This window comes from Microcaecilia unicolor, chromosome 2 (genome assembly GCF_901765095.1).
Source record: "Microcaecilia unicolor chromosome 2, aMicUni1.1, whole genome shotgun sequence".
Taxonomy (NCBI): Eukaryota; Metazoa; Chordata; class Amphibia; order Gymnophiona; family Siphonopidae; genus Microcaecilia; species Microcaecilia unicolor.
This window is the reverse complement of record NC_044032.1, coordinates 634589918-634662006: the sequence shown is the minus strand read 5'-3', so window position 1 is coordinate 634662006 and position 72089 is coordinate 634589918. Positions and strand designations below refer to the sequence as shown.

The following is a 72089-nucleotide window of genomic DNA, read 5'->3' as shown; positions in this document are numbered from 1 at the left end:
TTGTTATCAGTTTATTTTATATTACCCTGCTCTGAACCTGCATATAGGGATAAAGTGGGTTACAAATGCCTAACATAACATAACATACCACAAGAAGAAATTCACAAAGAAAGAGGTTAAGAAAAATAGAACACAAAGGCACATCAAATTATCCCGTCATACATTCAAAAAGTGAAGGAAAGCATTAAATCTCAGCCATGTCACTCTCTACATGGGAAGCCCAAACCGTCCCAAGCTTCTTACAATCTAAGTTAAAATGCAACTTTTTAGGGGCAACGGGGGTTGGGAAAGAGGGCTTTTGCTATTGTTTCTGATAAAGCAGTTCTCGGTAATTGGGTCAGTTAAAACCAGAAGGGTGCATTTTAGAAGGTTGTCTGCTCTGAAGTTTGAAGACATGTAGGTAGGGGCTATCCTCTTTGTACTAATTAAAGCATCCGTGCAGTCGGGAATTGTCTAAAAAAGATTTAGCGGTCCTTTTGCTAACTTGTGGTAAGCACTAATTTGTACTTATGACAGGTGAAAATGCACTACCACGGGGAATGCTCAGACATCCCGTGATAGTTGTGGAATCTGCACACACAACCCGCGTGCTAAAAAATAAAAACAAAATTTGTGGTGCTGTGGAAGTGTTTGGGGGCGGAGAGTGGGCACAGCTATATGATAACCATTTAGTACGTGGGCATTGCTGAACTCTGATTAGCATAGGATTAACATATCAGCCCTTACTGCCTACAAAATAGGTGGCAGCGCTAATGGGGAAGTTAGCATTTGGCCATTATCAGAAAAATGGAAAAATCTGCCTTATACTTGCATCACTCAGAGTGTGGGAAAGACCCGCGTTGGATCTACCTCAGGCCACTTTTGGGAGCCACTCTGGAAAAGGGCCCCTTAGAAAGGATAGCTTGTTCTAATTATCACCTGATCTTTAATTTGTCAGCAACAGTGGCATACCAAGGTGGGGGCGGTCCGCCCCGGGTGCACGCCGCTGGGGGGGGGGGGTGCCGCGCGCCTGTCGGCTCTTCGTTTTCATGCTCCCTTTGCCCCGGAACAGGTTACTTCCTGCTCCGGGGCAGAGGGACCATGAAAACGAAGAGCCAGCAGGCGCACGGCACCCCCCCTCCAGCGTGCACCCGGGGGAGGGGGGTTCTTTCGCCGGGGGATCGGGGGTTCTTTCGCTGGGGGGTGGGCTTCGCGCTGTTCCTGGGGGGCGCTGCACCCGGAGGGCAGGGCGCATCGGCGATCCGCCCCGGGTGTCAGCCCCCCTAGGAACACTACTGGTCAGCAATGACTAGGCTTGTAGAGTTATACATGCTCCCTCAGTTGACAGATTTTTGTTACTAAGTACAGAGTAGGCCTTGGCAGAGCAATAGCTCAAATATTTTAGGTGGACATGTACAGGGACATGAGAATATGATATTGGTGCTGCTTCATGTCACCACTGCAGTTTTAGAATCTGTTTCATTAAAAACAGGAGATAGTTGTTCTCTGATTTAACAACTATGCATTGCTGGTGGCCAGAGCTGGCCAAAGACAGCGGAAAGACAAGCTTCTGTTAAGCTGCAGGTTGGTAGCTAGGAGAAGGGGAAAACTCCCACATATACCCTGAATGTAAATTAATGCCTTCTGTATTTTACTATTATGTACTCCAATACCATGCAACCCAAATCCTTCTGTAACATCAAATGTCTAATCTCTTCTCATTTCCACTATCCATGATGTATTGTAAGCCACATTGAGCCTGCAAAGAGGTGGGAAAATGTGGGATACAAATGCAATAAATAATAATAATAATAATAATTCAAACATGCGTGGGATAAGCATAAAGGAATCCTGTGCAGAAGAAAGGGATCCTCAGGAGCTTAGCCTAGAATGGGTGGCAGAGCTGGTGGTTGGGAGGCGGGGCTAGTGTGGGCAGACATATACGGTCTGTGCTGGGGCTGGTGGTTGGTAGGTGGGACTAGTGCTGGGCAGACTTATAGTCTGTGCCGGGGCTGGTGGTTGGGCGGCGGGGATAGTGCTGGGCAGACTTATACGGTCTGTGCCAGAGCTGGTGGTTGGGAGGTGGGGTTGGTGGTTGGGAGGCGGGGATAGGGCTGGCCAGACTTATATGGTCTGTGCACTGAAGAGGACAGTACAAATAAAAAAAGTAGCACATATGAATTTATCTTCTTGGGCAGACTGGTTGGACCGTGCAGGTCTTTTTCTGCCGTCATCTACTATGTTACTATGTTACTATAATAATAATAATAATAATGGTAATAGGGCTCAGGGCCAACAAATGAAATAAAGGAGGTGGGTCTTAGAGTGGATCTGATAAAGGGGCTGGGGTCTGACAAGGGGGGGGGACAAGAGGTAGAAGCATTTTGGGTCTTGGAGTGGGTCTCATACAGGTTCTGGGGTCTGACAGGGAAGCAAGTAGGAAAAGAGAGCTGGGGCTTGGATTGGTTCATGCAAGGGCTTGGGTCTGATAAATGGACAGGTGGGAGAATTTAACTAGTGCTTAGAGATGAGTCTGATTCAGAGTATGAGGTTCAGAAAAAGGGTCTGGGGGCTTTTGCGAGGCTGGGGATAGCAAAAAGGGGCGGATGGTGGGGTGGCAGAGAGGATCTGATGCTAGGGGCAGGTGGCAGAAGGGAGCTGATGCTAGGGCTGAGAGAAGGGCCTCATGTTAGTGTAGGGAGAAGGGGACTCAGATGTAGCACAGGGACTGAGGATAGGGATTTGAGAAAACTACTTACTACTTATCATTCTATAGCACTAATAGACATATGCTACGCTTTACACTTGAACATGAAGAGACAGTCCCTGCTCGAAAGAGCTAACAATTTAATCAGGGCAGACAAACAGGACAAATAAGGGATAAGGGAATTCCTAAGGTGGGAATGATAAAACAGACATGGGTACTGTACAAATGAATAGGTGTTAGGAGTTAAAAGCAGCATCAAAGAGGTGGGATTTTAGCCTAGACTTGAAGACGGCCAGAGATGGAGCTTGGACAGATTCCTCAGGGAAAAGTCCATTGGACATTATTAATTAATTTTTTTTGTGGGGGGGGGGGAGTGGTTGCCGGGTTCGTGAAGCCTGGATCGGCCGCTGTCAGAGACAGAATGCTTGGTCTTTTCCCAGTATGGCGGTACTTATGTACTTATGACATACTGGCTCAGGAAGTCTATTCCAGGCATATGTGCAGCAAGATAAAAAGAAAAGAGTCTGGAGTTGGCAGTGGAGGAGAAGGGTACAGATAAGAAAGATTTACCCTATGAACAGAGTTCCCAGGGAGGAGTGTAGGGAGAGATTAGAGTGGAGAGGTACTGAGGAGCTGCAGAGTGAACGTACTTGTAAGTCAGTAAGAGGAATTTGAACTGTATGCAGAAATGGATAGAGAACCAGTGAAGTGATTGTTACCAAAGACATGAACTTTCATTCTTATTATACTATCTCCTGGTTGATGTCATTATCATGGTACCACAGGAATTTCAAGTAATTTCTGTAGTACTACTACTACTACTATTTAGCATTTCTATAGCGCTACAAGGCGTACGCTGAGTATTCAACAAAACAATAGAACATTTGCTGGATATCTGCTGTTATGGTGATAGGGTCCTTTCTGAAGAGTATCAAGATTCCTAATAGGCTGTTAATCAGGTCAAACCCAGAAACCAGCACATTGTTTAGTGAGATTCCTTGAAATTGAGCACTGGAATTGAACACAATCCTGATCTTGCCTGGTCTTTTTGGATGATACACACAAAACATAGTCAGGTACCAACATTCTTCGTTGTCTTTTAAAGTTGGAGCTGGCTCTGCATGGCCATTATCAAGGGTGTTCTGCATGAATGTTGTAAAGTGCTATTTTCTTTCTGGTTTCCTTCTCAGAGTGATTTGCAATGAAGTGAGACAAGAGAGAGCTTGCTCTCTGTTGTTAGGTAGTCGTGTTCTGTGTGTCTGGAATGGTAGCGGAGCCACCCAACTGTTGGACTCATCCTTGTAGAATTCTGTATCAATAATTCTAAAGAACTCACTGTCTTCTACTGAAAGAGCTGATTTGCCATCATCATTGGTGACTTGGAATACTGGGCTCCCCAGATGCTCCACTAACACTGGTAGAGAGGTATTCTGACAGATGGTTGAGCCAGGGTCTGGTTCTTCCCAGCTGTAATCCTCCTTCACATGCAGATGGTTATGACATGGCTTGAACAAGGTGGTGCTCATTATCCAAGATGCACGTTTTGTAGACATTTACACTTGGTATCCTTAGTCTATTAAGGCAGATGTCACCTCTATCACCCATCCCAGGGCGAGTCAGTAGGCATATGGGTGTAAAGACTATCAAACTTTGATCAATGTTGGTGAATCTCTTCCCAACAAGAATAAGATCTTGATATTTGGGTGCAAAGGCTACAGATACTCCGCTATAGGTTAGAGATGATGATGGTGTTGCCCAAATTCTGGTGTGGGGATTTCTTTTTGGTTATCAGGTATGTGATTACATTCAATAAACGTTGGTAGAGGGTCTTGTTGCTACCATCCAACACTTCTATCATGTATCCACTTGCTCTTCTCCCCTTCCTTTTTTTCATCAATGTATAGGTCTTGAGATTATAGAGATAGCGAGCTCCTTGGATGACCAATAGGTAAAAGAACTCTGTCCTGGCCAGGGACTGATTACTCTGCTCATCTATGATGACATACATCTTTACAAAAGTGTAAAGAGAAATAGTGGGAGGTTGACCTTGGATACCAAAGACTGGCTAGATGAACACTGTAGTAAAAACGTTTATTGATAAAAAGACTCAACACAAACCTTGTGTTTCGGCCGCTAGGGTCTACAAAAGAATATACATATATAAAAAAAATTAACAATAAAATATGCTAATGTGTAGAGAAATAAAGAGTATACATAAATAACACATTGTTCATCATCACATCATTTAAATACATTAAACAAATAATTTAAGTAATAATAATAAAATATATTGATGTGTAAAATGATAAAAGTATACATAAAAAATGCATAATTTATCTTATCATTTAAATACATTTCAAAATAGTATACATATATAGATAAATATCGAAATAATATCGCTGGTGCAACTATCTTAAGTACCAATTATAAATATACATTGGAACAATGTAATGAAGGTACATAAAAATGATTGAAAAATAGCAACAAAACAAATGGGCTCATAATTATCATACTGTGAAAGAGAATGGTAGAAAACTTTTGAAGATCAGCTGAGAGGAGCGCGTCTGTGTGGGCCGCGCACGCCAGAGTCAGAACAGAAGACAGCACTTCTGCTGGCAGGGGTTCGGGTGGAAGGGGCCCGGTGACGGTGGCGGGCGGCCCTGCCTGCACGGAACAGCAGGCACAACCCTGGCCACCTATCCAGGTAGACTAGAGGGGCCATGCTGGTCTTTATCTACCATCATTTACTGTGTTTTTGTGTTACTATGTACTGGTATGGAATGCTTGAAGTATGGTAGAATTTTGTGTACTGAATTACTTCCCTCCCTGTGTTCAGAATTGAAAGTGGCTCTTAGAAATGGAAAGCTATATCACTTTTGTTTTTTGCTGACATGATAGAAAAGATTAATCACTTTATTTGTTGTTCTTTCATTTTGTAATCATAAAAATTCACAGTACTGTGACACTAATGCAGAGTGAAAAACATCAATAGTCAAACTGTGAAGTTTTAATACAAACAGAGCTATATTACAGGTACTGCAGAACCATGCTATGTAAACTTCAGGATAATACATTATGTGGGCTCCAGAGAATTAATGAAGAACAATTTCATCCAAGATATTCTATGACACAATAAATCACAAGATTCACTGCTTCGTAAACAGTCCACAAACATCGGGAAGGAATTACTTCACTGCAATTGATTTAGGACACATCTTATTTGGAGAGAGTGGCATTTTAGAAAAGATGGACAAATAGGAATTGAGATGTCCAGGTCGGTATAGGTTAAGTTCAGTAAGCATTTGAGGCAGGATAGTTTATAGTTATAGTTTATTGAAATTTGATATAGCGCCAAGCCAAACTGGCAGGTCTAGATGGTGTACATAGGTCCAAAGTCTTCAGAAAAATAGAAAGGAACTGCAGTATTTGAAAGAAAAAGGATAACAGGCATACAAAGAGTTAATCACAAATGAGAACGCGAAAGGAAGGGTGGGGGATTGTGAGGTGGGAAGGACAGGATGAGAGTTAGGGTAGGCAAGCAGATAGGGAGAGGGGGGGAAAGGGTTGCGTGGGGGCAGAATGGAGAAACAGCATCTAATCCAGAGCAGCTATACACTAGGTTGAGCCAAAGGCTTGGATGAAAAGCCAGGCCTTTAGTCCTGCTTTAAAGTTTTTAAAGGCGAGTTCTGTGTGGATGAGTAAAGGGAGTGAATGCCAATGAGAGGGTACTGCGGAAAAGAAAGCACAATGTCTAGTCGACTTGAACTGAACAAATATGAAAACAATGGTGTACATGGACATACAATTATGGGAAATAACAATCCCTTTAAAGTCTTTCAACTCATTAGAATACTGCTTTCACTGCAGGTTTTTCAGTGACAGACCCTGACATCCCAAATCTCATCAACTTTTTTTTTTTTGTCTTCGTTTGTGTTTTCCCTATTTGTAAGCCCTGGGATGTGAGAGTGATTATCTTCATGTTACACAGTGAGTGGTAAGTAGGAAATACACAAAAGTATCTTCAAGTGTTCAGGTCTATGTTCAAAGCACAAAGCCATATTATCAGCTTTGAGCCAACAGCTGAAAACGTATTACTGAAAACGAGACATTACCCATTAGACGGACAGCACAAAGTTGATGAAGGACAAAGAACCCTACTTTGCAGGTGTAGGTGTCTTGGGGCACAAAAGTAAAACATGAATCGAAAATGATTCCTAGGTAGAGGAATGAAGCTACTGCTTGAATGGAAGAACCAAGGAGGTTAAGAGGACAGAACGGATCCAGTGAAGTCAAACGACGAGAGATGGGATAGTAACAGAGAGTGGTCCACTAGATCAAAAGCAGCTGAAGGTAAAAATAGATGGATAGAACAGCGTTATATTTGTCTAGGATCTGTCGACTTAGAGATGGTTTCTAACATACATTGAGAAAAGCACCTTTACGCACCAGTGGGAACATCCATTTTAGAACAATAAATGTCTAAGATATCAACAGGGTCAACGATAGTAACACAAATGTGCATGTTCCAGCACATACACAACGTAAGTTTGAAAATACCAGCATATACATGTATTTGCTGAAACATACACCTTTATGTCAGCCATTTTAGAAAGATACATGTGTATTTTTGCTGAATCTGTCAAAAGGTCTGATATCCCTTGCCAGTATTTTTTTTTGTTTTGGGGAGGGGGGGAGCAGAGGGAATAAAAACTGGGGGATTAAGAGAGTGACTGACTCGACATCACCAACAGCAGGTGTAAATCCAACATCATATAGGCGGACATAAAAATGCATTTATTTACCTTTTGAAATATTGGAATTCAATGATGTTCATTGTATAGGAACTCATGTTTGATTGTTCATCTATGACAGCTGTTGGGTATAAATACCTACAGAACGTCTAGTGAAACTCATGGTATTAATATTTTCTGAGCGTTTATTTAACAAGACAAGTATCAGTCAGGGAAGTGTTACAAATGAAAATTGATGTCAGAAAATTAAGTATACATTTAACTTAAACTAATTATGGACCCTTTTACTAAATTGTGGTAAAAATGTGCATTGCAAAAATGAATGTTTCTTTTCATGCTAAGCATTTAGGGCCCTGTTTACTAAGGTGCATTAGTGTTTTTAATGTGCCTACAATCAGCGCGTGTGCTAATCGTGTAGGCACCTATATGGATAGTGTAAGCATATACAATTTTAACGTGCGTATATGGTTAATGCGCGTTAAAAATGTTAACGTGCCTATAACGCAGCTTAGTAAATAGAGCCCTTAGGGATAGAGTCTATACATGGCGCCTGAAAATTCCGTGCGGAAAAAAACCCCATAAGCCTAAAAGTATTCTCTACAGTATAATAGAATAGGCTTAAATTTTCACGCGATATATAGAATATTCCATGTGTATCTCCACAATATGATATATAGTCGCGGCCATTTATATCATGTTTTAATTGTTGTAAATCTCGATGCCTAAATTAAGCGCAGAGTGGGTGTGTTCTATAACAACGCACATCGATTTTAGAAATGCTATGTCTCACCCATGGCCACACCCCTTTTTCAACTATGCAACTTAGGACTTACATGCACCATGTTACAGAACGTGCTTAGCGAGTTGTGCATGCAAAAATTAATTGCAGCTAGTGCTAATAACTGCTTAACATCCAATTGACAGCGCTGATTAGCTAACCAATTAAGTTACGCACTTTGTTATAGAATACTAGTAAAAAAGGCCCGTTTCTCAAAAAAATGAAACGGGCGCTAGCAAGGCTATCGTGTAATGGTGATTATGTTTTTAAGGCTCTCGTCGAAGCGATTTCTCCTCTCTCCCCTGCCCTCCCCTCCATGTCCAGCGATTCTTCCCTCCCATCCCCTCCGTGTCCCGCGATTCTGACCTCCCCTCCATGTACAGCGATTCTCCTCTACACTGCCGTCCCCTCCGTGTCCCGCAATTCTGGCTTCTCCTCCATTTCCAGCGATCCTCCTCTGCCCTGCCATCCCCTCCATGTCCCCCTCCCCTCGATGTCTCGCGATTCTGTCCTGCCCTCCATGTCCACTAATTGTCCTATGCCCTGCCCTCCCTTCCGTATTCCGCGATTCTGCCCTCCCAAGCGATTCTCCTCTCCCCTGCCCTCCCCTCCATGTCCAGCGATTCTTCCCTCCCATCCCCTCCGTGTCCCGCGATTCTGACCTCCCCTCCATGTACAGCGATTCTCCTCTACACTGCCGTCCCCTCCGTGTCCCGCAATTCTGGCTTCTCCTCCATTTCCAGCGATCCTCCTCTGCCCTGCCGTCCCCTCCATGTCCCCCTCCCCTCGATGTCTCGCGATTCTGTCCTGCCCTCCATGTCCACTGATTGTCCTATGCCCTGCCCTCCCTTCCGTATTCCGCGATTCTGCCCTCCCAAGCGATTCTCCTCTACCCCTGCCCTGCCATCCGTGTCCTGAAATTCTCCCCTCTCCTCCCATCCCATCCATGTCCATGGATTGTCATAGTAACGTGGAGGGGCATAATCGAGATGGCCGGTGCCGCAAAAAGCGGTCCCTAACCGTATTATCGAAAAAGATGGCCGGCCATCTTTCATTTCGATAATACTGTTGGGGCCGGCCAAATGTCAAAGATGGCCGGGTTTGAGATGGCCGGCATCGGTTTTCGTACATAATGGAAACTAATGCCGGCGATCTCAAACCCGGCCATATCCAAGGCATTTGGTCGTGGGAGGAGCCAGCATTTGTAGTGTGCTGGTCCTCGTGACATGCCAGAGCACCCTAGGGGGCACTTCTAAGAATTAAAATAAAAAATAAAAATAGCTCCCAGGTGCATAGATCCCTTACCTTGGGTGCTGAGCCCCCCCAAATCTCCCCCAAAACCCACTCCCCACAACTCTACACCATTACCATAGCCCTTATGGGTGAAGGGGAGCACCTACATGTGGGTAGAACTCCCACGTTATGGATGCACTAACCGGTTAGCGCATGGTATTTGGAACACATTAGCTGGATAGAGCATTCACAGCCATTTCCTCCCTAAACTCCCTCCAGAAAATAAATACAAAAAAATTCAATACCACATGCTTGGGATTCTATATAGGTTGGCCAAAGTTGGGCATGTTTCAGCGGGTGTCAATCCAGTGCCTAATGTTAGTCACAAGATTTGCACTAAGGGGTCTTTTTACTAAGCAGTGATAAAAAGTGGCCTGTGGTAGTGTGGGTCAGGGGCGTAGCTACGGGCGGACCCAGGCCCATCCAATCTCGGCTCAGGCCCGCCCACCCAGTTTTAAGCACGGTTGAATTAACGCGCACACAGCAAAGCCAAAGCAGCAGCCTTTCACTAATTCATTTCTACCGTCATCGCGCCGCGGCTCGCTCAGCTGATCTCCCAGCCCCACCTACCTTGGGGGCAGACTCGGCACGTCAGTGAGTCGACGCGGCACTGAATAAACATGGTCGCAGCTCTCGACTTCGTGGTGACCTGCAGCATGAGTGACGTCCTCTTCCTTCTCAGCCCCCTGCGTGCTGATGACTCATGTTCCATCCCGCACAGCGCGCTCAGCCTCGTTGTCGCGACTCGTCATCTTCTCAACAGGCTAAAAAATAGCTGCATGCTCAGCTGCAGGCGTCAGGAGTCGGGACCACGCGGCACTGTCTGCTCCTCCTCCCCCCTGGGCCCGGAACGCAGTGCCACGGCCAGACAGAAAGGCTGGTGCCGCCTGGGTGTGTGTAGCAGCAGGCGTGGCTTCTTTGCTCTCTTACATTGTGCCTTAGCGCAGTAGAATTCCCCGGCGTCCCAGTAGTGCCCCACGGTGGGCCACAACACACTCTGCCTGAATCAGCCTGAATCAGCTACAGGAGCCAGGGTGTTCTGCACCACGTGGCAGTTGCAACTTTACTGCAAGCAGGTACTTTTCTAAGCCAATTTTTTTATTTTTTTATTTTTTATTTTTGTTACATTTGTACCCCACGCTTTCCCACTCATAGCAGGCTCAATGCGGCAGGCGATGGAGAGTTAAGTGACTTGCCCAGAGTCACAAGGAGCTGCCTGTGCCTGAAGTGGGAATCAAACTCAGTTCCTCAGTTCCCCAGGACCAAAGCCCACCACCCTGACCACTAGGCCACTCCTCCACTGTTGCTACTATTTGAGATTCTACATGGAATGTTGCTATTCCACTAGCAACATTCCATGTAGAAGTCGGTCCTTGCAGATCACCAATGTGGCCGCGTAGGCCTCTGCTTCTGTGAGTCTGACGTCCTGCTTGTACATGCAGGACGTCAGACTCACAGAAACAGAAACCTGCGCAGCCTTCTACATGGAATATTGCTAGCAACATTCCATGTAGAATCTCCAATAGTATCTATTTTATTTTTGTTACATTTGTACCCTGCGCTTTCCCACTCATGGCAGGCTCAATGCGGCTTACATGGGGCAATGGAGGGTTAAGTGACTTGCCCAGATTCACAAGGAGCTGCCTGTGCCTGAAGTGGGAATCGAACTGAGTTCCTCAGTTCCCCAGGACCAAAGTCCATCACCCTAACCACTAGGCCACTCCTCCACTGTTGCTACTATTTGAGATTCTACATGGAATGTTGCTATTCCACTAGCAACATTCCATGTAGAAGTCGGTCCTTGCAGATCACCAATGTGGCCACGTAGGCTTCTGCTTCTGTGAGTCTGACGTCCTGCTTGTACATGCAGGACGTCAGACTCACAGAAACAGAAACCTGCGCAGCCTTCTACATGGAATATTGCTAGCAACAAGGAGCTGCCTGTGCCTGAAGTGGGAATCGAACTCAGTTCCTCAGGACCAAAGTCCACCACCCTATAACCACTAGGCCACTCCTCCACTGTTGCTACTATTTGAGATTCTACATGGAATGTTGCTATTCCACTAGCAGTCGGCCCTTGCAGATCACCACTGTGGCCGCGCAGGCTTCTACATGGAATGTTGCTAGTGGAATAGCAACATTCCATGTAGAATCTCCAATAGTAGCAACATTCCATGTAGAATCTCCAATAGTATCTATTTTATTTTTGTTACATTTGTACCCTGCGCTTTCCCACTCATGGCAGGCTCAATGCGGCTTACATGGGGCAATGGAGGGTTAAGTGACTTGCCCAGAGTCACAAGGAGCTGCCTGTGCCTGAAGTGGGAATCAAACTCAGTTCCTCAGTTCCCCAGGACCAAAGTCCACCACCCTAACCACTAGGCCACTCCTCCACTATATACAGAGAATTAAGGGGGCCTATATACAGAGAGGCTCTTATCCTTTGAGAAAGCCTAGCTGACTATAGAGGATATACCTTTTGTCAATCCCTATTAGACGTGCGCTCCTTATTTAAACTGTATTCGATATTTTTTCTTTGTCTCACTACACCGAACACATATGTAAAAAATGTGTTTTGTCCCACAACACAATATGCATTCCATACTATGCACTTACTGTTTTTTGTATTAAAGCACACTGCACTGTTCTTTTTAAATAGTTAGGCTTCTTGAGTGCATGTAACCGCACCTGTACTTTCTACATTTGATAAGTAAGAGATGGCTTTGTTCTTGTTTTTTATTTTAAACTTTTTTTTTTTTTTACGAATGCCCCTGACATAGCCTTCAGGCGAAACGTGGTCATGTCGGATCATTTTCAGTCAAGTTTTTTTGGGGTTTGTTCGTCATCTGTGATTCGTTCTGTCCTTTAATATACGTTTCTTATAAAGCAAAGTTTAAGGATAGGTGCCAAACTGTGGCAATTTTATTTTGCCAGCATCAGAATAGAGAGAAAGCAGTAGAGCCAAAGGAAGGGGAAAAGACTTCAGAGGTTTTCTTCCTGTTTTGTCTAATCAGGCATTTACATTTGTTGTAAGCAAAGTATATGCCATTGCTGTATCTGTGTTGACATATTTGCCATTATAGTATACATATCTAATCAAGTTTGATATGGCCACCCATATTAGCTCTGGGCCCAGCCAAAATGTCAGGTCTGGCTACGCCACTGCGCGAAAAAATTTTAAAATGCTTTCTAGTAAGCATTTTCATGTGTACTAATCAAGGGAGTAGCTAGACAGCAGATTTAGGGTGGGCCTAGGCAAGAAGTGGGTGGGCACCAAAAAAAATATCTCAGCTGGTGGGAAAATGCTTCCCTCCACCTTGGTAGTCTGCAGCAGGCATGCGCTGAAAACTGAGCATGCGCAGGTGCCATTATCTTGGAAAGTAGCGTTTTCGTTATCATCAGGGAGAAGTCTTCATCTGGCAGAGCTTAGGATCCCTACAAGCTACCACTAAACATGTGCTACTGTTGGGTGGGCCTGAACCCTAGGTGGGTGGGCCCAGGCCCACCCAGGCCCACCTGTGGCTATGCCACTGGTACTAATCATGCATTAGGGCTTAACACCCTTTAGTAGACATACTCCTAAGAGGAGTGGAATTGGCTCCAAGGTAACTGCCTCTACTGAGCATTGGCATAGCTTCCAAGTTACCCAGTTCCAGGAGGAAAATTTTAGGTTTGTCCTGGATTTCTGGCAACCTCATTCTGATGCATTATGGGACCTGCGGCACTGGTTTCAAAAGGTAGCATCAGGGACTACAAATCCCACACTGCTTTGGGGAATAATTTCAAAACTAGGACTGACCCGAAAGGCTTCCTCCTGGAACTGGGTAACTTGGCAGCTCTGCATAGGTCACTGTAGACATCCAGAGGTAGGGAAGCAGCCCTGTCTTTGTGATTCTATTTACCGGTGATGTGACCCCATTTGAGGCGCCAATCCACAGTTTGGGGACCACTGCTTTATGTTTCCTGACATACTGGAACAGGTTGATGTGAAGCATCTGTTCACGCTTTCCAAAAATACTAGGACTAGGGGGCATGCGATGAAACTACAGTGTAGTAAATTTAAAATAAATCGGAGAAAATATTTCTTCACCCAGCGTATAATTAAACTCTGGAATTTAAGTGGTGAAGGCGGTTAGCTTAGCAGAGTTTAAAAAGGGGTTGGACGATTTCCTAAAGGACAAGTCCATAAACCGCTACTAAATGGACTTGGGAAAAAATTCACAATTCCTGGAATAACATGTATAGAATGTTTGTACGTTTGGGAAGCTTGCCAGGTGCCCTTGGCCTGGATTGGCCGCTGTCGTGGACAGGATGCTGGGCTCGATGGACCCTTGGTCTTTTCCCAGAGTGCCATTACTTATATACTTATGTACTGAATGAAGTAGAAAAATAATGCAGTAAAATCAGGAATGGCTCACTCTACCAGCAGGAGCAGAAGACAATTTGGCAACCTTGATTGCAGCCATTTTAAACCGAGTGTTTGGATATACTGTAAAGTTGAAATGCGATTAGAGCAATGCTACACAGAGCCAACATCTCAGAAAATTTGTAGAATTAATATATTTAAGAAACAGAAGTTTCACAGCTGTGTATGCTTGAATGTTCTTCTCCTGCCAAGTGTAGTGGTGATAGCATTAAAACTCACTGAGTATCTGTTAAAACTAGCTCTGGTAGTATTCCATCATGTGATTGGCAGGCGACCATGGTTTGGCATGGGCAGAATACAAGAGAAGCATGAATTGCTAGTTGGTTTGTGTTGCTAATTGCACTTGATCTGAAAGTATGTTCATAAAACGTCAATGAATTCTATGAAGCAAACAGAAAAGAAAAATATGAGTCAGCAGCAGATGCTGTCCTCAGCATTCCCTATAAATAACGGCATAATAGAGGGTTAGAAGGCTATTTTCAAAACCGTTTACCTGGAGAAAAGGATTCTATAAAGGCAAATTCTATTCCTACGGGCCCTGCTGCAGATAACTCAAGCTTGGGTTTAGTATAAGAACCCCTATGTCCTTAGAATACTCCTGAGTCTACAGCGTTTTAACTTCATCTAATGCCCTCTCATTCTGGAGTTTTCTTTCAACTGAAAGTTATCAATAGAAATCAAACCAAATAAAACATGGAAAAGAAAATAAGATGATACCTTTTTTATTGGACATAACTTAATACATTTCTTGATTAGCTTTCGAAGGTTGCCCTTCTTCCTCAGATCGGAAATAAGCAAATGTGCTAGCTGACAGTGTATATAAGTGAAAACATTCAAGCATTACTATGACAGTAAAATAGATACCATTGGAGATTCTACATGGAATGTTGCTACTATTGGAGATTCTACATGGAATGTTGCTACTATTGGACATTCTACATGGAATGTTGCTATTTCACTAGCAACATTCCATGTAGAAGGATGCACAGGCTTCTGTTTCTGTGAGTCTGACGTCCTGCACGTACGTGCAGGACGTCAGACTCACAGAAGCAGAAGCCTGCGCGGCCAAATTGGTGATCTACAAGGGCCGACTTCTACATGGAATGTTGCTAGTGGAATAGCAACATTCCATGTAGAATCTATAGAAATCAAACAAAATAAAACATGGAAAAGAAAATAAGATGATACCTTTTTTATTGGACATAACTTAATACATTTCTTCATTAGCTTTCGAAGGTTGCCCTTCTTCCTCAGATCGGAAATAAGCAAATGTGCTAGCTGACAGTGCATATAAGTGAAAACATTCAAGCATTACTATGACAGTAAAATAGATACCACTGGAGATTCTACATGGAATGTTGCTACTATTGGAGATTCTACATGGAATGTTGCTACTATTGGACATTCTACATGGAATGTTGCTATTCCACTAGCAACATTCCATGTAGAAGGATGCGCAGGCTTCTGTTTCTGTGAGTCTGACGTCCTGCACGTACGTGCAGGACGTCAGACTCACAGAAGCAGAAGCCTGCGCGGCCAAATTGGTGATCTACAAGGGCCGACTTCTACATGGAATGTTGCTAGTGGAATAGCAACATTCCATGTAGAATCTATAGAAATCAAACAAAATAAAACATGGAAAAGAAAATAAGATGATACCTTTTTTATTGGACATAACTTAATACATTTCTTGATTAGCTTTCGAAGGTTGCCCTTCTTCCTCAGATCGGAAATAAGCAAATGTGCTAGCTGACAGCGCATATAAGTGAAAACATTCAAGCATTACTATGACAGTAAAATAGATACCATTGGAGATTCTACATGGAATGTTGCTACTATTGGAGATTCTACATGGAATGTTGCTATTCCACTAGCAACATTCCATGTAGAAGGCTGCGCAGGCTTCTGTTTCTGTGAGTCTGACGTCCTGCACGTACGTGCAGGACGTCAGACTCACAGAAGCAGAAGCCTGCGCGGCCAAATTGGTGATCTACAAGGGCCGACTTCTACATGGAATGTTGCTAGTGGAATAGCAACATTCCATGTAGAATCTATAGAAATCAAACAAAATAAAACATGGAAAAGAAAATAAGATGATACCTTTTTTATTGGACATAACTTAATACATTTCTTGATTAGCTTTCGAAGGTTGCCCTTCTTCCTCAGATCGGAAATAAGCAAATGTGCTAGCTGACAGTGTACATAAGTGAAAACATTCAAGCATTACTATGACAGTCTGACAGGGTGAGAGGATGGGGGTGGGTCGGAGGTATGCATGGGAACATCAAAGCATATCATTGATATTCTAACAGGATGGGTGTGGATAGGTGAGGGGTGGGGTGATCAACAGAGATATACAGCTTTATGGTTTATAATGGGCTAGGAACCCCAGATCCTTGTTAAGTCCTTTCTGTTGGGTGTTAAAATATTCAATCATTCTGACTTCAAAGGTCTTACGTTCTTGTATGGTTTTAAAGTTACCTTTCAGGATTCTCATTGTGAAGTCACTGGTACAGTGTCCTGGTCCTGTAAAATGCTGACCAACAGGGGTGGGAGCCCTACTGGCACCAGTATTGTTCATGTGATGTCTATGTAAATTGAATCTTGTCTTAAGCATCTGGCCTGTTTCTCCAATATAGCATCCTTCGTTACATTTTTTACACTGAATGATATACTGTATATCACATTGGATTTATATATATACCACACGGCTACCACACTCCTCTACTTTCAACTGAAATAGAGTTGCCTCCTGTGTATTAATGCCACAGAGATATTTAAATATCTCTATCATACCCCTCTTTTCTCCTTTCTTCCAAAGTATACTTACTGAGATCTATAAGTCTATCCCCATACACTTTATGATGGAGACCATTTGACCAAGCTTGTAGCTGCCCAAGATCAAAGAGCACTGGAGTGGGATTTGAACTAGCATCCTCTGGTCCTTGGTCTAACACTCTATTAAGCCACTCCTTGGCTACATATAAGTTTTAAGAACATTTTAAGCAATCACTTTGAGTTTCCTTGAAAATATATACTTTGATATCAGGATGTTTAATAAGCCTTCTTTGAGTTCAATTAAGGCAGTGGCGTTCCTAGGCTGCCTGACACCTGGGGCGGATCGCCGATGCGCCCCCCCCCCTGGGAGCAGCGCAGCCCCCCCACACCAGCGAAATTACACCCTCCCCCCCGGGTGCATTTTTACCTGCTGGGGGGGTGCCGCGCGCCTGTTGGCCGAGTCCACTCGTTCCCTCCCTGCTGCTCCCTCTGCCCCGGAACAGGAAGTAACCTGTTCCGTGCAGAGGGAGCAGCAGGGAGGGAAAGAGCGTACTCGGCCAACAGGCGCGCGGCACCCCCCCAGCAGCGTGCACCCTACTACTACTACTACTATTTAGCATTTCTATAGCGTTACAAGGCATACGCAGCGCTGCACAAACATAGAAGAAAGACAGTCCCTGCTCAAAGAGCTTACAATCTAATAGACAAAAAATAAATAAAGTAAGCAAATCAAATCAATTAATGTGAACGGGAAGGAAGAGAGGCGGGTAGGTGGAGGTGAGTGGTTACAAGTGGTTACGAGTCAAAAGCAATGTTAAAGAGGTGGGCTTTCAGTCTAGATTTAAAGGTGGCCAAGGATGGGGCAAGACGTAGGGGCTCAGGAAGTTTATTCCAGGCGTAGGGTGCAGCGAGACAGAAGGCGCAAAGTCTGGAGTTGGCAGTAGTGGAGAAGGGAACAGATAAGAAGGATTTATCCATGAAGCGGAGTGCATGGGAAGGGGTATAGGGAAGGACGAGTGTGGAGAGATACTGGGGAGCAGCAGAGTGAATACATTTATAGGTTAGTAGAAAAAGTTTGAACAGGATGCGAAAACGGATAGGGAGCCAGTGAAGGGTCTTGAGGAGAGGGGTAGTATGAGTAAAGCGACCCTGGCGGAAGACGAGACGGGCAGCAGAGTTTTGAACCGACTGGAGAGGGGAGAGGTGACTAAGTGGGAGGCCAGCAAGAAGCAGATAGCAGTAGTCTAAACGAGAGGTGACAAGGGTGTGGATGAGGGTTTTGGTAGAGTGCTCGGAAAGAAAGGGGCGGATTTTACGGATGTTGTAAAGAAAGAAACGACAGGTCTTGGCAATCTGCTGGATATGAGCAGAGAAGGAGAGAGAAGAGTCAAAAATACTAGGACTAGAGGGCATGAGTTGAAGCTACAGTGTGGTAAATTTAAAACGAATCGGAGAAAATTTTTCTTCACCCAACGTGTAATTAGACTCTGGAATTCATTGCCGGAGAACGTGGTACGGGCGGTTAGCTTGACGGAGTTTAAAAAGGGGTTAGATAGATTCCTAAAGGACAAGTCCATAGACCGCTATTAAATGGACTGGAAAAATTCCTCATTTTTAGGTATAACTTGTCTGGAATGTTTTTACGTTTGGGGAGCGTGCCAGGTGCCCTTGACCTGGATTGGCCACTGTCGGTGACAGGATGCTGGGCTAGATGGACCTTTGGTCTTTCCCAGTATGGCACTACTTATGTACTTATGTACTTATGACCCCAAGGTTTCGAGCTGAGGAGACAGGGAGAATGAAAGAGCCATCAACAGAAATAGAAAACGAGGGGAGCGGGGAGGTGGGTTTTGGGGGGAAAATGAGAAGCTCGGTTTTGGTCATATTTAATTTCAGGTGGCGTTGAGACATCCAGACAGCAATGTCAGACAAGCACGCTGAAACTTTGGTTTGGATGCAAGGTGAGATATCAGGGGTAGAAAGGTAGATTTGGGAGTCATCAGCATAGAGATGGTAGGAAAAGCCATGGGATGAGATTAATGAGCCAAGGGAAGAAGTGTAGATAGAAAAGAGGAGGGGACCAAGAACAGAACCCTGAGGTACGCCGACAGGCAGAGGGATAGAAGTAGAAGAGGATTCACCAGAGTGAACACTAAAGGTGCAGAGGGAGAGGTAGGAAGAGAACCAGGAAAGGACAGAGCCCTGGAATCCAAGTATGAGTAGCTGCCAGTGCGTGCCTTGTTTTAGGATTGCTCTTTATATTAACATATCGCATTCTCATTTCAATCGGAACCAAAGCAATCCTCAAGGCAACTCATTGAACTATATCCCAACAATATTATTCTCTTCCCAAATTCTTCTGGAATAACCACATCTTCTGAGCATGTCTGAAAGTCATACATTTCAATCTGTTAACGAATATCATCTGCCAATTCATTCCAGCAATAGGAAATTTTGTAACACCAATTCTTTTCACAACTACCCCTCTGTCAAATCTGTCCTGAAGAAAGAAGGATCAAACTAACTGAAGCCATAGAGCACAATATCCTCAATGATATATTATGCACCAGCACATTTCCCATATACATTTGATATAAATCCACACAAAAGATCAACTTCACTAATAAAGATAGCTGTTCAACAGCACAGTGTAACTTCTCAAAAATTGGGGAAAATCTCTCATACACTCCAGTGGCAACACTCTCACTTTTCAGGTGCACACAATGCAAAAAGTAATCATAGACATTAAAAAACCCTTAAATACTTTTTTTGTTTTTTAAATATGCAAAAAAGTGTATAAAATATATATGATTAAATTCTTCATTTTTGAACGCCCAAACTGACAGCAAGAATTCAAATCACTTATCTTAGCCTGCTGTCCAGTTCAAATGAAGGGTGGTACTTCCTTGCTTTCAATTGAGCCATACTGTACAATACCTTAAACGCAAAACATAACAACATGAACAAACTCCTTGCTTTGATGGTCAAAGTAATTTTACTGAAAAGTCGTTACACCATCCCACCTACATCTACCTAAAATAAGGGGTCCTTTTACTAAGGTGCGCTGAAAACTAGCCTGCGGTAGTGTAGGCGTGGGTCTTTGGGCGCACGAAGAATAATTTTTCAGCACACCTGTAGAAAAGTCCTTTTTAAAATTTTTTGCCGGAAATGGACGTGCAGCAAAATGAAAATCGCCATGCATCCATTTTGGGTCTGAGACCTTATCACCAGCCATTGACCTAGCGGTAAAGTCTCATGCAGTAACTGGGTGGTAATGCCGCTTGGCACGCGCAGCTGACGCTCGCCAGAAAATTTAAAATATTTTGGGGACGCACATAGCGGATGCGAGCCAAAAATGAAATTACTGCAAGGGCCACGCGATAGCTGGGCAGTAACTCAGAATTGGCGCATGTTGGGCGTTGCGTAGGTGCTTACGTGGCTTAGTAAAAGGGCCCCTAAGTTTCGCAGCTCTGTTCTGTTGTGGTAACTGAGTTCAATTCCCACTGCAGCTCCTTGTGACTCTGGGCAAGTCACTTAACCCTCCATTGCCCCTGGTACAAAATAAGTACCTGAATATATGTAAACCGCTTTGAATGTAGTTGCAAAAACCTCAGGAAGGCGGCATGTCAAGTCCCATTTCCCTTTCCCTATTTGAGATTCTACATGGAATGTTGAAACTATTTGTAGATTCTGTTGCTACTGTTTGAGATTCTACATGGAATGTTGCTATTCCACTAGCAACATTCCATGTAGAAGCCTGCCCTTGCAGATCACCAATGTGGCCGCGCAGGCTTCTGTTTCTGTGAGTCTGCCATCCTCACAGAAACAGAAGCCTGCGCGGCCGAATTGGTGCTCTGCAAGGGCAGGCTTCTACATAGAACGTTGCTAGTGGAGGAGTAGCCTAGTGGCAGCAGACTTTGATCCTGGGGAACTGGGTTCAATTCCCACTGCAGCTCCTTGTGACTCTGGGCAAGTCACTTAACCCTCCATTGCCCCTGGTACAAAATAAGTACCTGAATATATGTAAACTGCTTTGAATGTAGTTGCAAAGACCTCAGAAAGGTGGTATATCAAGTTCCATTTCCCTTAAACTTGCAATTAAGTTAACATTATTTTAGGCAACACCCAAATGTAAATTATTGAGACAGCCCAACTGTGTAAAAATTGTGGCCTTAACAATAGTTGCCTTAGATTTTAAAAGTAAGGCATCTAATTTAATATTTTTTGTGCCTCTGAGCTTGTGCTGAGGTATGAATTCATCTAAATAGGTGCTTTAGTTGGGAATGTGGTTATTGCAATAATTTACACCTACTTTAGATAAAAAAACATGCTCGCATTTTTGGATTATAAAGACTTCTAAAGATGCATTTGAATTCCTCAAGTGTCTCATTAATTCCTACACTGCCTCTTTTATGATCACTTCATTTTATAATTGTTTTACATAACACGTTTTCTCTTCTTTTCATAATAGTCGTGTTTCTTGATGATTCAAGTCCTAATTACTCTGTAGGAATTTTAATTCCACATCATTTATCTTAGGCATTGGTTATGTGGCTATAAGAACTAATAAATAAAGAAATATAATTAATTTCTAGGTATTTTTATTTAGATCATGGCTTTTCATTGGTAGCACAAATGGAGGTACTCTAGTAATTTCCCTGTCCCTGAAGAGAGTACATATCCAAGCCTGTACCAAAGGCACTGAGGGTTAAGAGAAGTAGCCAAGGTCACAATGGAGCATCACTGGAAAAAGTAAGATATAGAAATACAAAAGATGAAGGCAGATAAAAAACCATATGCCCTATCGGTCTGCCCATTCATACCATGTGCTATCTCTTCCTCTCCCTTAGGAATACAGTCTTCAACTCCACTACCAGCACCAGGATGCTGTTCCATGAATTCACCTCCCTTTTCAGGAAGAAGTATTTCCATAGGTTACTTCCGAATTTGACCCTTTAACTTTCATCCTATGCTTCTGCACTCCAGAACTTCATTCTAATTGAAAGAATCTTCTGTGCATTTATGACATGGATGTATTTAATGTCTCTATCGTATCTCCTATCCCCCACCTTTCTTCCAAAGTATACGTATTAGGAACGCAGATGTGGAATGCATTACCGAACTGTGTGAAAACGCTGCATGATCATCAAGACTTTAGGCGCTCTTTAAAGACCTATCTGTTTTGTAAGGCCTACCCTACTGATGCTACTCAATAGACTCTACATTATATTGCCTCAAAGGACCATTTTATTCCTTATTATTTTGTACCTTATTTTACACATGTACCCCTCCCTTACCTGACCCTATTTCTTATTGACTTGTAGCCACATCGAGCCTGCTTGTGTGTGGGGAAAATGTGGGATACAAATGCTGCAAATAAATAAATATTGAGATCTTTAAGTCTATCCCCATATATAGTAACATAGTAACATAGTAGATGACGGCAGAAAAAGACCTGCACGGTCCATCCAGTCTGCCCATATGCTTTATGATGAAGACTGCTAACCATTTTAGTATCTGAACTCTGGACTGACTCCATTCATTTTATATCTTTTTGAAGGTGTGATCTCCAGAATTGTACACATTACTCTAAGTTGGTCTTTTACTAAAGCTTAGCCCAAGTTGTCTGCAGCAGAGCCCATTTTATTCCTCTAGACCCTGCTGCAGATAACTCAAGCTAAGCTTTAGTAAAAGACCCCCTAAATGTGGTCTCACTAGAGACTTATATTGAGGCATTATCACCTCCTTTTTCCTGCTGGCCATTCCTCTCTTTATACATCCAAGCATCCTTTTAACTTTCAGTGTCACTTTTTTCTACCTGTTTGGCCACCTTAAGATCATCACATACGATCATCCCCAAGTCTTGCTCCGCTTTCAAGCACAGAAATAATTCATCCCCTGAACTGTACTGCTCCCTCGGGTTTTTATAGCCTAAATGCATAACCCTGCATTTTTTTTTAGCATTAAAACTTAGCTGCCAAATTCTGGATCATTCTTCAAGTTTTGCTCAGCCCTTCCTCATGTTATTCACACCATCAGATGATGTCTACCCTAGTGCAGATTTTGTTTCAGGTTTGGAACCCCTCCAGATCCCCATTCAGTATAAAAATGACCTTATAAATATGACAGCCTCTTCCAAAATGAATTTTCAGAAGTTCTGCACTAATAATAATGTATACTTGTATGCAACTTATATGTTAAATGTTAGATATATTGTAATAGTTTTATATATGCCTGATGTTCAAATCAAGTCTTCTGGACCCTTTATGCACACCCAGTTTTGGTAATTTTTATGGCATTGGGGGACAAGTGCTCATTAAAAAAATTTTTTAATGGCCATATACTAATGTCAATATTAGCGTATTGGCCATTTTACAGCTGCAGCTAAGGCCACTCTTTGCCCCTGCTTAAAAGGGCTCCTAAAATCACTAAAATATTGCTGTTAATACATGCTAATTGCAAAAATGAATGCACAGTAAGTGCAAAGTCTTTGCATCTTTCCATACAGTTAATGCAGAGATAATAAACTCACTGCATGTTAACTATGGATACATTTTATGTCACCAACAGGTCCTTTTACAAGTTGTGGTAGAAAGTGGCCTTAGCATGCCCTCACATCAGTGATACAATCATTTGTCTGTCTGTACGCCCTTCGATACACATCTGTTTGCTTGTATATGTGCAAACAGATGTAAATTAGAAAAATGCCAGGAAGTCCTCAGCTCCCTCTGGCAATGATCAGGCAAGAGCCACTGCAGCAAAAGTATAAATTTAGAGGGCCTACTGACCCAAATTAGAGGCTCCCAATCCCCTTTCCTGGAGATATCTGGTGAACTTCCCTTCTTTCCTTCCCAATCCTGACATGAAGCTAAAATAAAGCAAACCTCCCTCACAGAACTTTGCCCCTCACATAATATTGGGTCGGGTAGGCCTACCTACCCTTCCCTCCAGGATCATGACTAATTCCTAGGAGTCCTGGAGAAAAGAACATTCTTCACATGTTCCTGCCCCAATGGCTGCCTATATAGAGTCAGCTGACCCCTAGCTATAGTCTTGTGGTAGTCTCCTTGAAAATGTGGTTCCCAGAGGTAGTACCACAAGCCTAATTTCTAGGGGTCAGCTGGTTTTATATAGGCAGCCATTGGGACATTAGCAATTGAGAGTCACTCTTGCCCCCGTCATCTCTCGGACTCTGAAGATTTATTTTAGTTTCCAATATTATACTGGAATCATTCATCTTAAGAGGAAATTTAAAGAAAGAAAACCACTTTTACCAGCTAACTCCTTAAGCTAGCTAATTAAACTTTATGAAACTTGACCTCATTATTTTTAAACAGTTTCTTAACTTTGGATAATGATGTTTTTTGAAAGTCCGAGGGTTGCAATATAGAACTGTTTCAGTTGGACAGTTCTATAGACCTTAATCTCCTCTTGACTCGACAGTGGGAAGAGGTTATTGTGCAAGCATTTTTAGTCAGCATGACTGAGGCTCATGTGAATGCTTCACATCCAGCTCTTTTTTTCCATAATTCACAAACCGCCTTGATAATTATTTTTCTAACTCTTCTAAATACCTATGATGTACATTTCAGTGGTAAAATGCAGGCCAGATCATTTGGTGTGCTTGCCTAACATGCTTACAACATTTGTAAGTGAGCTCTCGTATGTTAATATTGATTGGGGTGATAATAACCTTGAATATTTTCAAATAAAAATGCCAAATATTAGTAAAGGTATTTCAGTTTTGTTATATTAGAATGTTTTAGTGAGACTCCATAAAAATAAATTAGATAGCTAAATGTTTTGAAATTAATGACACATGGGGGGGGGGGGTAGTTTTGCAACAAGGTATCTACGCAAAAGATGCACATAGGCACAAATGTCCACTAATTCTATAAACTTGCACACCCAAATTTAGCCTTGGCATGCAAATTTGCATGTGTAATTTATATAATAATGACAGTTGCCTGTGCAATTTAATGTAATAATTGACTGTTAATTGGAGTTAACAGCCATTTATTGGCTTCAATTCATGTTAATTGGCACCAGTTAGCAGTTGCCTGCACAACTGACCTTAGTCGTTATTCTAGAAGCTATTCAAACAAATTCTATCATGCACAAGTTACGTGGTAACATAGTAGATGACGGCAGAAAAAGACCTGCACGGTCCATCCAGTCTGCCCAACAAGACAACTCATATGTGCTACTTTTTGTGTATACCCTACTTTGATTTGTACCTGTGCTCTTCAGGGCACAGACCGTAGTCTGCCCAGCACTATCCCATCCTCCCAACCACCAGCTCTCGCACAGACCGTTTAAGTCTGCCCAGCACTATCCCCGCCTCCCAACCACCAGGCCCGCCTCCCACCACCGGCTCTGGCACACACCGTATAAGTCTGCCCAGCACTATCCCTGCCTCCCAACCACAAGTCCCGCCTCCCACCACCAGCTCTGGCACAGACCGTATAAGTCTGCCCAGCACTATCCCCGCCTCCCAACCACCAGCCCCGCCTCCAGATCTCGACTAAGCTCCTGAGGATCCATTCCTTCTGCACAGGATTCCTTTATGCTTATCCCATGCATGTTTGAATTCCGTTATCGTTTTCATTTCCACCACCTCCCGCGGGAGGGCATTCCAAGCATCCACTACTCTCTCCGTGAAAAAATACTTCCTGACATCTTTCTTGAGTCTGCCCCCCTTCAATCTCATTTCATGTCCTCTCGTTCTACTACCTTCGCATCTGCGGAAAAGGTTCGTTTGCAGATTAATACCTTTCAAATATTTGAACGTCTGTATCATATCACCCCTGTTTCTCCTTTCCTCCAGAGTATACATGTTTAGTTCGGCAAGTCTCTCCTCATACGTCTTGTAATCTTCTAGGGGGTGTGGATGTGGGGGGGGGGGGGACAGTGGCATGCCTAGGAGTTAGGCACACAGGTTATGGAACACTAGGAGTTACGCACCTAACTGCCAACCGTTAGGAGCAAGTAGTTAAATCATGTGCTTGTGCCTGACGTTAAACATTAAACTGTAGACTTGGGGGTGTGGAGGCCTTTTACTAACCTACAGTAAGCACTAAAGCATGCTTACCATAGGGTAAAAAAGTACTCCTGAGGGACACACTCGGGTATCCCATGGTAGTTTTGGGATTGGCGCACGCTACCCACACGCTAAAAAATAGAATTTATTTTTTTTAGCATTGGGGCATGTCTAGGGGCAGAGAGTAGGTATGCTCTGTGCTAATTGGTTAGCGCAGCTACATCACCATGCACTAACCGATTAGCAGAGGATTAGCAAGTGAAACCTTACCACCTAGAAAATAGGTGTCGTTAAATGCTCACGTGCTAATGGCCACACGCTAATGGGGAAATTAGCTCATGGCCATTAATGGAAATTGGACGGACAGGAAAATATGTGGGTCAATAGCAGATTTGAGAGATCAGATAACTTGAGAAAACAGAGGCTATCTATCGTATCAAGGCAACGTATATACCTAGATGTCTTTAAAAAAAAATCAAGTGCCAACAAGGTATTGTTCAAAGTTGCACCTGCTCTGAGGCAGGAGTGTTTTTGTGTTTGTAGGTGCTGGTTGGCGTCAGTGCATTTGCATATGTATCATAACACAAAAAACACTTCATCTTAACAGTTGTGGATTTACTTCCCTTCTCTTTGAGTGATCTGTGTTTTACAACGTACATGCATAGGAGCTCATTCCACCTCTCCCCTCACTATTCAGCTCCATGTATATTGCATACAATTAGGCACTGTTTTTCAGAGCAATTTTATTTTGCCTTCTCCAGCATTTCAAAATCTGTTCTTTATTCTGAAGCACATATGGTGTTACCCTCATAAAGTACGCATAAAGTGCATGCATCCACATTCTGTTAATAACATGCTTAACATAAGCACTTCGGACTTCTCCTTAAAAGTTGTGTTAGTCCAAATGCAAAGATTCTCGGTCTTTAGGTTGTGTTCTTTGTATATATTTCCAATCCCTGATTATCTGATCCAGCACTGCATTTTTACATAGCCCAAAGGATCTAAAAAGTAGTAACAGTGAAATATGTCCAAGAAAGTCTATCCAGCTCATAATCGAAAGTGACCGCCGGCCATTTCCCGACACAAATCTGGAGATGGCCGGCGATCTGGGAAAAGCGGCGAAATCGGTATAATCGAAAGCTGCTTTTTTTGACAGCATCGCCGCTTTCCCGTCGCCTCGCCGGCGAAAGTTCAAAGGGGCGTGTCGGCAGCGAAGGCGGGACATGGGCGGGTATGGGCGTGGCTACCACATAGCCGGCTTTTGTCGATACTGGAAAAAAAACGGCGTTAAGCAGTATTTCGCCGGGTTTACTTGGTCCTTTTATTTTCACGACGAAGCCTCAAAAAGGTGCCCCAACTCACCAGATGACCACTGGAGGGAATGGGGGATGACCACCCCATACTCCCCCAGTGGTCACCAACCCCCTCCCATACTAAAAAAATAAAAATAAAAACCTTTTTGCAAGCCTGTATGCCAGCCTCAAATGCCGTACCCACCTCCATGACAGCAGAATGTGTTCTGTCCTCCGACAGCCTTTTCCTGCTTGTGATGTGGCTCTGGGGAGAGTGTGACACCTTTTCTGTTATTTGCAATGCAGAGTCACATCAGCAATGCATTGTGGTGGGTGTAGGTATTGGTAGTTGGTAAGCTCTACTCCCCTGGTGCTTTCCCCCTGCTTACTGGGTCAGAGTGTGCCCTGTTTTGTTTCCTGTTGTAGTCCATGCGGTAGTGGCCATTTTTGTAAGCCAGTTTTAGTTCCCTTTCCTGTGTTACCCACGTTAGAGAACGTAGTTCTTACCTTGAATGGTGCTGAAAGAGGGCATTGTACACCATTGTGCCAGCTCTGACCTACTGCTCATCTTAGTACCAGGGAACTCTTTGTCAGTGGGGCACAACCTCTGATCTGCAGTTAACTGTGAGTAAACGTGGTTATTTCAAGAAAGGACTTTTTCAGAGAGATTAATCTTCAGGTGTGAACTGGTGTGCCAAAGTTATACAGCAGCAATAAGTCCTAGAGGCTGTATGCAGGTCTCTGGAGCAGTTTTAGTGGGTGCAGTACATTTGTGGGTAGTGGGTTTATTTTTTGGGGGGGGGGGTTGGGGGGCTCAGCTCCCAAAGTAAGGGAGCTATGCACGTGGGAGCTTTTCTGAAGTCCACCGCAGTGACCCCTAGGAAGCCCAGTTGGTGTCCTGGCATGTCAGGGGGGCCAGTGCACTAAAAATGCTGGCTCCTCCCACAGCCAAATGTCTTGAATTTGGCCGGGGTTTGAGATGGCCGACATTACTTTCCATTATCGCTAAAAAACCAAGCCGGCCATCTCAAACCCCAGCCAAATCCAAGACATTTGGCCGTGGGAGGAGCCAGCATTTTTAGTGCACTGGCCCCCCTGACATGCCAGGACACCAACCGGGCTCCCTAGGGCTGGCTGGAACCATATTATCGAAACAAAAGATGGCCGGCCATCTTTTTTGAAAATATGGGTCTGTTCAGCTGTTTGCGGCGCCGCCAAAATACATCGCCGGCCATGTATTTCACCGGCGCCATTCGATTATTCCCCTCCACGCAAATCAAAATCTGTAATGAGCAAGATGAGGGAGCAAGCAGGAGAAAATGGGTGGGCATGAAAGACAATGCAACCAGGAACCAAACTGTTCCATAGACTGAAAACCAGTGCTGACCTGGAAGTTATAGAGTGTGACCAATCAGGAGTGAATCCTTAAGAGCTTAAGGAGACGGCAGCTGTGTTGGATTTATGGCTGGTTCATAAAAGGTATTAGATATGCTGTAAACATACAATACGAGATGGTTGTATAGCTTAGTGGAAGAAGTCTCCAAGCTGAGAGGTCCTGGGGCAGTAGCCTCAAACCATCTGCTCCTGATATTTATGTTGGTAATGAAACAAATCTACAGTGTAACTAAAATTCCCAGTTGCATGTCCCATGAATAAATTAGGTGTTTTAATCTTGAAGGGAAAAGATACTGAGAGACAAATAATAAACAGAGCCTTGATCTTTTAATATTGTTCAAAGATACACATTAAAATAAGACATCTGCATGTTTTTTTCATGTTCTCACATTATTTATAAAGTCAACAATCACACTCAAGCTATTAATGTGTTTTAGCTAATCATTTCAATCACAAAGATCTGAGATATTACTTAAAAAGATTCAGTAATCAAATATATAAGACAGATGGTTGACAAAACTAAGAGTAGATGACTTCTAAAGGAAAAGATCATAGGGTCCCATACAATAAAACTTAAATACTAGAATTAAACAAGTTGTGAACTATATTTTTGCATAAGGAAAACGTTTCCTCGGTGGTAATGTACATGGTGATGGAATGGATGTTAACCCGTGAAATACAGTATTCCTCCCCCTAGATGTGATTTAAAAGTGCCAACGTAAGCCTAGCATATATAATTTCTTGTCAGAAATGGGGGGGGGGGGGGGGGGTTTAATGGCCCCCAAGAGAGGATTTTAATTGAAAGAAGGGATTTATAGAAAAATATAACCTAGATATAAATATGCTTTTTTTATCAGTCTGACTTCTGTGTCACGTAGATCCCTGAAAGAGTGTTATGAGAGAAGATGTTTGAGAACAGATTCATGACAAGGGATGCATCAGGGAGGCGTTTTACTGTACCTGAGTACTGGGATGCTCCCAGATTACTTCTGAAAGTAGCTACTGCTCAACAATGAGGTGCTACCCCCTATCTCTTTCCTCCAAATAATATCCCCTGCCCTAAAGACCACACCCTCCAACTTCAAAAACACTCATACATACTTCTTTCCATCACAAAGACCCCCTCCCCATGACATTTTTCCAACCCCAAAGACTCCCCAAGTACAGGTAAAGCACACCTCATCCAGGCCTATCATTTTAATCCCTGATGTCTACTGGGTTCTAGACAGGACTGGCCCACACTCACTCCTTCCCCCTCCAGTGGTGGGTTCAAAATGGTATTGGTGACATCTGGTGGTAGCCAGATCTCTAGTGAAAATATTGTGATTTTATTTATTTATTTATTTATTACTATAAAAAGGTTTTGGCAGCCATAGGAGCTCTCACCCTACTAGACCCAGGAACCCCAGAAAGGTTGGTGGTAGTTGAGAACATAAGTATTGCCATACTGGGACAGGTCGAAGGTCCATCAAGCCCATCATCCTGTTTCCAACAGTGGCCAAACCAGGTTACAAATACCTGGCAAGATCCCAAAGGCAAGATCCCTGGTTGCTGTGTGTCAAAAAAGATATAGTGGGATTAGAAAAGGTTCAAAGAAGAGCGACAAAAATGGGCAAATGGTAGAGACTATTATAAAGAACAAAATGACAGAGCATATTCAAAAGCATGGATTAATAAGAAAAGCGAACATGGATTTAGTGAAGGGAAATCTTGCCTCACCAATCTATTACATTTCTTTGTAGGAGTGAACAAACATGTGGATAAAGGCGAGCTGGTTGATAATGTATATCTGGATTTTCAGAAGGCATTTGATAAAGTACCTCATGAAAGACTCCAGAGGAAATTGGAGAGTCATGGAATAGGAGGTAATGTCCTATTGTGGATTAAAAACTGCCTACATGATAGAAAACAGAGAGTAGGGTTAAATGATCAGTATTCTCAATGGAGAAGGGTAGATAGTAGGGTTCCTCAGGGATCTGTGCTGTGACCATTGCTTTTTAATATATTTCTAAATGATCTAGAGATGGGAGTAACTATTGAGGTAATTAAATTTGCTAATGACACAAAGTTATTGAAAGTTGTTAAATCGCGAGAGCATTGTGAAAAATTTCAAGATGACCTTACGAGACTGGGAGACTGGGCGTCTAAATGGCAGATGACGTTTAATGTGAGCAAGTGCAAAGTGATGCATGTGGGAAAGAGGAATCCAAATTATAGCTATGTAATGCAAGATTCCACGTTAGGAACCACCGACCAAGAAAGGGATCTCGGAGTTGTTGTTGATGATACGTTGAAATCCTCTGCTCAGTGTGCTGCAGCGGCTAAGAAAGCAAATAAAATGTTAGGTATTATTACGAAAGGAATGGAAAACAAAAGTTAGGACATTATAATGCCTTTGTATCGGTCCATGGTGCGACCGCAACTCAAATATTGTGTTCAATTCTGGTTACCGCATCTCAAAAAAGATGTAGTGGAATTAGAAAAGGTACAGAGAAGGATGACAAAAATGATAAAGGGGACGGGACGACTTCCTTGTTAGGAAAGGCTGATGAGTCTAGGGCTCTTCAGCTTGGAGAAGAGATTTCTGAGGAGAGATATGATAGAGGTCTGTAAAATAATGAGTGGAGATGAATGGGTAGACGTGAATTGTTTGTTTACTCTTTTCAAAAATACTAGGACTAGGGGGCATGCGATGAAGCTACAAAGTAGTACATTTAATATGAATTGGAGAAAAGTTTTCTTCACTCAACGTGTAATTAAACTCTGGAATTTGTTGCCAGAGAATGTGGTAAAGGCGGTTAGCTTAGGGGAGTTTAAAAAAGGTTTGGCCGGCTTCCTAAAGGAAAAGTCCATAGAACATTATTAAATTGACTTGGGGGAAATCCACTGCTTATTTCTGGGATAAGCAGCACAAAATGTATTGAGTTTTCTGGGATCTTGCCAAGTATTTGTGACATGGATTGGCCACTGTTGGAAACAGGATGCTGGGCTTGATGGACCTTTGGTCTGTCCCAGTGTGGCAATACTTATGTACTTATGTACATATGATAAAGAAGATGGAAACCCTCTCATATGAGGAAAGGCTAAAGAGGTTAGGGCTCTTCAGCTTGGAAAAAAGATGGCCGGGGGTTTTGAGGTCTACAAAATCCTGAGTGGTGTAGAACGAGTACATAAGTAATGCCACACTGGGAAAAGACCAAGGGTCCATCGAGCCCAGCATCCTGTCCACGACAGTGGCCAATCCAGGCCAAGGGCACCTGAAAAGCTTCCCAAATGTACAAACATTCTATACATATTATTCATGGAATTGTGGATTTTTCCCAAGTCCATTTAGTAGTTGTTTATGGACTTGTCCTTTAGGAAACCATCTAACCCCTTTTTAAACTCTCCCAAGCTAACCGCCTTCACCACGTTCTCCGGCAACAAATTCCAGAGTTTAATTATGCGTTGGGTGAAGAAAATGTTTCTCTAGTTTGTTTTAATTTTACTACACTGTAGTTTCATCGCATGCCCCTTAGTCCTAGTATTTTTGGAAAGCGTGAACAGACGCTTCACAACCACCTGTTCCACTCCACTCATTATTTTATATGCCTCTATCATGTCTCCCCTCAGCCGTCTCTTCTCCAAACTGAAAAGCCCTAGCCTCATTAGTCTTTCTTCATAGGGAAGTCGTCCCATCCCCGCTATCATTTTAGTCGCCCTTCGCTGCACCTTTTCCAATTCTACTATATCTTTCTTGAGATGCGGCGACCAGAATTGAACACAATACTCAAGGTGCGGTCGCACCATGGAGCGATACAATGGCATTATAACATCCTCACACCTGTTTTCCATACCTTTCCTAATAATACCCAACATTCTATTAGCTTTCCTAGCTGAAACAGCACACTGAGCAGAAGGTTTCAGTGTATTATCGATGATGACAGTCATAGGCGCTGACTCTGTGGGTGCTGTGGGTGCTCGAGCACCCCCAATGTTTTCACCCGCCCAGGCAGGCGCGGGGGGCGCCGCTTACCCTTCCAACCTTTAAATTTACCTCCGTCGCAGCAGCTGAGCCCGCGCAGTGTCAGTGAAAGCACTGCCCCCTAGCCTTCGCTTCGCTCGTTCGTTTCCTCTCAGTGTCCCGCCCTCGCAGAAATTATGTCAGAAGAAGGCGGGACACTGAGAGGGAACGGACGAGCGATAGAAGCGAAGGGAAGGCTAGGGGGCAGTGCTTTCACTGATGCTGTGCAGGCTCAGCTGCTGCAACAGAGGTAAATTTAAAAGATTTAGAGAAGATGGGCGGGAAGGGCAGATGGACATGGAAGCGGGAGGGCAGGGGGGAGAGCAGCATTGATCGATGGATCTGGATGGGAGGGGAGGGCCGTGCCCAGGGAGAGTGGAGAAATTGCTGTACAGGGAGGGAAAGGAGGAGAATTGCTTGAAATGGATGGATGGAGGTGGGCAGGGGACAGAGGAGAATCAATGGACATGGATGGGAGAGCAGGGCCCAGGGAGAGAGGAGAAATTGCTTGATATGGATGGATGGAGGTGGGCAGGGGACAGAGGAGCATGAATGGACATGGATGGGAGGATGGCCCAGGGAGAGAGGAGAAATTGCTTGATATGGATGGATGGAGGTGGGCAGGGGACAGAGGAGCATCGATGGACATGGATGGGAGGACAGGGCCTAGGGAGAGAGGAGAAATTGCTTGATATGGATGGATGGAGGTGGGCATGGGAGAGAGGAGCATGGATTGACATGGATGGGAGGTCAGGGCCCAGGGAGAGTAGAGAAATTGCTGGATATGGAGGGGAAGACAGGGGAGAGAGGAGAATTGCTGGATATGGATGGATGGAGGGGGGGAGGGGAGAGAGGAGCATGGATGGACATGGATGGGAGGACAGGGCCCAGGGAGAGTGGAGAAATTGCTGGGTATGGAGGGGAGGACAGGGGAGAGAGGAGAAATTGCTGGATATGGATGGATGGAGGGGGCAGGGGAGAGAGGAACATCCATGGACATGGATGGGAGGGCAGGGCCTAGGGAGAGTGGAGAAATTGTTGGACATGGAGAGGAGATCAGGGGAGAGAGGAGAATTGATGGATATGGATGGATGGAGGGGAGCAGGGGAGAGAGGAGGACCCAGCTTTTACTTATGGATATAGAGCAAGAAATGAAGAAGAAAGGAGGAAAGTAAAGAAATAAATGGAAAGGAAGCCCTGGAAACGGAGTTAAGAGGACAGATAGCAGCAGAATCAGATACTGGGCCAGCATGATCAGAAAAACAAAGTCACCAGACAACAAAGGTAGAAAAAAATCATTTTATTTTCATTTTACTGTTTGTAATATGTCCACTTTGAGAATTTACATCTGCTACTTCTGCTGTCTTATTTTGCAATGTGTTTCTTTCTGTTTGTCTGGTATTGTGCTGCTTGCAGGGTCTAACTTCTTAGGATTTCAGGTTAATTTTTGAACAATTTGAAGAGGGGCTATCTCTGTACTGCATGTGTGACTGCAAGGCCAAGTGTCTGAATAGGAATCTGTTTGTTAGATTCTGAGATTTTGCTAACACATTGTTTTTCAGAGTTGGCAAGACTGTTATTTTTCTTCTATACTGGTGTAATATTTTCAATGATGCCATGGCTGGTAAAAGGGGTGGGACTACTGTAAGGGCGAAGCCATAGTGATACCACCCCAGGATGGGAAGGGGCGCCAACTAATAGGCTGCAGGAGGGCACCAGAAACCCTCTGCACCCGCCGGAAGTCGGAAGTTCCCTTCCCAGCCAGCCAGTGGTGTGCTGGAGCAGGCTCTCACAGGCTCTCGAGAGCCATTTGTTAAGTTTTTAAGAATTTTGGGAGCCGGTTCTCCATGGCTACTTTAACAAATGGATCCCAAAATGTGGGCTTGGGCCCCTCCTGAATTCTCTTTTACTTTGCTGGCGAGAGAGAGCCCCCTGTTAACAATTTACCAGCACACCCCTGCAGCCAGCCCACCTGCCCGTTGCCCGCCCTCTTCTCCCTCAGTTCTCCGCCAGTCCATCTTCGCCTTCCTGCATGCTGCCCAGAAATTTAAAACTCATCTTACATCGGGGTCTCGGCGGCAGCAGTGAAAGGCGAGCAGGCTTGGGGCTTCAGCCTGTTGTGGGAGAAGAGGTCAGGCTGGGGTTGGGACTGGCACTTGGAGGAGAGGGGGGCTTGGAACTCGGAGGAGGGGGTCTGGAACTTGGAGGAGGTGGAGGGAGGGAGGGGGCAGAGAGGGGGATGGAGGGGCAGGGGAATGCACCACCTGTTAAAAAAAAAAATTCAGCACCCCCAATCATTTTGAAAAGTTGGCTCCTATGACGACACCCAGATCCCTTTCTTGGTCCGTAACTCCTAACGTGGAACCTTGCATGACGTAGCTATATTTTGCATTCTTTTTTCCCACATGCATCACCTTGCACTTGCTCACATTAAACGTCATCTGCCATTTAACCATCCACTCTCCCAGTCTCGTAAGGTCCTTCTGTAATTTTTCAAAAAGTACAAAGACTAGGGGACACTCAATGAAATTACATGGAAATACTTTCAAAACCAAAAGGAGGAAAACATTTTTTTCACTCAATGAATAGTTAAGCTCTGGAACTTGTTGCTGGAGGATGTACATAAGTACATAAGCATCGCCATGCTGGGACAGAGCAAGGGTCCATCGAGCCCAGCACCCTGTCACTGACAGCAGCCAAAAGAACAAGCAATTTGTCCCGCCCATCCTAGAAATAGTGTATTATTCCCTCATCCATTCAGTAACATTTTATGGCCTTTACATCCAGGAAGCAGTCCAATCTTTTTTTGAAGTCCGCTAAGTTAACCGCCTTAACCACTTTTTCCAGCAGCGAATTCCAGAGTTTAACCATGCGTTGAGTGAAGAAACATTTCCTCCGATTCGTTTTAAATTTACCACACTGCAGCTTCATTGCATGCCCCCTAGTCCTAGTGTTTTTGGAAAGCGTAAACAGACGCTCCACATCTACCCGTTCCATTCCACTCATTATCTTATAGACCTCTATCATATCTCCCCTCAGCCACCTTTTCTCCAAGCTGAAGAGCCCCAGTCTCTTCAGCCTTTCCTCATAGGGAAGTCGTCCCATCCCCTGTATCATCTTTGTCGCTCTTCTCTGCACCTTTTCCTATTCCACTATATCTTTTTTGAGGTGCGGCGACCAGAATTGAACACAATACTTGAGGTGCGGTCGCACCATGGAGCAATACAATGGCAGAATAATATCCTTATTTTTGTTTTCAATCCCTTTCCTAATGATACCCAAAATTCTATTTGCTTTCCTAGCTGCAGCAGCACGTTGAGCAGAAGTTTTCAACGTGGTAACAGTGGTTAGCGTATCTGGATTTAAAAAGGTTTGGAGAAGTTCCTGGAGGAAAAGTTATAAGAACATAAGAAAAACCATACTTGGTCAGACTAATGGTCCGTCTAGCCCAGTATCCTGCTTCCAATCCAGTTTATACGTACCTGGCAGAAACCCAAATAGTAGCAGCATTCCATGTTACCAATCCCAGGGCAAGTAGTATTATTTTTTTACATTTGTATCCCACATTTTCCCACCTATTTGCAGGGCCAATGTGGCTTACATTGTACCGTAGAGGCATTTGCCATCTCCGGTAGAGAAGCAAATACAAGGAGTCAATGTAGTCGGATAAGGTTCAGGTGTTAGAGACACATTGGGAAAAACAGAGAGGAGGAGTTATGTATTTATTCGCCATCACTTTCCTAATAATTCCTAGCATCCTATTTGCTTTTTTGGCCTTCACCACACAGTAGACAGAAGATTTCAGCATACTATCTACAATGACACCTAGATCTTTTTCTTGAGTGCTGACTTCTAAGGTGGAACCTAGCATCATGTAACTACGATTCGGATTATTCTTCCCATCACTTTGCCTTTGTCCACATTAAATTTCATCTGCCATTCGGATACCCAGTCTTCCAATTTCCTAAAGACTCCCTGCAATTTTTCACAGTCCACATGTGTTTTAACAACTTGTGTCATCTGCAAATTTAATCACCTCACTCATCGTTCTGATTTCAGATCATTTATAAATATATTAAATAGTACTGGTCCCAGTACAAATCCCTGCGGCACTCCAATATTCGCCCTCCTCTATTGAGAAAAATGGCAATTTAACCCTACTCTCTGTTTTCTATCCAATAACCAATTCCTAATCCACAGAAGGACATTCATGCTTATAATCGAAAGAGAAAAACGCCTATATTGCGACCCAAATCGGGAGATGGGCGTCTTTCTCCCGTGGGCGCCCAAATCGGTATAATCGAAAGCCAACTGCAATCCATCGTGGAAACGGGTAAAGTTGATGGTGGCGTGTCAGAGGCATGGTAAAGGCAGAACTGGGGCGTGCTTATCGGCCGAGGAGAGATGGGCGTCTTTAGCTGATAATCGAAAAAAAAGGCGTTTTTATCGTGATTTTGGGTCACTTTTTTTGGACCCTTTTTTTTTCACAAACAGGTCCCAAAAAAGTGCCCCAACTGACCAGATGACCATTGGAGGGAATCGGGGATCACCTCCCCGGACTCCCCCAGTGGTCACTAACCCCCTCCCACCAAAAAAAAAAACACTTTACAAACTTTTTTTCCAGCCTCTATGCCAGCCTCAAATGCCGTACCCACCTCTATGACTGCAGAATGTGTTCTATTCTGTGACAGCCTTTCCCTGGTTCTGATGTGGCTCTCGGGTGAGTGTGACACCTTTTCTGTTATGCGCACTGCAGAGTCACATCAGCAATGCATTGTGGTGGGTGTAGGGTATTGGGCTCCGTGATTCCACTAGCTTGTGGCAAATGCTCACGATGTTGGTAGTTGGTAGGCTCTACTCCCATGGTGCTTTCCCCCTGCTTACTGGGTCAGAGTGTGCCCTGTTTTGTTTCCGGTAGTCCATGAGGTAGTGGCCATTTTTGTAAGCCAGTTTTAGATCCCTTTCACGTGTTAGCCACGTTACAGAACTTAGTTCTTACCTTGAATGTGGCTGAAAGAGGGCATTGTACAGCATTCTGTCAGCTCTGACCTACTGCTCATCTCAGTACCAGGGAGACTCGTTGCCAGTGGGGCACAACCTCTGATCTGCAGTTAACTATGAGTAAGCCTGCTTATTCCAACAAAGGACATTTTTGGAGAGATTAGTCTTCAGGTGTCAACTGGTGTGCCAATGTTATATAGCAGCAACCAGTCCTAGAGGCCTGCGTGTGTGCAGGTCCCTGGAGCACTTTTAGTGGGTACCGCAGTGCACTTCAGCCATGCGGACCCAGGCCCATCCCCCCCTACCTGTAACACTTGTGCTGGTAAATGGGAGGCCTGCAAAACCCACTGTACCCACATGTAGGTGCCCCCTTCACCCCTAAGAGCTATGGTAGTGTTGTACATTTGTGGGTAGTGGGTTTTGGGGGAGGGGGGTTGGGGGCTCAGCACCCGTGGTGAGGGAGCTGTGCATGTGGGAGCGTTGTCTGAAGTCCACCGCACCGACCTCTAGGGTGCCCAGTTGGTGTCCTGGTATGTAAGGGGGGGCGAGTGTACTACAAATCATCGCCCCTCTCACGACCAAATGGCTCAGATTAGGATGTTTTTGAGCTGGGCGTTTTTACTTTCCATTATCGCTTAAAAAAAAAAAACGCCCAGCTGAAAAATGTCCATTTTTTCAAAAATACGGTCTGTCCCGCCTCTTCACGTACCCGTTTTCGGACATAGACGCCCATGGAGATAGGCATTCGCGTTCGATTATGCCCCTCATTGTCTCCTATCCCATGACTTTTTAATTTTCTCAGGAGTCTGTCACGAGGTACTTTCTCAAAAGCTTTCTAAAAATCCGGATACACTGCATCAAATGACTCAGCTTTTTCCACATGTTTATTCACGCCTTCAAAGAAATAAAGGCGTGAATCCTTGGCTGAATTCATGCTGACTCTGTCCCATTAAAACATGTTTGTCTATGCGTTCAGTAATTTTATTGTCTATAATAGTTTCCACTATTTTGCCCGACACTGACATCAGGCTTACCAGTCTGTAATTTCCCAGATCACCCCTGGAACCCTTTTTAAAAATCGGCGTTACATTGGCCACCCTCCAATCTTCAGGGAATATGGAACGCTGAGATCTTATAAACAATGCAATGTGAAACTTAGGCTGGCTCTAAAGTGAACCCCATACTCACAGTGTCATATGCTGTTCACCCTGGACCTGGAGGAGCTCCATACTCACAGTGGAATGTGCAACTCAGTCTGGAACTACAGTGACCCCCAATAGTCACACTGTAATGTGCTGCTCAGCCTGTCACTACAGTGACCTTCATACTCACTGTGAAATGTGCTACGCATCCTGGCAATGGTGTAGCCACAGGTGGGCCTGGGTGGGCAGGGGCCCACCCACTTAGGGCTCAGGCCCACCCAACAGAAGCACACATTTAGCAGTAGCTGGTGGGGATCCCAAGCTCCGCCAGCTGAAGACTTCCCCCTGATGGTAACAAAAACGCTACTCCCCATGATACCAGCACCTGCACATGCTCAGTTTTCAGCACATGCCTGCTGCAGACTGCCAAGGTGGAAAGGAGGATTTTACTCTCCAGCTGAGATATTTTTTTGGCAGTGGAGTGGGGTGGGGGGGGGGGGGGAGAACACTTGTTGCCCACCCACTTCTTGCCCTGGCCCACCCAAAATCTGTCGTCTGGCTACGCCCCTGCACTACAATGACCCCCAAGGTCACAGGGTAATGTGCTATTCAGCCTGCTAAGGTTAGAACACTAAATCATGCGTGGATGTTATTGAAAAATACCACCTTGGAAGCCCTGACCAGATGCATTCCATGTGGAAAGAAGAGAAAATGACAGACAGCAAGATTAAAAGGTGAAGTAAAAGAGGCCATTAGAGCCAAAAGATTGTCCTTCAAAGAATGGAAAAAGGACCCAAATGAAGAAAATAAGAAGCAACATAAGAACTGGCAAGTCAGATGCAAAGCATTAAGGGGGTATTTTACTAAAGCTTAGCTCACGTTATCTGCAGCAGGGCCCGCTGCAGATAACTCGAGCTAATCTTTACTAAAAGACCCCTTAATAAAGAAAGCTAAAAAATAATATGAAGAGAAATTTGCCACAGAGGCTAAAACTCACAGTAACAGCTTTTTCAGGTATATCAGAAGCAGAAAGCCTGCATGAGAATGCGTGGGACTGTTAGATCATGAAGGAGCAAAAGGGGCACTCAAGGAGGAGAAGGCCATAGTGGAGAAACTGAATGAATTCTTTGTTTCTGTCTTTATGGAAGAAGATGTAAGAGATCTGCCAAATTGACAAATTAACGAGTAGTAAATCACCTGGACCGGATGGCATACATCCAAGGGTATTCAAAGAACTCAAGCATGAAATTGCTGATCTGCTGTTAGTAATATTGAACCTGTGTTTAAAATTGTCTGTAGTACCTGAAGATTGGAGGATGGCAAACATTATGCCGATTATTAGAAAGGGTTCCAGGGGTGATCCAGGAAATTACAGACTGATAAGCCTGACATCAATGCAAGGCAAAATAGTTGGAAACTATTATAAAGAATAAAATTACAGAACACGTAGACAAACATGGTTTAATGGGATAGAGTCAGTATGGGTTCAGCCAAGGGAAGTCTTGCCTCACCAATTTGCTTCATTTCTTTGGAGGAGTGATTAAACATGTGGATAAAGATGAGCCGGTTGATATAGTGTATCTAGATTTTCAGAAAGCTTTTGATAAATGTTCCACATGAAAGATTCCCGAGAATATTAAAGAATCAAGGGATAGGAGGCATTATTTATTTATTTATGACCATTTATACCCCACTTTTTTCTACATTAAGCAGACTCAAAGTGGCTTACAATGTACAGGAATCAATTACAATTATATTAGATAGGGTAAAAGGAACAGGGTAGGAAGGGAAAGGGTAAGAGGGTCTAAAATGGACTGTGGAAGACCAGATGCTGAGATGGAACAGAGTGGCTGGAACAGCCCTCGGCAAGGCAATCCAAAATTCGGAACTGTAGTAATGCCCAAGAAGTGCAGGTGAGGTGCAGCAGTATGTGGCCTGGTCTGGACTAAAAATTGGTTATTAGAAAACAGAGTGTAGGGTTAAATGGTCATTTATCTCAATGGAGGAGGGTGAACAGTGGAGTGCTGCATGGATCAGTACTGAAACCGGTGCTATTTAACATATTGATAAATGAAATGGAAATTGCATCGACGAATGAGGTGATTAAATTTGCAGATGACACAAAACTATTCAAGATTGTTAAAACACGTGCAGACTGTGAAATATTGCAGGAAGACCTTTGAAAATTGGAAGACTGGGCGTCCAAATGGCAAATGAAATTTAATTTGGACAAATGCAAAGGAATGCACATTTGAAAGAATAATCTGAATCATAGTTACGTGATGCTTGGTTCTACTTTGGGGGTCAGCAATCAAGAAAAAGAGCTAGGTGTCATTGTAGACAATACACTGAAATCTTCTGCTCAGTGTGCAGCGGTGGCCAAAAAAGCAGATAGGATGCTAGGAATTATTAGGAAAGGGATGGTAAATAAGACCGAAAATACTATAATGCCTTTGTATCGCTCCATGGTGCGTCCGCACCTTGAGTATTGCATTCAGTTCTAGTCGCCGTATCTCAAAAATGATATAGTCGAATTAGAAAAGGTTCAAAGAAGAGCGACCAAAATGATAAAGGGGATGGAACGTCTTTCGTATGAAGAAAGGCTAAAGAGGTTAGGGCTGTTCAGCTTGGAAAAGAGCCGGATGAGGGGAGATATGATTTAGGTCTACAAAATCCTGAGTGGTGTAGAACGAGTAGAAGTAAATCGATTTTTTACTCGTTCTAAAAGTACAAAGACTAAGGGACACTCAAGGAAGTTTCATGTAAATAGTTTTTCATTCAACGAATAGTTAAGCTCTGGAACTCTTTGCTGGAGGATGTGGTAACAGCGATTAGCGTATCTGGGTTTAAAAAGGTTTGTTCAAGTTCCTGGAAGAAAAGCCCATAGTCTGCCGTTGAGACAGACATGGAAAGCAACTGCTAGCCCTACGATTTGAAGCATGGAATTTTGCCATGATTTGGGTTTCTGCCAGGTCCTTGTGACCTCGCTTGACCACTGTTGGAAACAGGATACTGGGCTGGATGGGCCATTGGTCTGACCCAGTATGGCTACTCTTATTTTCTTATGTATAGTGACCTGATACTGATGGTGCAATGGGCAACTCAGCCTGACATTACAGGGTACCCCATACTCACTGTGCCAGGAACTATACATTCTGGGGCTACAGTGATCCTCATTGACACTACGGTAACTCCATACCCACTGTACAGTCATACAGTAAGGCAAATAGATGAGTCTTTCAACACTCAGTCACACATGTTGGAAGATTCATCCATTTGCCTTACTGTTTGGGCTCCATGAGGCTTCCTCTGTTCCTCCACTTTAGTGATTTTTCCCATATCCACAGAACAAACAGAAAGGGTACACAGCATACATAAAAAGGAGTCCTTTATTGACAAGTGACCCGACACGGGCCGTATTACGGCATTAAACAACGCCTGTCTCAGGGGTCAGGGTTTAATTATGAAGTATGCAAAATGTATGTATAGATCCAATGCCTCAAGAATTGAAGAAAATCTTCAAAACTAAGTGTGTCTGTCCAAAAAGACAGCTGCGATATTGGAATTAAGCTCCTGTAGTAACCTTGTTTTTAACAAAAACAACATGTAGGGTCAGTTGTCAATAACGGACTCCTATTGTCTAAGTCTTGAAGGCCCAGTGTTGCTTTTTTTGTTTGTTCCCATATCCACAGTGCCATGTGCTACTCAGCCTGGCACCTCTGGTGCAATTATGGTCTCGTCCTCAGGCTGGGTGGAGACTGGAAGGGTTGAGAACCCTATGCTCATAGTACTATGAGGGACTGAGGCTGCCAGAACCAGTGATCTCAACCAAGAATCAGGAGCAAAGTGGGCACTGTGGAGACTTCAATATCTTCCTTCCGGGAGTATCAGGGAAACAGGGGCAACAACTAAGTATTTGGTCATTAAATCAACTCCTATTGGAACAGTCTTTTCTTTCATTTGAAGGTTTAGTTCGTAAATCACGGAAAAGTTTATTGGATTAAACTCAAATAAGCGAAGAGTGAAATATGGCTAGCGAAAGCGCGAGTGGAAGAAAAAATGGCTAAAGATGTAAAGAGAGGTGACAAGACCTTTTTCAGATATATTGGAGAAAGGAGAAAAGATAGGAATGGAATTGCAAGACTGAAAGATAATGAGAATGGCTACGTGGAGAGTGATCAAGATAAAGCGAACGTGCTAAACAATTATTTCTCTTCAGTGTTCATGGAGGAAAATCCTGGTGAAGGACCGTAGTTGGCTGCCGAGGGAAGGTCTGGGAATGGAGTGGATATTGTGCCGTTTACGGAAAAAAGAGTTTATAAACAGCTTGAGAATCTGAAGGTGGGCAAAGCTATGGGGCCGGATGGGAAAAATCCCAGGATATTGAGGGAGCTCAGGGAGGTCCTGGCGGGACCTCTTAAAGATTTATTTAATACAGGACCAGTGCCAATTTAGATTTGCTGTCCTCTTATAAGCATTCCGAACAACTTTGGTAGAATCTTTCCTGATCAACATTAAGTCAAGGGAACATTGGGATATAACCCTATTCCAATTTTGTACATAGTCATTGTTCCCTAGAAAGCGCGGTTCTCAGTATATCCTTAATCCCCTAGGGATGCGTTGTAGGTGGCGATACTCCACCAGTGTCGCTGAAAGCATTTCTGATCTGATTAATGCTATATTGACTTTTCGATCAGGCTAGAAGAAGGGCGGCTAACTACTTCTATCTACAGGAAAGATACAGACTGTAACATGAGATTGCAATACTCCAGTTTCCACCCTAAACATCAACGTGACAATATCCTGACAGGCCAGTTCTTACATTTGAAGTGCTTATGTTCCTCTAAGGAAACGTTTAGAGAGCAGGCAGGCCTTATGCATCAAAGACTCTGCCAGCGGGGATATCCTGTCTAAGTTGTTCGGAATGCTTATAAGAGGGCGGCAAATGCAAACAGGGGTGACATGATACAGACGTTCAAATATTTGAAAGGTATTAATCCGCATACGAACCTTTTCTAGAGATGGGAAGGTGGTAGAACTAGCAGACATCAATTGAGGTTGAAGGGGGTCAGACTCAGGAGTAAAGTCAGAAGTATTTTTTCACGGAGAAGGTGGTGAATACATGCAATGCCCTCCCGTGGGAGGTGGTGGGGATGAAAATGGTAATGGAATTCAAACATGCGTGGGATAAACACAAAGGAATCCTGTTTAGAAGGAATGGATCTAAGGAATCTTAGCAGAGATTGGGTGGCGACGCCGGTATTTGGAGACCAGTGCAGGGCTGACTTCTACGGTCTGTGCCCTGATGTGTAAATTTTAAGGGGCTTCGACATTGGCTTCAGAACTGTTAGTTCAGGAACAGTGATGGGAGGACTTTTACAGTCTGTGCCCTGAGAAAGGCAGGGACAAATCAAACTCGGATATACATATAAAGTATTACATACCATGTAAAATGAGTTTATCTTGTTGGGCAGACTGGATGGACCATTCAGGTCTTTATCTGCCGTCATTTACTATGCTACTATGTTAAATATGACCTACCTGCCAACCAAATGTTTCAGTGGTTACAGTTAACACACGCTATCAAAAAAAGTATTATCGACCTAACTTCTTTATCAAAATCACCTGATTTACATGATTTCTGTGTTTCTCTATTTTCCAAAGGTAAATTAATGTTGGCATTTTATAAAGTTATGATAATTTTCCATATTTCACTTTCCATTGGTATTGAAGATGTTTGGCTTAAGGACCTGGATATACAAATTGCTAATATTGATTGGTCTCATTTATGGCTCAAAGTAAATAGGTCAACTCATTCCACTAGCAGGGCACAATCCCGTTACTTTCTACTACATAGGGCAATTTGGATCCCTATGAAAAAATGGAGAGTGGGTCTCTCCCCTAACAACTCTTGTTGGCGTTATACCAAATCCGAAGGTCAGTGGCGTAGCTAGGTGGGGTGCAGGGGGAGCGGTCACAATTTTAATATTTTTACTTGTAATTAAGAAGACAGGTTGCCTGCTCTGGCCAGTCCAAGGATCTCTTCTGCGTCCTATCTCCTGATGTAACTTCCTGTTTCCTTGTAGGTAGGACGCAACAGAGACAGCCTGTATTCATCATTACCCGCCACAGCCACTACACCTGCAAACAACACAGGCACTGCTGTCTAGCTGACACCAACCGGCGCCTATTTTATAAAAGTCTGCTCCCCCTGATGTCAAAACCTGGCTACGCCTCTGCCGAAGGTACATTAACCCATATGCTATATATATTTCTGTCCAATGATTAAGTTGTTCTGAATGCAAATTTGGAAATACATCCAAGCTCTCCATTGATATAATAATTTTACATTTGGCACATCCTCAGTTAGATATGCAGAATTCAGATCTGGTGGAACACAGTATGTATGATATCAAAATATGAATTAAAATGTGCTGAAAAAAACAAATAACCGACAGGCCATTCTGTGGACATGGAAACCTTTGGATAGATATTTAAAATAAGATTTGCAATCACATTGATGTTCTTTGACATACACAGAAAACTACCAGTTTATTATGTCTGTAAACAGCATCTCCCTTTAAAACATTTTTTTAGTATCTTAGTATTGTTTTTTTTTCCATAATTGTTTTCATAGTTCTATTCATTTGAGTATGTAATGTATTTGTCTGATGGAACATTGTTTTGTATACATTGTTTTATTACTTTACTTTAAAAAAATTAATAAAAAACATTTGAACTAAAAAAGGGGAGGGTGGGAGGATGTCCATGATGCTTGGGGGGGGTGGGGGGGGGGGGAGGTTTAGTGCCACCTGGTTTGGTAAGGCAGTGTTTTTCATTTGCCTATACAGTTCTCCTGCTGTGAAAAGGGCTACATTTCCTAAAGCAACACTCAGATGCTAACCTTACTACAAATATCAACTTTTCCCTCTTTTTCACGATTTTCAGTTTTTCTTTCCCTTGTTTATTTATTGGGGATTCATTAAGCACCTGTAGGAAGAAAATTCAGCCAGTTCTACTTTCTTTCTCGTTTAAATCTGTCCCTAAAACCAGGGAACATTTTAAAGGCGAGAGAGCTGGGAAGTGGTCCTAGCTGTGCCTCTCCTTTCCTCCTGGGTGGGAAGGAACAGGCAGGACCTTTTGACGGGACAAGGTGAACATAGTAACATAGTTACTATGTTCACCTTGTCCCGTCAAAAGGTCCTGCCTGTTCCTTCCCAGTGGTCCTAGCTGTGCCTCTCCTTTCCTCCTGGTTGGGAAGGAACAGGCAGGACCTTTTGACGGGACAAGGTGAAAGGCAGGAGAGCTGGTTGCAGGGCAGAGAGGAGTGGCTGCCTGCCATACAGTGAGCAGGACTGCACATGCCAGGGACCTGGAAGCCTTTCTGCCCTCTCTGAGCCAGCCGGGTTTTACTTCCATTGCTTTGAAAGCAATGGAAGTAAAACCCGGCTGGCTCAATCCGTCCTTCTTTTTCTGGAGCCATATGGTAACCCTATCTGGGAGCATCTAAGCTGTAGTTATTAAAAAGAACATCACCCTCCCAGGACAACAGGTACCAGGCTTCCAGCTCTGGGTGGGGTCAATTGATGGGCACCAGAGCAGGTAACCTGACCCTAAGCTTTAGCAGCCACCTCAGCATCTTGATTGGAGCTCAGATAAGTGAGTGTATAAATTGCAGCTGAGCAGGGACTCTTCATCTCAGGTTGAGCCCAGCTTCGTCTCACTCAGTCTCCAGCATGGCTTTTGATGGGATCTGGAATTTGGATCGCAGTGAGAACTATGACAAGTTATTGGAAAAGATGGGTGAGCTTGATCTAGTCTACTCAGTGCAGAATAAGAAACAAAACGTATCTCTTGATTGCAGGGCTGGTGCATGCTTTGTAGGGGATGGTGGGCTTTCTTTATCCCACAGCCTCGCAGAGGGAATTTGATTAAATGTGGTAACACATTCCTCCATTGGAGTGACAGCACCAGTGGGTATTTTGCACCTCTCTGACACCTCATTCCAGGGTTTTAGAAGCAGGCGGGGTGCAGCTGTGGTTCCCCCTGCAAGTTACTACTAGGGGGACTAAGGAATAAGAAACCCATGTTTTGTATAAGTTGGAGGTGGTCCTTCTTAGCACAGTGTCTGTCATATTTCCTTCTAACAAGGTACGGAGTGTCCTAATAGTGACCCAGCTGTCAGGGAGACGAAGCTGATTAGCTTGTGCTGTTCATTGCTCTGTTTGTAATCATCAGGGTGCTCCTGTTTTACTTGTAATCTTTTTTCCACAGCAGCTTTCACTTAATGTGGAATATGAAAAGCTGATTGTATGGGTGTGGTACCAATTATAAAGGAGAGGGATTGGGGAAATCTGCACCTCAAACAGGAATTGTAAGAAGGTTGATCCAGTCCTGGGTTTCCCCCCCATTGCATTCCCTAAAAAATGCAAAGCTACAACGGGGTAAATCCAGGACTGAATCAACTGGATCTAGTTGGCAGCCTTATTGTAACCATTCTAGGTACAGGGCTGAATGCTCACATTTTGCCCAAAGGAGTCTGTGGTCTCGCACGTACTCAAGAAAATGAGTCGCTTTGTACCAAACTGAACCAGCTCCTTCACTGTGTCCAAGGAAGTGACTTTCGGTTGTATCTAGAAGCCCAATCATTTCCAAAAGTTAGCTTCACCAGCATAGATGGCACATCTGAATACAAGGAAGTTGGCAACTGTTGATCCAGGTCTGGTTTTACCTGTTGCCTTCATGGACTTGTCTCCCTTTTCTTAGGAAAAGCCTCAGTGGACAGTGAGGGTAAAACCAGGCCTGGATGATGGAAAAGGAGCTAATCAGTAACACTAACCTAAGTGCATTAAAGCTCTTTCCCCATTCCAGGAGGAAGATTTTGGCCGGTCCTGGTTTTAAACTTGCATCCCAAAGCAGTGTAACATTTGTAGTCTATGATTCTATCCATTGAAATCAGTGCTGTAGGTCCCATAATGCACCAGATGAGGTTGGCAGAAATCCAGGACTGGCCAAAAGGTCTCCCTCCTGGAATGGATATCTTGGCAGCTCTACCTCATATAGAAGACTTCTTGAGACCCTTCAGCTTATTCCAATTATTCCACTCCAGTATCCATGTGATACTGAAAGGTATAGAGCTCTAAGCAAGTACTGATCCTCTGCTGTGCATTCCCCTCCCCATGGGCTGTCCCCAGCCTGAGTGGGTGGGGTGGGGAGGGGGAAGGCAGAGGCACTTGCCTCCTGCACATCCATATGGAAGAAGATTTCCCCCCCTCCCACTGGCCTAGGTAAAAGCCCTGTTCTCTTTTTGCAGGTGTGGATGAGGAGAAGAGGCAGTTAGCAGCTCATGACAACATGAAGCTCAAAATCAAGCAGAATGGAAAGCAATTCAGTGTCCATGAATCGAACGTTTTCCATTCCGTGGATGCCGATTTTTATTTGAAAAAGAAAATTCAGTTTCTCCTGGATATTGACATACAACTGGTGGTAAGAGGGGGTCCTGTGAACAGCTGGTCCAGGGAAGGCAAATCTTATACCTTGCCTGAGGAGGATGGGGTGAATCTAACAGACAGCACTACCTTACCACAGAATAACACTGCTGTGGTATCTACACATGACACAACACCTGCTGCTTTTGGGAGCTGATAGCATGTCTTGCTTTGAATGCTTTAGGTTTTCTGGCAAATCAATACAGATTTTAATTATTTTCCTGCCACCCGAGGTTCCCTTCTATGAACTATCATCTCGGATGGCCTTGAATGCTCTTCAGACTGTTCAGGAGCCCTTGTAAATGGCAATTGTATAGTGGGTGGAAGAACAGAGCAAGAACATAGGAAATCATGTGTGTAGGGGGAGGGTCTAAGAAACTTAGCATGGCACTTGCATAACAAAGCTTGAGATCTGCCAGTCTGCAGCTCTGGGAAGTTGCAGGACTAGGCACTAAACCGCATTTCCTATTACTGGACTTTCCCTGCGCTAATCAGACATCAGTGTGGGAAAATCTTCGTAAAAATATTGCATCAAAGGGTAGCTAAAACTAGAATGTTCCCCTCTGTAAAGCACAGTAAAATCTAGTGCAAGAGCAGAGAGTGATCTAAGGTGACGGGAGGTACTGCACTTTCCTGGGATCCCTGAACTGCCTCTAATCCTACAGCTCCCCCTCCCTCAAACACTGAAGAGGACGCTCACTCGCTCCTGCCTCTGTGCCACCATGTTTTGGGGGGTTTGTTAAATGATAGCGGCTGACACCATATGGTGCCCCCTGGGATGTGCTGGCATTTTTCATTCGTAGCCGCAGAGTGCTGAGCGTTGAAGTTTATAGATTTTTCAAGATGATAGTAGAGGTAGTAATGAGCAGGGGCGTATCTGCGTGGGGCCACAGGGGCCTGGGCCCCCGCAGATTTCGCCCTGGCCCCCCTCCCCGCCGTCAACCCTCCCCCGCTGCTTACTTTTGCTGGTGGGGTCCGACCCGCAATCTTCATATTTCGGCTTCCTCCGTGGCCATGTGCTTCCAGGAAGTAACGCTGCAGCGCTGATTCGTTGAATCTAGTTCGGCGTCTGACGTCCCAGCACGTCAGACGCCGAACTAGATTCAACGAATCAGCGCTGCAGCGTTACTTCCTGGAAGCACATGGCCACGGAGGAAGCCGAAATATGAAGATTGCGGGTCGGACCCCGCCAGCAAAAGTAAGCAGCGGGGGAGGGTTGACGGCGGGGAGGGGGTGGAGAGAGGCGGCGGCGGCGGCGGCGGGGGGGGGGGAGGCAAAAATGTGCCCCCCCTCTCTGGCTCTGGCCCCCCCTACCGCCGGATTCCAGATACGCCCCTGGTAATGAGTAGGCCTCACTCCTGCCTTCCATCTTTAAAGCTCAGCTGGGAGGAGGTGAGGGGTCCACTGGATCACCAGGGATAAATTTTGGGATGGGGAAGGTGAGAGATGCAGAATCCAGTAGACTGTTTGGCTATCATTCTTTTTGAATGTCTCTCTTCTCAGTGCACAGTATACCAGGAGGAGAGGGAATGGGCAGGGCTGTGCTAATTGCTTAGGCTCTGTTAGGTGTGGCTTGATGTCCTCTGGAATACCAAACGCGGTGTTACAATCGGTGATGTGCTGGAGTGGGCTCTCACAGGCTCGCGAGAGCTGGTTGTTAAAGTAGGCCCCCTGTGGCTACTTTAACAACTGGCTCCCAAAACGTGGGCTCAGGCCCCCTCCTGAATTCTCCTTTATTTTGCGGGTGGAGATGCTGAGCCCCAAGTAAATAGTCTGCTGCTGCTCTCCGCGCCTTGTTTCCAGCTCTGAGCAGCAGGCTGGGAGAAGTCCCAGCATACTACTCAGAGCTGGAAACAAACAGTAGGGGCATAGCCGGGCCTCACGGTGGGAGGGTGCCAGATCCCGAGGTGGGGGGGGGGGGGCACATACTGCTCTGCCGCCCCATCACCCTGCCCCACCGCCCCGCCGCCTTGCTGCCCCCCCGCCACCCTGCCGCTCTCCCCCTGCCACTCCCCACCCACTGCTCAACAAATACCTTGGCTAGCGGGAGTTCCCAACCCCTGCCAGCTGAAGCATTGTCCAGCGCTGGTCTCCGGCCCTGCTGTGTCTTCCCCTCATGTCCTGCATGCTCAGTTTCACTAAAGGGAGCGTGCCAGACGTGAGGGGAAAGAGAGCAGGGCAGGCAACGCGGCAGTGCCAGAGACTGGCACTGGACAACACTTCAGCTGGCGGGGGTTTAGGACCCGTGCCAGTAAAACCAGGGGACCAGGGGAAAAGGTTTTTGGGATGCCCAGGCCCCCGTGGCCCCACGTAGCTACGCCACTGGCAGGGAGTGGTGGCGGTCAATTTATGAGTTGGTGGGGCTCAACATCCCTGCCCTCAAAGGTATGCCTAGTGTGCCCGCACAAAGGGAGGAGGGCGAGAGAGGCATGCGTTCTCCCCCCCCCCCCCCCCCCAATGCCTGGAGAGAGAGCCCGTTGTTAAAAGTTTACCAGCACACCCCTGGTTACAATCTTAGTTCAGGTATCTTATCAGTGTTAAGTGCTCCCATCCTGATCTATTCTGCAGTCCTTGGAAAGGAGCCAGAGATCAGCAGTAAAAGCAGGTAACACATTGCTCGCTATGGTGTCAAAACATCAAATTAATTCTAACCTCTGATGTTCTGTTCTTTGTGTTTAATGTATGATTTTTTTTTTAATGCAAACCACTGATTTATGTTTTACAAACGGCCATAAACACATAAACCATAATTTATCTGGCCAATTAGTGGAAATGATGTCACCCTTGTTGCTGTCCAGGTACTAGGTTATATCAAATATGCCTCTCGGTCAGAGGCCAGGATTTGTGACTACCATTATGTCCTATCTGATTTTAGGGTGTTTGGGATCTAAATGGAGACATATTGGAAGGCGATTTTACTCGTAAAGATAACAACAAACATCTGAAGACAACACGAGAAATTGTGGGCGGTGAGCTTATACAGGTAAGTTTACACTTAGTACATAAGTAAATAAGCACTGCCACGCTGGGAAAAGACCAAAGGTCCATCAAGCCCAGCACTCTGTCTCCGACAGTGGCCAATCCAGGCCCCAAGAACCCGGCAAAAACCCCAAATTTAATATTGATCAATGGACGTTTCTTTCAGGAATCTATCCAGACCCCCTTTAAACTCAGCAAGGCCAGCCACCATCACCACCTTCTCCAGCATTGAGTTCCAGACTCTAACTACGCGCTGAGTAAAGAAAACCTTTCTCCGATTTGTTTAAACCTACCACATTCTAATTTTGTTTTGTGTCCCCTGGTTCTATTATTGTTAGAAAGTGTAAACAAATGCTTCACATCCGTCCGCTCTACCCCACTCATTATTTTGTAGACCTCTATCATATCACCCCTCAGCCGCCTTTTCTCCAGGCTAAAGAGTCCTAGCCGTATTAACCTCTCCTCATAGGGTAGTCGTACCATCCCTTTTATAATTTTTGTCGCCCTTCTCTGCACCTTCTCCAATTCCTTTTTATCTTTTTTGAGATGAGGTGACCAGAACTGAACACAATACTCCAGGTGCGGTCGCACCATGGAGCGATATAACGGTATTATAACATCCTCATGTTTGTTTCCCATCCCTTTTCTAATAATACTCAACATTCTGTTCACCTTCTTAGCCGCCGCAGCACATTGAGCTGAAGTATTCAACGTCCTATCCACAATGACTCCCAGATCCCTTTCTTGGTCTGTAACTCCTAAAGCGGTACCTTCCAAAACATAGCTGTAATTCGGGTTCTAGCTTCCCACATGCATCACTTTGCACTTGTCAACGTTGAACTTCATCTGTCACTTAAGTTCCAGAGCTTTCATTTGAGTTAAATGTGTTAATAGATCTCTCCAGTGCTGATGGAAGCTTCCAACTCATTCAAAAACTCAGACTAAAGAACATCTGTTACATGTATCCAGCACAGGACAATTGGGATGGGGTAGCCCAGAACTAGCCCCCTTTAAGCTCTTAATAAATTAGGCTGTGTGAGAGCATGTGTAGAAAATGATGAGCTTCATCCTTTCACAGTTTGATGTCTGACCACTAAGGATGGGCAGCTAGAGAATTTTCATCCTGTGTTTACAGGAATTTTTCTTTGCCTAAAATAATGCACACTGTAGAAAGAGTGTGCCCTTTCGCCAATACTGTGTACATCTATATATATAAAAGGCAAGACCAACGTTCTATGAAGCCTCCAGCCGGAAGTGTGAAGCGCCAGAGATATCCGTTTTCCCCATGAGTGAAGGAAAACAGAAGGACTCAGAGGGGGGAGGGGAGAGAGATGCCCTCACTCTCTCTGTAACAAAAACACAGAACAGCAGGAAACTTAACACTGAAGGACTGGACTCGGAGGGGGGAGAGGGAGGGAGAGAGGGCAGGGACACACACTCCCACATGCACACTCTGAAGAAAACCTTGCTAGCCCCCGTTTCATTTGTATCAGAAACGGGGCTTTTTTACTAGTAAATACATAAGTTTGCATGTGGGCCCCAATGTCAATCTAGGAATCGTCTGCCTCATTGCTGCAAAAGACAACCCATCCCTACTGAGCATAGGAGGATGAGTTGTATGCACAAGGTTTCTAGAAATGAGGTCTTGAGCACATAGCTGTGAGTCCATGAGAAATTGCCCTTTCTTCTGTTGTAACCTCCAGCACTAGGCACCCTCGGCTTATCATAAGTACATAAGTATTGCCACATTGGGACAGACCAAAGGTCCATCAAGCCCAGTATCCTGTTTCCAACAGTGGCCAATCTAGGTCACAAATACCTGGCAAAACCCCCTATAGTAGCAACATTCCATGTAGAACCTCAAAGAGTAGCAAGATTCTAGGATTCTAAAGAATAACAAGATTCCATGCAGAAGTTCAAAGAGAAGCAACATTCCATGTAGAACCCCAAAGAGTAGCAAGATTCCATACTGGGACAGACCAAAGGTCAATCAAGCCCAGTATCCTGTTTCCAACAGTGGCCAATCCAGGTCACAAATACCTGTCAAGATCCACAAAACGTTCAATACATTTTATGCTGCTTATCCCAGAAATAGCATTGGATTTTCCCAACATTTAGCAGAACCACACCCAAAGGATCCTCTAATTCTTCAAAATTGTTTCTATGAATATTGCTTTCCCTCCGCTCTTCTTCCTGTCCTGGGAGGCTGTTCACATATCCACCATCCTTCCTGTGTACTCGGTCTCCTACCATAAGACCTTAACATCTAGACAAGCTACTGATGCAGCGTTTATACCTTACTGCTGCCATCCCTCCCTGCAGAACAGATCTGTTTGTTTATTTATTTATTTATTTTTATTTATTTATTTGTTTGTTTGTTGCATTTGTATCCCACATTTTCCCACCTTTTTGCAGGCTCAATGTGGCTTACAATACATCATGGATAGTGGAAATGAGAAGGGAGTAAACATTTGGTGTTACAGAAGGATTTTGGGTTGCATGGTAATGGAATACATGATAGTAATATAACAGAGGTCATTATTAACATTTCTGGATATATGTGGGAGTTTCACATGTTTTGGTCTTTGTGGTATATCTTGTCGAAGAGATAGGTCTTTAGTAGTTTACGGAAGTTGGTCAGTTCATAGGTTGCTTTTAGGTTACTTGGCAATGCATTCCAGAATTGCGTACTCATATAGGAAAAGGTTGATGCATGCGTTAATTTGTATTTCAGACCTTTACAGTTGGGGAAATGAAGATTAAGGAATGTACGAGATGATTTTTTGGCATTCCTGGATGGCAGGTCTATCAGGTCTGACATGTAGGCTGGGGCATCGCCATGGATGATTTTATGTATTAGGGTACATACTTTGAACGTGATGCGTTCTTTGAGTGGGAACCAGTACAGCTTCTCTCATAGGGGTTTTGCACTTTCGTATTTTGATTTTCCAAATATGAGTCTGGCTGCCGTGTTCTGGGCTCTTTGGAGTTTTTTGAGTATTTGCTCTTTGCAGCCAGCGTAGAGTGAGTTGCAGTAATCTAGATGACTGAGTACTAATGATTGTACCAGATTACGGAAGACGGTCCTTGGGAAGAATGGTCTTATTCTTTTTAATTTCCACATTGAGTGGAACATCTTTTTAGTTGGGTTTTTCGCGTGATTCTCAAGTGTTAGGTGCCGATCAATGGTGACTCCAAGAATTTTCAGGGTTTCCGAAATTGGTAGATTTAGTTTTGGTGTGTTGATGGTGGTATATTTGCTCGTGTTGTGTTGAGAGGTGAGTATTAGGCATTGGGTTTTTTCTGCGTTGAGTTTTAGCTGAAAGGCATCTGCCCAGGAGTGCATGATATGTAGACTTTGGTTGATTTCATTGGAAATTTCTTTTAGGTCTTGTTTGAATGTGGTGTAGATCGTTACATCATCAACATAAATGTATGGGTTGAGGTTTTGGTTTGATAGTAGTTTGGCCAAGGGTGTCATCATTAGGTTGAATATAGTCAGTGAGAAGGGAGATCCCTATGGAACTCCACATTCAGGTGTCCATGCGGCTGATGTAATCGAATTTGATGTCACTTGATATGAGCATGTAGTTAGGAATCCTTTAAACCAATTAAGAACATTGCCTCCGATACCGAAGTATTCAAGGATGTGTAGTAGGATTCCATGATCAACCATGTCAAAGGCGCTTGACATGTCGAATTGTAGAAGTAATATATTCTTGCCGGTTGCAATTGTTTGTTTGAATTTCATCATGAGCGTAACTGTTTCAGTACTGTGATTAGAATGAAATCCTGACTGGGAGTCATGTAATATTGAGAACTTGTTTAGATAGTCTGTGAGTTGTTTGGTTACCATCTCTTCTGTTGTTTTGGTTATTAAGGGAATGGATGCTACTGGTCTATAGTTGGTTAATTCACTCACATTTTTCTTTGCGTCTTTGGGTATGGGGGTGAGTAGAATGTTTCCTTTCTCCTCTGGGAAGAGTCCATTTTGTAGCATAAAATTCACGTGTTTCATTAGATCTGTTATAAAGTGTTGAGGGGCCGATTTCATAAGGTTATTTGGGCACATATCTAGTTTGCAATGAGATTTGGCGAATCTTTTAAGCGTTTGGGAGATGAGATCTTCCGATAGTATCTCGAATTCAGTCCAAATCCTATCTGCTGGGTATATTCCAGGGTCTGGGTCTAGACAGTCTAGGAGTGCAGCGTATTCGATGGGGCTAATAGGTATTTTAAGTCGCAGTTGTACTATTTTCTCTTTGAAGTACTTCGCGAGGTTTTCAGCTCCTGGTGTGTCTTTGCTGCTGTTCATGATTGGTGTGGTGTCTAGTAGTTTATTCACGAGTTGGAAGAGTTTGTGTGTGTCCTTGTAATTTGGTCCTGTTTCAGTTTTGTAGTGTAGTCTTTTGGTTTGTCTTATGATGTATTTATATTTTCTTCAGAGTTGTTTCCAAGCATTAAGTGTAGGATCGTTTTTCTTTTTACTCCATGCACGTTCTAATTTCCTAACTTGTGTTTTGAGTTTTTTCAGTTCTTCATTGAACCATGGTATTGAGTTCTTTCTGTGTGAGGTTCTAGTTTGAATTGGGGCGATGTTGTCTAATATTGTTTTGGATCTGTTGTCCCAGTCTAGGAGGAATTTGGTTGTGTCTGCCTTTGTTGTCCATCCGTTATAATAGATCTGTTGCCAGAACACTACCGGGTCTATTTTTCTCTCGTGGTGTAGGTTTTTCGTTCTTGTTTTTTGATTGTGGTTTTCGCTCGCCATTGGAGGGAGATGTATGCTTTGTAGTGGTCTGACCACGGTGTGGGTATCCATTTTGTATCTGCTAATATAAGGTTTAAGTCTGGATCGAATTTATATGCGATAATGTCTAGTGTATGTCCTTTGGTGTGTGTTGGTTGTGCATTTGGTACGTGAAGGTCCCATAATTGTAGGAATTCTTTACATTCTTGGGTGCTTGTTGAGGTGAGGTCTTCCAAGTGCAGGTTGATGTCGCCTATTATGATAAGGTTTGAAGTAGAGATACATGTGTTCGAGATGAAGTCCATGAGGTGTGTTTCAGTGTCTTGCCAGTTGAGTGGCGGCCTGTAGAGTAGGATTGCGTTAAGGAGTTCCTGCAGGTTTGGGTGATTGATTCTTACCGATGCAATTTCAAGTTGAGGTAGGATGGATTCAGCTGTGGTTGTGATAGTGAACTCGGATTTGTATATTATGGCTATACCACCTCCTCTTTTCCCGTTCCTTGTCCAGTGGGTAATTTTGTATCCTGGTGGGCATAAATCTAGGATTATGGGATCCTTAAGGTCGTGGATCCAGGTTTCAGTGAAGAATAGGAGGTCAAGATTGTCTGTGGTGATCCAGTCTGTTATGATCTCTGTTTTGTTTACTACTGACCTGGCATTTGCGTAACCCAGTTGGATTGGATGGTACGGTTTGATCCGGGCCGTGGATGTGTTAATTTATTAGTTGTCTGTTTTCTTGGTATTTGGTTTTGTTGTTTCCTTTCTTCCCTTTCTGTTGATTATATCCGTATGTATTTGTTTTTCCTTTCAGTTGGTTGTTATTCTTTTGGTCTGGTGAGTTGTAGGTGGGTTGTCTATAGGTTTTATGTATTGTGGGTAGGTTGTTGTTTAAGTTGGGAGTGGTCCATGCGTGGTAGATTAGGGGGAGGAAGTAAATTATCATGAACAGTTTTTTGGTATTCATGTTGGCTATAGTTCGTGTGCAACTTAAACAGTAAGCAGTATAGTATATGCGGTACGGTATAAGCAATACACAGTGCAGTATGAGCAATGCAGCTTAAACAGTAAGCAGTGCACAATATAAACAGTATACGCAGTGCAATATGAGCAATACAGTCTAAGCAGTACAGTGTAATCAGTGCAACTTAAACAGTAAGCAGTGCAGTATACGCAGTGCAGCATAAACAGTAAATTAGTGCAGAGTTGAGGTTCTTTAAAGCAGCATTAAGGTAGCACAGTTCTAGTATACCGAGTTGGATGTGAGTTTTTTTTTTCTTTTCAGCTGATCAAACAAAGCTATACTAGAAAAAGTCAAGCATTTTATAACTTACTCCTGGACAGTGGGGCCCTCCGGCTCAGGGCCGTGCCAACACGGTAAGCGAGGTAAGCATGGCAGGGGGGCGCCTCCCTCTGGGGGGCGCCGCCGCACCATGCTCACCTCGCTCGCCCTCCGGCTCCCATTGTTCAACTTCCTGCCCTCTTCTCCCCCCCCCCCCAACATCCCTTTTCTTTTTTTTTCTTTTTAAATTTACCTCCGTGGCGGTCCAGCAGCGCAGCGTCAGTGAAGGAGGCAGCGCTCCCAACGTCTCTAGCTTTCCCTTCGCTGTGTTCCGCCTTCTTCTGACGTCAAGGAAATGACGTCAGAAGAAGGCGGAACACAGCGAAGGGAAAGCTAGAGACGTTGGGAGCGCTGCCTCCTTCACTGACGCTGCGCTGCTGGACCGCCACGGAGGTAAATTTAAAAAGAAAAAAAAGAAAAGGGATGTTGGGGGGAGAGAAGAGGGCAGGCAGTTGAACAATGGGAGCGGGAGGGCAGGGGAGAGACGAGAGCATGGATGCGAAGGGGGAGGGGAGAAGAGGGCGGGCCAGGCCAGGCCAACTGGGACATGATGGGACATGGGAGCGAGAGGAGAGAGAGGAGCGTGGATGGGCATGGATTGGGAAGGCAGGGCTCAGGGAGAGAGGGGAATTGCTGGAAAAGGATGAATGGAGGGGGCAGGGGACAGAGGAGCATGGATGGGCATGAGTGGATAGGGATGAATGGAGGGGACAGATGGGCATGGGTGGATATGGATTGCAGGGCAGGGCTCAGGGAGAGAGGGGAATTGCTGGATAGGGATGAATTGAGGGGGCAGGTGACAGAGGAGCATGGATAGGCATGGATTGGGAGGGCAGGGCTCAGGGAGAGAGGGGAATTGCTGGATAGGGATGAATGGAGGGGGCAGGGGACAGAGGAGCATGGATGGGCATGAATGGATAGGGATGAATGGAGGGGACAGATGGGCATGGATGGATATGGATTGCAGGGCAGGGCTCAGGGAGAGAGGAGAAATTGCTGGACATAGAGGGGAGGGAAGAGAGATGAAGGAGATGAAATGAGGGAAAAGGAAGAGAGGAGAAAAACTGCACATGGATGAAGAAAATAGGCAGAAGCTGAGGACCAGAAATGAAGAAGAAAGGAGGAAAGGAAAGAAATAAATGGAAAGGACTACTACTACTACTATTTAGCATTTCTATAGCGCTACAAGGCATACGCAGCGCTGTACAAACATAGAAGAAAGACAGTCCCTGCTCAAAGAGCTTACAATCTAATAGACAAAAAATAAATAAAGTAAGCAAATCAAATCAATTAATGTGAACGGGAAGGAAGAGAGGAGGGTAGGTGGAGGCGAGTGGTTACAAGTGGTTACGAGTCAAAAGCAATGTTAAAGAGATGGGTTTTCAGTCTAGATTTAAAGGTGGCCAAGGATGGGGCAAGACGTAGGGGCTCAGGAAGTTTATTCCAGGCGTAGGGTGCAGCGAGACAGAAGGCGCGAAGTCTGGAGTTGGCAGTAGTGGAGAAGGGAACAGATAAGAAGGATTTATCCATGGAGCGGAGTGCACGGGAAAGGGTGTAGGGAAGGACGAGTGTGGAGAGATACTGGGGAGCAGCAGAGTGAATACATTTATAGGTTAGTAGAAGAAGTTTGAACAGGATGTGAAAACGGATAGGGAGCCAGTGAAGGGTCTTGAGGAGAGGGGTAGTATGAGTAAAGCGACCCTGGCGGAAGATGAGACGGGCAGCAGAGTTTTGAACCAACTGGAGAGGGGAGAGGTGACTAAGTGGGAGGCCAGCAAGAAGCAGATTGCAGTAGTCTAAACGAGAGGTGACAAGGGTGTGGATGAGGATTTTGGTAGAGTGCTCGGAAAGAAAGGGGCGGATTTTACGGATGTTGTAAAGAAAGAAACGACAGGTCTTGGCGGTCTGCTGGATATGAGCAGAGAAGGAGAGAGAAGAGTCAAAGATGACCCCAAGGTTTCGAGCTGAGGAGACAGGGAGAATGAGAGAGCCATCAACAGAAATAGAAAACGGGGGGAGCGGGGAGGTGGGTTTGGGGGGGAAAATGAGAAGGTTTTGGTCATATTTAATTTCAGGTGGCGTTGAGACATCCAGGCAGCAATGTCAGACAAGCACGCTGAAACTTTGGTTTGGATGCAAGGTGAGATATCAGGTGTAGAAAGGTAGATTTGGGAGTCATCAGCATAGAGATGGTAGGAAAAGCCATGGGATGAGATTAATGAACCAAGGGAAGAAGTGTAGATAGAAAAGAGGAGGGGACCAAGAACAGAACCCTGAGGTACGCCGACAGGCAGAGGGATAGAAGTAGAAGAGGATCCACCAGAGTGAACACTAAAGGTGCGGAGGGAGAGGTAGGAAGAGAACCAGGAAAGGACAGTGCCCTGGAATCCAAGTGAGGACAGGGTATCGAGAAGCCCTGGAAACGGAGTTAAGAGGACAGATAGCAGCAGAATCAGATACTGGGCCAGCATGATCAGAAAAAGAAAGTCACCAGACAACAAAGGTAGAAAAAAATCATTTTATTTTCATTTTAGTGTTTGGAATATGTCCACTTTGAGAATTTACATCTGCTATCTTATTTTGCAATGTATAGCAATTTGTTTCTAAGAATATTGCTGACAATTCCTGTCAGTGTGGCAAGTGGTGAGCCGCCAACTGATAGTCTGCAGGGGGGGCGCCAGAGACCCTAGGCACGGCCCTGCTCCGGCTCATTAATATACCAATCATCGTAGCTGTCGTCGGTAGTCCATGAGCTCTCATTGCCCAGTCCTTGCAGAGCCACGTCCATTTTCCCTTGAATTTCTTCTGTGCTTCCTTCTGTGCCCCTGGCAGGCGATCAGAGGTTAGATCACACAGGTTTTGTCTTCTTGCTCTTTTGATCGCTGGTGGTGTTTTGTTGTCGGGCTGGGGGTCTGCGCTAGTGCCGAGCAGTCGTATGCGGTATGGGGCAACGTGGCCTGACCATGGGCTGCTCTGGGCCTTGCGTCATTCGCGTAGTCTCGCTGATCTCCTTCGGTGGCTGCTCCTTTCTCCTGCCCTCGCAAATCTCCTCCGATGGCTGCATCTTTCTTCTGTCACTCCTGTCTCTCCCGCCTGTCTTCCTCTGCCGCTCCTCGTGATCAGCACTTTGCTTCCTTCTACTGCCAGCCGGAGTGCAGCGGAGACTGACTGGTTGGCGATAATGGAGGTAGGTGTGGCGGGTGATTAGCGATTTGGGAGGTGGGTGTAGGCGGGCGGGTGGTTAGCAATGTCGGAGGTGGTTATCGGTTAGTGAGTGGTCAGCGGTGCAGGAGGTGGGTGCAGACGAGCAGGTAGTCGGTGAGGTTGGAGGTGGTTGTGAGCGGTCGGGTGGTTGGTGATGCTGGTGGTTGGTGCGGCAGGCGGTTGCCGTGGATCAGAGCCAGGTAGCCCGGCAGTTTTTGTTGGGGATCCCGGTCAATTCTCTCTCACGCTGCGACCCAGACTAGGAGCCTGAGCGCTTTTCTGGGTTTCGCGATGTCTCTCGCTATCTGGTGCCCGGACGCTGAAGAGGCGTCTGATCTGAGCTCTCAAAGCCCAGCCTTACTCTCGCTCCACTTCTCGGTGAAACCACAATGTCGAGGTAGCTGGTGGCCGCAGGCAGCCAGCTACCTCGACATTGTGGTTTCACCGAGACCGTCGCAGTCCACTCGTAGTCTCCTATTCGGTTGTGCTGTGATCTGGGTCCGTTCCGGTCCGAACTAGGATGGTCCAGGACAGCGCAGAACAGTGCAGTTAAGACCTTTTTCCCTAGGACCTCCGGAGCTCACCATGGAGCTTCCTACCTGGCGGCCACCTTGCACACATCTCTTTTTTGGGGGGATCTGCTGCTCTGGGGACCTGCAGCTCATCTCCCTGCTGTGAGGATCTCTCCTGTGACCATGTGCTCATCACTCAGCTTCTACAACAAAGGACGTTTCTGTACGTTAACCTGATTTAAACCTGTTACCTTGTTGTTTTTGGCACAAATTCTCTATTCCAAGATCCTTTAAAAAAAACTACCTCTCGCTGCAAATGCTGAAAACTGTATTATAAATAAACCCCTTTTGAAGCTATGCTCTGTTCTTGTTCTTTACATATGGTCTTAAACCTGGTAATGCAGGTTAATGTAATGCAATAAATATACTTAATTCCTCTTATTCTTGCAATTGTGAATCTTATTACCTTAATTGGTAATTGGTGGAGAATTAACCAAAATATATCTTTAAAACTTATAAATACGGCGCATGTTCTTAAAATTATAAATATTTGTGAATGCTCTGGAGCAATTTCCCCAAGTATAAATTAATTATTATGCGTTTGGGTGAGTCCTCCCGCTAGAGGTCTAGACTCAGATACTTTTACCACGGCTGAGACAGGCATGGCTGCAGCTGTATATGGAGGGGCATATGGAAGACATGGGAGACCCGTAATGGCTGAAACCTGCTTGCGAGCATCCTGTAATTTTTGTATTAAGGTTTCTATTTCCTTGTGACACCTGTAGGGGGCATCTGCAGTGTTAATTCTCTGATTAAATGCTTCAAGCCTGGAACCTGAGTTGCCTGCATTTCTAAAGCTAAAATTTGTGTCTCAGGTTTTTAAACCTCGGCTCAGATGACTGTAGTAGTAAGTCATGACTCCTCATTTTGTCTTCAAGAGCAGTGGTTCCCAACTTGTCCTATGGACTCCTATGGACTTGGGTATTCAGGATATCCATAATGGATATGCTTGAGAGAATCATCATTACATGCAATGAATCTCAAGCATGTTCATTGTGGATATTCCGAAGGCCAACTGGCTGGGAGTCCCCAGGACAAGCTGGAGCCCTACCTTACTAGTTTTGACAGTAGTTAGCCCCATACCTGTGTCTTACTGCCAAACCTTTTAATGTTAACTTTGGGATCTTAACACTCATCTAAGCAGACTGCTAGATATATCAGTGTGGTATGGCTGGGTAGATTGGATAGGCCTGTGTAATGCTTCTCCCAACATGTTAACCTCATAAAGGATTATAACAGTTCAACTCATCTGTTGAAGCAATGCAAAATATTCGTGCATATGCATTGATATTCCACAAACTTAATTTATTTGGCAGCTTTGGAATGAGATTACATCCTATAGATTTCTATTGCTTCCTACTTCTAAATGATTGATTAGGAAAATGCTGTTTCCTTAATCCTTGCACCATGGGTGTAGCCAGAAGTCCATTTTTGGGGGTTCCCCCAAAAGGTTGACTTAAGGGTGTCTGGTATTCTCTTCCCCTACCCTCCTCCCTGCCACCACAATAAAATTATCTTTGCATTACTGAGCATGTGCGGGAAAGCCAATATTGACAGTCAAAGCATGTCTGCTGGTATTCTCTTTCCCTTGCAGAGGGGGGCCTGAGACCCTAAGGCACCCCCTCCCCTGTGGCTACGCCATGCACCACTGCCTTTGTAAAGCAGGTCCTGAAGTTTTCACTATCCCATGTAGTTCTCATGATCTTTCATGTGCTACCGCCATTGTATCCACAGGAAATAATACACAAGACTTACATATTAATGTGGATATCCTGATAGCAAAATGGGCTAGTGCAGGGATGGGCAACCTTGGTCCTCAAGGGCCGCAACTCAGTCAGATTTTCAGGATTTCTCCAATGAATATGCATGATATCTATTTGCATACCATGGAAGCAGTGCATGTAACTGGATCTCGTGCATATTCATTGTGGAAATCTGAAAACCTGACTGAGTTGTGGGTCTTGAGCACCAAGGTTGTCCACCCCTAGGCTAGTGAGAGCTTCAGAACTCATTTATGAAATGGCTGTGGAGGTTCTGGTTTTCCTGTGAATAGTGTCCCAGAGTTACTCCTGGTGATAGTGGTGGTTATTCTAGTGATATCATGTTGGCTGACTCCTAGACACACAAGCTAATATTTCAAATGAAAGGGGCTAAACAAATTACTCCTCTCTGGATGAAGTGAAGGAGCTTCAGCTATGGATCTATCATTCATTTAACATCACAGGGACTTTGAGCCCCAACAGACATGATATTATGCAACAGGGAACTTGTCAGTTAAACTTTTTTTGTTTGTTTGTTTGTTTCAACTTTAGTCCTACTCATATGAAGGAGTAAAAGCCAAGAGGATCTTCAAGAGAGAGTGAACATCAGCCAGGGAGCTTGGTAAAGAAGAGAAGAAGAAACGTGTCCTCGGTCTTTCCAACCCGTTACTGATGGGATCCTGTGGGAGCCCAACCTACTTGACTGTTCACCTTGCCAGGCGTAGCAACTGCTGTTCAAACATTCTAAAGGTGCAAATAAAACATGCAAATTCAGCAAAGCTGTTCCGTGGCGGTTTTCATTAGATCCTTTGTGCATAATCCAGAGCTCAGCAATAGCACCGAGATTGTGCTGCAGATTCAGTCACAGGGGAGGGAATGTAAGATGTCACTGGAGCCTTTGCAAACGGATAATGAATGTCGTGCCTTTTATAAGCCAGAGACACCATTCATTTGCTGTTTGTTCCAGATGTAAGAGGCATATTTTGATTTATTTTCCCATTTGACTCTCATTATACTGTGAGTCAGCAGTCCAGTTTTCTGACCCCTGATGAAGGCATTAATGCTGAAATGGAGCCTATGCTGGGTTCATGGGAAGTGACCTTGTATATGTCTCTCTGAACTTGAAATAAACTGGGGCTTTGGCCATCCTGGCACTTTTGCCGTGGTGCCTTCTACTTTTTTTTAAAATTCTTCTGTGGGTTATTTGTGGAAGGGTTTGTTCTCTTTTTTTCTTGTGACTGGAGCCTTTGCAGCACAAGGCGGTAGAAATGGCAGAGTTACGTTATATTATGTGGCTTATATTCCACTATTAAAGCGCTAAGCAGATCCCAGGAATTACAATTATTAAAATATCACTAACATTTAGTCCAGTGATTCCCAAACTTTTGGTGGATACCCTAATGTGTCTTTGTTTTCATACCCTGAGAACACTCAATTTATGTAGAAACTGGAGGATGTAATGGGGCAGTTCTACAAACTGAAGAGTAGCAAATCTTCTGGACCGGATGGTATTCATCCCAGAGTACTGATAGAACTGAATGTTTTGTATTTTGGGGGATCTTACCAGGTATTTGTGACCTGGATTGGCCACTGTTGGAAACAGGATGCTGGGCTTCATGGACCTTTGGTCTTTTTCCAGTATGGCAGTACTTATGTACTTATGGTTCTACAATCTAATATCCTGCATAACTCACAATCGGGTTTTAGCAGTGGTTTCAGCACAGAGACTGATATCTAATATAAAGAATAAGATTAGTGTGGGTAGAAGGGCATTGCTGCTTCAGTTTGATATCTTCAATGTATTTGCCCTGGTGGACCATGATATCCTGTAGAGTTTGAGTGGTTAGGGAATATCAGGAACAGTATTGGAGTGGTTCAAGGGCTTCCTTATTCCAAGATCACATTAAGTAAAAATGTTGGGGAAGCTCTCTCGGGCATGGGCACCGATTGGTCTGTGGAGTCTCACAGGGATACTTGATGTCTGTCTTATTTAACATACTAATGGCACCTCTGGGCTTTAGTTTGGAGCAGTGGCTTAGCCAGACCTGACATTTTGGGTGGCCCAGAGCTAATATGGGTGGGCACTATATATATAAGTAAGAGTAGCATTTCTTGAGATACTCCTAAATAATGCCTTAAAGTGCACTTGATGAAGGATTTCTAATAAACAGTCTGCCCAGTATCAATATAAACCACATACATACTCAAAGCCTATGTAGCAAACTTTAACACCACCAATTCTGAACACACAAATACTAATAACAGTACTTTTAAAAAGGCAGCAGTGAATATACACAACAGCATTACACCTCTCACTGGAAAAGTCAGACTACTCAGACTGATATACAGTGGGGGAAATAAGTATTTGATCCCTTGCTGATTTTGTAAGTTTGCCCACTGACAAAGACATGAGCAGCCCATAATTGAAGGGTAGGTTATTGGTAACAGTGAGAGATAGCACATCACAAATTAAATCCGGAAAATCACATTGTGGAAAGTATATGAATTTATTTGCATTCTGCAGAGGGAAATAAGTATTTAATCCCTCTGGCAAACAAGACCTAATACTTGGTGGCAAAACCCTTGTTGGCAAGCACAGCGGTCAGACGTCTTCTGTAGTTGATGATGAGGTTTGCACACATGTCAGGAGGAATTTTGGTCCACTCCTCTTTGCAGATCATCTCTAAATCATTAAGAGTTCTGGGCTGTCGCTTGGCAACTCGCAGCTTCAGCTCCCTCCATAAGTTTTCAATGGGATTAAGGTCTGGTGACTGGCTAGGCCACTCCATGACCCTAATGTGCTTCTTCCTGAGCCACTCCTTTGTTGCCTTGGCTGTATGTTTTGGGTCATTGTCGTGCTGGAAGACCCAGCCACGACCCATTTTTAAGGCCCTGGCGGAGGGAAGGAGGTTGTCACTCAGAATTGTACGGTACATGGCCCCATCCATTCTCCCATTGATGCGGTGAAGTAGTCCTGTGCCCTTAGCAGAGAAACACCCCCAAAACATAACATTTCCACCTCCATGCTTGACAGTGGGGACGGTGTTCTTTGGGTCATAGGCAGCATTTCTCTTCCTCCAAACACGGCGAGTTGAGTTCATGCCAAAGAGCTCAATTTTTGTCTCATCTGACCACAGCACCTTCTCCCAATCACTCTCGGCATCATCCAGGTGTTCACTGGCAAACTTCAGACGGGCCGTCACATGTGCCTTCCGGAGCAGGGGGACCTTGTGGGCACTGCAGGATTGCAATCCGTTATGTCGTAATGTGTTACCAATGGTTTTCGTGGTGACAGTGGTCCCAGCTGCCTTGAGATCATTGACAAGTTCCCCCCTTGTAGTTGTAGGCTGATTTCTAACCTTCCTCATTATCAAGGATACCCCACGAGGTGAGATTTTGCGTGGAGCCCCAGATCTTTGTCGATTGACAGTCATTTTGTACTTCTTCCATTTTCTTACTATGGCACCAACAGTTGTCTCCTTCTCGCCCAGCGTCTTACTGATGGTTTTGTAGCCCATTCCAGCCTTGTGCAGGTGTATGATCTTGTCCCTGACATCCTTAGACAGCTCCTTGCTCTTGGCCATTTTGTAGAGGTTAGAGTCTGACTGATTCACTGAGTCTGTGGACAGGTGTCTTTCATACAGGTGACCATTGCCGACAGCTGTCTGTCATGCAGGTAACGAGTTGATTTGGAGCATCTACCTGGTCTGTAGGGGCCAGATCTCTTACTGGTTGGTGGGGGATCAAATACTTATTTCCCTCTGCAGAATGCAAATAAATTTATATACTTTCCACAATGTGATTTTCCGGATTTAATTTGTGATGTGCTATCTCTCACTGTTACCAATAACCTACCCTTCAATTATGGGCTGCTCATATCTTTGTCAGTGGGCAAACTTACAAAATCAGCAAGGGATCAAATACTTATTTCCCCCACTGTAGATCCCAACACAAACCACATGCCAGAAGAATCACTTTGCACATGCAGAACACAGACCAACCCTCATCAATTGCCCAGCATCAGCTCTGTCCTTCTCGACTCCTCCATTCCTCCCTGTAGCCCGACATCAGTCCTACCCTTCCCTTCCCTGCTCACCTCATCCTTTCTTATAACCTGGCATTAGCCCTACCCTTCCTTTCCTACCCCCCCCCCCCCATCCATCCACATAGCCTGGCATCAGCCCTTCCTTTCTCTACACTACCCCCCATCTATCCCTATAACCTGGCATCAGCCCCACCCTACTCCCACCTGTCCCTGTAGCCTAGTGTCAGCCCTGTCCTACCCCCTACTCATCCCACCATTATGATGTTAAAAAAAAGCATTTACAAATTGTATTACCTGCAGTGCTGGGCTGAGAAAGAAAGGGAGAAATCAAACTGGGGTATACAAGTAAAGTATCACATACCATGTAAAATGAGTTTATCTTGCTGGGCAGACTGGATGGACCCTACAGGTCTTTATCTGTCATCATTAACTATGTCACTTTATAACACCAGGCTTCCCAAAGGCAGATTACAGAAACAATTAAGATGAACAGTTAAGATCAAGAAATAGAATATTCTCACTGAAACTTGTAGATAAATGAGCACAAAATACAAAGATTATCACTGCTATTTCTACCAGCTATAATAATTTTTAAGCTGTTTTACTGATGTTCAATTTTTATTTTATATTTAACTCTAGATATTGGAAGGTTTCAAATAAATTAAAAAGCTGTTAAATAAGTAAAAAAAGAAAACAAAATCCCACCTCCACCTTTTAAGGCACTGTCTAATGCCTATCCAACTAGAACTGTTTTAGGCTTTTTACAGATGGACTACACATTTATTTTGAAAATTCTTTTGCTAAAGTCCGTATAATGGACTAGATAGGAACACCCCATCTCCTGTTTTCTTCAACCTCCTTGTCCTGTCCTGTGTTGTATTGGGGACGGGTCGGGTGATAGCTCCTACAAGTGCCGCAGAGGTGGAACTCAGCGACCCACAGCACACACAACATGTGCTGTGGGAACGGTCCCTTACCTTACCTCTACTACAGCCATGGCGCCAGCCCAGCAGTCAAAGAAGAACAGGTCACAGGAGTCAGCTTTCCACAACCAACCACGGTCAAGCGCTGCTGCGCCGAATAGCTGGGCTGCAGCAGTAAGTGCAGCCTGCAACACACACCAGACCCCCCCACCCCCACCCATGCTGCCAGTGCATGCACTGCTTGAAGCCAAGAGAAGGAGCAGAACGTCGTCGAGAGAGCTCATCCCAGCCGCAGCGGCCTTGTGTGGTAAGCTACTTTACTACTACAATGGCTGCGGCTGAGCTCTCTGGACGACGTTCTGCTCCTTCTCTTGGCTTCAAGCACTGCAGGCACCGGCAGCACAGGGGGGCAGGCGGCTGAGTGGGCTGAAAGCGGCAAGCAGGTGCCGCTGGCGCCGCCAACCATCCGCAGCAAAGCAAGACACGAATCTGATCCAGCCAACTGGCACCACATGCGCTGCAGGAACTTACTGGCGATGAATGCGCATAGGCGCCGTTTTTCCATCCCCCCTAGCCAGAGGCGTAGCCAGGTTTTCATCGCAGGGGGAGCAGACTTTTATAAAATAGGCACCAGTTGGTGTCAGCTAGACAGTAGTATCTGTGTTGTTGCTCAGGGGCTGTAGCAGGCACTGATTAATACAGGATGTCTCTGTTGTGTCCTGCCTACAAGGAAACAGTAAGTTACATCAGTAGGCAGGACACAGAAGAGGTCCCTGGACTGGCCAGAGCAGGCAACCTGTCTTCTTAACGTCAAATAAAAATATTCAAATCGTGACCATCACCTCAGGAATAGCACACCCAGTCCTTCCACTGCTAGACACCTTGTTTAAATCAAGATGGGCTTTTGTTTGTGTGGTGACTCTACAGGATGTGAAGATCACTAGTCTTGAACATTTTTATTTTGGTGGCCCTTGCCCCAGAGCCTCAAATAGGGCTAGACACTTTGGGCCCTGTTTACTAAACAACATTATCATTTTTAACGCGCATTAACCATGTATGTGCCTACAATATCCCTATAACGAGCGCACTAAGTGTAGGTGCTCTAAAAACACAGCACCTTAGTAAACAGGCCCCTTTGTGAAATAACACAAACCTCTGCAAAAAGACACCCAAAACCTATACTGAAAACTTACCACATCATAACAGCCCTAACCCACTTATGAAAAGACGGTGATATAAATATTACAGTAGGACCTAGAGAAGTGTTTCCCTAGGTGGTCCTGGAGTACCCCCTTGCCTTTCAGGTTTTCAGGCTATCCGCAATGAATCTGCATGAAAAAGATTTGCATTTAATGGAGGCAGTATATACAAATCAATGTCACGCATATTTATTGTGGATATCCTGAAAACCTGACTGGCAAGGGGGTACTCCAGAACTGCCCTAGAACACCAAACTAACAGACTGAACCCACCTATGAAAAGACAGTGCTATATATATTACACTAGGCTCTGGAGCACCAATATACCTACTGTTGAGAAACTGGAACAAGCTGCACTGTTACACATTCCTACACAGACACTACATGCTAGCAGAATCCTTCACCTCAGTCACAGATGCAGAACATGGACAAACCCTCATCTATATAACGTAAGAGTAGCTATACCGGGTCAGACCAACAGTCCATCTAGCCCAGTATTCCTTTTCCAACAGTGGCCAACCCAGGTCACAAGCACCTGGCAGAAACACAAATTGTGACAACATTCCTTGCTACCAATCTAATACAGAATACGGAGCCACCAAAACAAAACAACAAAAATTGAAATAGAGACCCTCCCCCCAATCTGCCCAAGGAAGCCAGACTCTATAAACAGTGCAATAAATACTGGTAAAAAAAAGAGAAAGAAATGCAAAATAAAACATTTTTTTTAAATGTACATTTTTGCAAAATAAAAATAGAAAAAAATGTACATTTTACAAAGCAGTATCTCAGTCCCTACAAAGTATTAAATACAAATATTTTTTTCTACCTTTGTTGTCTGGGAATTTGGCTGGTCCCAGTCTTTTTTTTTCCCCCTTGTTCCATAAGTCAGCCTTACAAATTATTTCCCAGGTTGGGCTTTCCATTTCTTCTCCTCTTGTAAGTGGGTAGTAGCATCTCCTCCTTTAGTTCGTTGTCTTCAACCCCCCTCCCTGAGTCCAGCACTGTTTTCTGATTCCCCTCTCTCCCCCTCCCCGAGTCCAGCACCACTGTTTCCCCTCTCTCCTTCCATCCCCCACCCTCCCCGAGTCCAGCACCGCTGTTCCCCTCTCTCCTTCCATCCCCCACCCTCCCCGAGTCCAGCACCGCTGTTTCTCCTCTCTCCTTCCATCCCCCCCCCCCGAGTCCAGCAACCGCTGTGTCCCCTCTCTCCTTCCATTCCCCTCCCCGAGTCCAGCGCCGCTTTCTGTGTTGTCTTCGCCCCCCCCCCCCCCCCCCGCGGGGATCGTCAAACCTGCTTTGTTCTGTTCCTTCCCTCTACCGCGTCTCGACTCACTCCTCCAGCTCGGGCACTTCCTGTTTGCGCGAGGGCGGGACTCGTGACGAAGCCAGAAGGATCCATTGCCGGGCCCAATCAAGCAGTTTGTTGTTGCTGCTGCAGCGAAAGTGGTGTTGGGCTTGGAGACTCGGAGAGGGAAGCGTTTTGTGGAACCGTAGGGTGGGAAGGGAAGGGAAGGGAGAGGAGAAACTGCATATTAAAAAAAAAAAAGTGCTGGCCCCGCTGATTCAAAATTGCATAGATGCCGTTTTGTTTAAAAATCCATTTAGGGGAGCGACCGCTCCCCCTTCGCCCCACCTGGCTACGCCGCCTACGACAGGGCAGAACTGAAAGGTTGTGCAGCACTCTCACTGCAGCCTAACCGGCACCTAGAAGACAGCACCGGATTGGAGGAGCAGGACAAATTGGGCGGGCCTGAGCTGTGATTGGGTGGGCCTGGGCCCACCCAGGCCCACCCGTAGCTACGCCCCTGGTTTGGAGACATTACAATGCGCCCCTTATCTTTGTGGACCATATAACTCTGTATCTCGCTGGACAGAGAAATTAAAGATACTGTGTTTAAAATCAAGCAGGGGCTACAGTGTTTAGAATTATGGGTGAAAGCAACTAAATAAACTCTGCAAAGAAGCTGCGATCAGACACACAATAGCTAAACGGTGTGAGATTCCCCCAGAAGAAGCATGGCGAAACAGGCACTTGCCGGGGTTTCTATACACACCAATTTGGATTGCTAAGCATACAGGCTCTTTAAGCTAAGTGTCTTTGGAGTATTTATATATATATTTTTAAGAGATGTTGTGAGAGCACAGGTTACCATTAAATTAATTGGAATTGCAACAATAGGGTGGAGGTGATTTACAGTCAATGATTAAAAACAAATGCACGAGCTTAGATTCACCATGGGAGTGATATGAGGATTGATGCCAAGTGATATGAGACTCCACCTCATTGCAATTTACAAGTGTTCATAGTTTATCCCAGAAATAAGCAGTAGATTTTCTCCAAGTCACTTCCCCAGCCTCCAATATCCATCCATTGAATCTCTTCTCTCCTCAAGGCATTCAGCCCTCCTGCTGAGTGCAAAACCCTCTCTCTCCACTATCCATCCATTGAATCTCTTCTCTGCTCCTCAAGACGTTCAGCCCTCCTGCTGAGATTCAAGCTCTGCTTCCCACTTCCATCCATCCATCAATTGAATCTCTTCTCTCCTGCTGAGTTCCAAACCCCACTCCCCCCATTATCAATCCATTGAATCTCTTCTCTCCTCCTCAAGATATTCAGCCCTCCTGTTGAGCTCCAAACCCTACTCCCCCCAATCCATCCATTGAAGCTCTTCTCTACTGCTGAGCTGAAAACCTCCTTCCCCTCCCACTAATCCATCCATTGAATCTCTTCTCTCCTCTAGACATTCAGCTCTTCTGTTGAGCTCCAAACCCTACTTCCACACCCCCCCCCCCCACTATTCATCCATTGAATCTCTTCTCTCCTCTAGACATTCAGCTCTTCTGTTGAGCTCCAAACCCTACTCCCCCCTCCAATCCATCCATCCATCCATTGAATCTCTTTTCTCTGCTTAAAGACATTAGCCCTCCTGCTGAGCTCCAGACTCAACTTCCCCCATCCCCAATCCATCCATTGAATGTCTTCTCTGCTCCCCAAGACATTCAGCCCTCTTGCTGAGATTCAAGCCCTACTTCCCCCTTCCATCCATCCATCAATTGAATCTCTTCTCTCCTGCTGAGTTCCAAACCCCACTCCCACCATTATCAATCCATTGAATCTCTTCTCTCCTTAAGAAATTCAGCTCTCTTGCTGTAAGAATTTTCCTCTGTAAACTAAATTAATCTGTTTTTCTTGCTCAAGTATAAATGCTTGTAAAATGCTTAAAAGGATAAATAAAGAATAAA

General features: G+C 44.6%; 1 protein-coding gene across 1 annotated transcript; it reads left to right on the top strand.

The window, feature by feature from the left end:
* The first annotated feature begins 46245 nt into the window (after window positions 1–46245).
* On the top strand, window positions 46246–63464 carry LOC115462706 (fatty acid-binding protein, intestinal-like). Its single transcript, XM_030192708.1, has 4 exons — window positions 46246–46388; window positions 47899–48071; window positions 50949–51056; window positions 63229–63464. The coding sequence occupies exons 1-4, from the start codon at window positions 46322–46324 to the stop codon at window positions 63277–63279; spliced, it is 399 nt and encodes a 132-aa protein (XP_030048568.1). The 5' UTR covers window positions 46246–46321; the 3' UTR covers window positions 63280–63464.
* Window positions 63465–72089: the final 8625 nt, after the last annotated feature.

Excerpts from the sequence above, each read along its gene's own strand:
- LOC115462706 (XM_030192708.1), top strand. The coding sequence starts at position 46,322 with ATGGCTTTTGATGGGATCTGGAATTTGGATCGCAGTGAGAACTATGAC. Across the intron at positions 46,389-47,898 it reads CAAGTTATTGGAAAAGATGG|GTGTGGATGAGGAGAAGAGG; the intron begins GTGAGCTTGATC and ends CTCTTTTTGCAG. Across the intron at positions 51,057-63,228 it reads TGGGCGGTGAGCTTATACAG|TCCTACTCATATGAAGGAGT; the intron begins GTAAGTTTACAC and ends TTTCAACTTTAG.